This window comes from Quercus lobata, chromosome 6, assembly GCF_001633185.2.
Source record: "Quercus lobata isolate SW786 chromosome 6, ValleyOak3.0 Primary Assembly, whole genome shotgun sequence".
Lineage (NCBI taxonomy): Eukaryota > Viridiplantae > Streptophyta > Magnoliopsida > Fagales > Fagaceae > Quercus > Quercus lobata.
Window position 1 is genome coordinate 9,670,107 of NC_044909.1, and position 62,094 is coordinate 9,732,200.

The window sequence follows — 62,094 nt, forward strand, 5'->3', positions numbered from 1 at the left end:
AATAACAGTACGACATTGCAAGAAATAAAGGAAACCAATGAATGGGCCAAAGAAATGTAAGACCCATCATCATACAAAGCCCAGCTCTTGAATGGAGCGGGAAAAACAAAGAACAGCCCACATAAGAGGTAAAAAAACACGAACGGCGAGCCTCTAGACCACAGCAGACGAATGGGCAGCAGGCAAGTTTTGGACATATATGGAATGAAGGCACATGCAAGGCTCAGGCACTACCAGCCTGTACCCAGCCAATACAGAGCATGGTGAGGTCGGGGGGTTAGAAGATCAGAGGGCATGGTTTGGTGGTGGGGAGAGGGGAAAATTTATTTTTATGGTTCCGGCTCAGGCCCTTTCGGGGAGGTGTCTTGTTGGGATGGCTTACTACCCAAAAGAGGCAAGCTGAGTTGGAACCATTAGGTGCATGCCATGAGGGATAGGGAGAGAGAAATAACCCAGACCGTGGTAAGAAAGGGTGCCACGGTAGACTAGCAAACAAAATACACTTCCTTGTTTGGTGATGGGAGGACGACACATAGACGGAACAGTGATGGCCGGCCAGTACACCCAGACCAGACAAAGGGAGTTAAGGGTTAAAACAGTAAAATCAGGTCATGGCAGGCACTATAAAAGGAGGGTCTTGCTGTGAACAGAGGGGAGGAACGACGGAACTTGGAGAAGGAAATAGAAAACTTAAAAGAAATAGCAAAGAAAACAAAGTGAGAAGAAAGAAAGAAATAGTGAGAATTAGAAAGGTGGGCATGCACCGGTAGATTAATCCCTTTTCTCCCTCATGAAATCCGACCCTCTGTAAAAAAAAAAAAAACTCGAAAGCATCTACGCAGAAAACCACTCAGGCCCGTTTCCCTCAGGGCTGTTAATCTCTACGACAGGACTCTTTCCTGAGAGATTGACTGCTTTGAGGAGGGACATTCTCCCTTTTGTGGTTCTGCTCCCGTGGATTGAATTTCCGGTTGAATTCCTCTAGTATTCCGATTAACCCATGATTATAAACATTTGATGTTCTCTGATATTCTTTTCCATCTCTTCCGTAAAAAGAAAACAAATAGTATTGTTATTGTAATTGATGTTAAGGGCTATTTGGTCAATTCTCCATTAAAGTGGCTAGATATTTTCTGTTTATTTTATTATTATTATGTTTGCCTGCCACAATTTGTCTGAAACAGTTTCACCTGTCGTGAACATGTCCATGGCAGATTTGGCCTAGTTTGCGCACAAGCCGGACCAACTTAAGCTGAAGCTGGGCCGGTCCCGACTCTCTTATCCAGAAAACTTGGGCTTAGTGTAGCAGGAGGCAGTTCAACACCTCTAGCACAGCCCACCACCTTACAGTAGCCTATAAGAGTTGGGAGGTTTGTAGCAAGCAAAGTCTAGTAAATAAATGGGAACTTCTCTTTTGTATACAAGATATAGGACAACTAGTCCTGCAACTACTACCATCACAAAATGGTGCAGGGTGTTCCAGATAATTAGATCATGGAGGCTAGGAATGATGAACCTTAGGGTCATTGTTGCCATGGATGGAGGTATAGATTTGTTTTTGGTCTTGACAGAATTGAATTAATTTAAGTTTGTTTGGCATGCATTGCGTTGCATTGATTGGCATATGGGTTTTAAGGTTGAGGAGGTATGGGGTATGAATATTGGAGATAGAGCATGACACATAAGGAGAAAGAAAAAGGCTTGAGAAAAATTGAAAGAGAGGAAAATGTATAGGGCATTGAACAACCTTTTGGTGCTTGTTTCGGGAATCAAGTTGTGCATGCAATGGTCTATTTCTTTCCTAATGTGGTTTCTTTGCTAAATGATGGTGGCCAAATTATCTTAACAAACACTCATCCCAATTCCATTTTTGTGCAAATGTGTGACAATTATTAGTGATCACACATAATCTATGAGTTGAGTTTATATATCTTTATGGTTTTGTAAATATGTGGGCACAAGTATATATATGCTTATGGGCTGAATTTGGAATCATGTTGTAACGAAATGGACCCCTAATTTAATTACTTTCATCAGGGCCTAGAGCAAGCACTTCCAGAAATTCTCAAAGGCCTGAGCCAAATTAAGGCCTAAAAGGTAGGGGTTGGTTTATTTTGGGGCATTTTCAATCTAAACCAACCTCGTTCGATTAAAAAATTTCCAATCCCAACCAATCAATTATCATGAAAATAACCAGACCAAACCAACCCATAGGTGAGATTGGATTGAGTTAAACTTCCTATGTTTTCCAAAAAAAAAAAAAGAAAAAAATTATACTTCCCATAATTTAAAAAAAAAAAAAAAAAAAATTCTCAGGTGCGTCAAACTAATAATAAGTAACACGTTTTCATCTAAATTTCTAATTTATCAAACTAGCAAAATAGGAATTACAAGTACTTACTTTTTTCTTCCTCCATCGTCATCCATGAACTTTTTGTATGTCATTCATGGAAGGCAATTGCCAACCCTACAAAACGTCTATGGGAACCTGTATGTCCACATCCCTAGGAACCTTATGTTACATCATTCTTCTTTGATCTAGCATAATATGTAATATTGTTTTTCTAAAATTGCGATTTCCAACTAACTTGTGTTGGCTTTAATTCCGTGCCAAATTTGATTATAATTTCTTCAATCATTTTCCTTGTATGTCGGTGGGTTTATTTGTAAGAGATGAGCGTGAGAGATCGGTGAAGAATCAAGCTTCAAAAGATGAATTAGTACAATTCGCGACTCGTTCGCGAGTAGCTCACAAGAAGCAACTCGTGAAAAGGCCAAGTGTGAAGCACATGACTGGAAGCTGAAGATTCATGCTAGGCTGTCAAGTTCGCGAGTGTTTCGCGAGAAGGGCCATCCCGTGAAGTTCCCAAGAAACATTCTGTTTGGCAAAAAGTTAAGTTGCTTTACCAAATTCTTTACCCACAGTATAAATACCCTCATTACCCACGGATTGTAATGAGTGATTTTTAGAGAGAAAACCCTAGCAAATACACTTGAGAGTTAGAGATTGTTATACTCATAATCATCTACACATTTTCTTGTTGTTTTCCTCGACTCCTACCTCTCCATCTCTAAATCCTTGAGAGGTTGTTAGCCCAAACACTTACCACACCCATTCTGAGTGTTAAGTGAGATTTTAGTGTTGCTAGGAAGTATTGGAAGGAGCCATTTAGTGGTGGATGCAATCAGGCTGAATTGCAAGATCCAGAAAACTAGAGAAGACAAGACTCTGAGAAGTTCGTTGGTAGCAGATGCTTGATGGGCTCAAGTACATGGGGTAGACTAGGCTTGGAGGATTTTTTGTTATTAATGTGCTTAACTTTATTCTCTAGTGGATCGATTTCGACTAGGAAGGTTGCGGAGAGGCCTTTCACCGAGTTCTTCAGTTTCCTCTTCGATAACACGTCTTGGCATTATCTTGTGTTTGCATCTCTCTTTCCTACTCTTTAAGCTTTCTTTTTATTGTTGAATATGGCTTAGGGTAGTGTTATCGGTTCATTGCGCTTATTTACTCTTGTTCCGTACTTAGTTAAAGTTAAAGTTAAAGTAATCTAGCCGTATTTTTTATTTGGGGGTCTGAACAAGCTCTTGTGTTTTAGCATAGATCTGAACTTTCAATTTTGTTGTGTATTTTTTTGAAGATAATTTGGATGGGCTTTTGTGGGCTTCCCTTGTGTGATAAATACAGTGTAGACTCTAAGAACACAAATCTTGTTCCTACTCCAACTATGAAAGGCACTTTAATAATCTTGCCATATCATTAATTAGTTCTAATATTACTAGTTGGGGAGAGAAGACTTTGAGAATACTCTAGTTGAAACCATAATGTAACATATAGGATACTACTTAACAGAAAAATTATTATCTCCCCAAAAACTTTCACATAAATTATGAAATTCTCAGATTGTGTGGATTGGATTGAATGAGTTTATGTTGCATGAGCATATGCAATATTGATCAAAGAAAAAAAAAACTTTGACTAAATTAATGTAATTTGAGAATCTTAAATGATCGCAATCTGGATTCATATGTGGCTAAAAATTTTAAAGTATTAATGCTCAAAGTCACATCTAGCTGTAATTCTTTTGCTGGGTCCAAAGCAATAAAGTATTTTGTATGTAATTCAACAAAGTAATAAATAAATTGGTTTGGGTAATGAAATATTCATTATTATATATGTTGTGAGATTAAAATCTATTTTAGGAAAGTTTTGACACTACTTTTGTGAGAAATGAAAAAAGCTGTCAAAATATTAATTGTTTTTTTTTCCTATAAAAACTTTTTTTAAATGGATTATTAACCAATGCTCTAAGGGCATTTGTTAGCATTTCCCACTCTCTTAACTAATCAAGATTACATGTGTTTCCTCGGATCATATCTGGTTTACTTGTTAAATATTGCTCCTTGCCTATTACGTAAGGCCATTGACAATAGCCCATTTTGAATCCATAGCAGCATGTAAGTGGTTTTACTTATTTACACTGTGAGTTAGTTTTTATAAATTTTTTTAAGTTCATCAAATTCAAAATGAACATGTCCACACTAGCATTGATCTCTTCATGCAGTAGTATTTCTTAGCCAATGCAAATCTGTGACTGTCTGCATGCATATTCCACAACGAATGTCCGCAGCAAAAAGCAACTTCATGTGGCTAGAGCATGTGATTACAGAAAAGAGTTGAAAAAACCAGTTTTATGACTTTTGGAAGTGGTGGAGTTATCAATGACCACGTAAGAAACCAATTAATTTGATCTGTGTACATCTAGCTATAAGCCTCAAATAGAGTTAGAGCTCCAATATTGCTCCAAAAAGGCAATTAAGGGCAGTACAGAACGAGAATTTTTTCAGGGAGTCAGAGATTAAAAAAAGAAAGAAAAAAAAGAACACAAAATTTTTTCAAACAAACCGATCGGAAGGAATCCCCTCTAATCCACTAGCAATTTTTTTTTTTTTGGTTATATTTGATTTTTCAAATCCATTCCCTCAAGGCCTTCTTCAATACTTTCATTCATGACTTCTTATATTCTTCCAATTACATTTTGTACAACTCTTCCTCTCCTCATTTTCACACTTATTCTCCCCCTCTTCTTTTGGACCCAAGCAATATTCTTCCAATAGTTCTTTCTCTTCCATCTTATTTTTCATATAAATTTTTCATGGAAAATGTTTGGCACCAAACATATTAATTTGGAGCTATTTTGCTCTAACTTATTATATGACGGTTAAAGAGACCATTCATGTGTAGTTTTTGTCACATGCTCTTTTAATATATTATGTGGCTTGTTTAAGTAATACACATAGATAGTCTTATAAATTGTCACATAATAAGTTGAAAAAGGTATCTCCAATCAAGCTTGGAACTAAACTTTTCCCACTTTTCGTTACTCTTTTTTGCCCCATTTATATGTCATAAACTCCATTTCTTTAACATTTTAATTGTTTAGGTAGTTTTTTTTAATTGTCTCTAATATTTTATTATTGATCTAATTGTTGCATCACATTTTCTATAAATTTTCTTTTCATTCATCTCATTATGATTTGATAACATAAATAGCAACTGTTGGAAATGTTCGATATAAATTTGATAAAATCCAAAAACTAAAAAAATTGATTAAAGAATAGTATTTTCAGTTTGACTCTATCAAAACTCACAACATTATGTTTTACTCACCAAAACTACAAAAAGAGAAAGAGATCATTTTTACATTATAATCTATTCCTCGTTCTTTTCATTGCATCAACACCAAAACATACAAACATAATTAGCCTTCACTTTCTTAATTTTTCCAAATTCTTATTCTAATAGTTGAAATTGGTAAATTAACTATATATAAAAAAAAAAGAATACAAAAAAATGGCATATTTTCAAACTCAAAAATTTAAGCCTTTTGTATTTTTTTTTTTGATAATGATTAATTTGAAATCTTCCTTTTCATAAAATTAATTCCACAAAGAGAGGGCATGCTTATAGGAACGGAAATTAGAGCTTTTGTCTAACCCATATTTATGGTAGTGTTGAGGTCCTTGAGGCATTGGTGGTCCTAGATGAGTTGATACTTTCAATATAGAAACACTACATATGGGCAAGTTGGCTATTTATATTTTCTGGGCCTCTTGGGACCAATTTAACTTTTGAGAGGAAGTTACTTACAAGTCTCCAAAGTATAGGCTACATACTTTGACTATAAACCCCATTAAAAAAAAAAAAAAAAAAAAAAAAAAAAAAAAAAAACTTAGGGGCTGGTAAGGCCATGGCATTACTTGGTCTCTAGATTAGATTCAAATCTTTGATCCTAAATTGTTGTCAACATGTTTTATATCAATGTATCTACTACTTTGTTGTTATTATTTTCTTATTTTTACATTTAAATAAATTAGTGGGTAATACAATGTAAAGCCCTTGATGTACGAGGGCAAATATAATTAGTTGATTATATTGAGATATTAACGTACTTCTTCAACCCGTTCAATGGGGTGGATCCCAAGGTTACGTCTCTTGTGTTAGGTTCTAAATGTTTAAAACAATTGGCAAATCGTGAACACAAACTTATCTAAATATAGATCTTAGAGTCTATAGGTTTTATTAGACAATGCTCAATGTGATTCAAGTCAAGATTCAAGAACATACAAGCTGCAGGAAGAAGATTTCATAATCTGTCTGGTTCGACTGATCGAAAGACAGGCTTGACCGATCGAAAGTCGTATCTGCAGAATTTTAATTAAGCCCAAACAGCAGTTCAAGCCCATTTAGGATTAGGGTTTCTAATCTACTTCTCCCAGTATATAAAGGAAACCATAAGCACGTTTTTATGTGGCTTTTCAGAGAGAAAAGAGTGTGCCTCTTTTGTATTTAGGGTTTTGAGAGTTTTTTAGAGAGATTAGAGGGCATCTTGTGCCTATGTTGTAGATCTAGGGTTTTGTACCCAAAAGCTCTCTTATGTCTTCTACCGGTGCTATTCCTTGTTAAATCTCAAGATCTGGTATTGTAGAAGTTGCTGCCTTCTCTTGTTATTAAAGGTGTTGATGATCTAAATCTTCAAGGGTGGTCTTGGAGTCACAAACAGGAGAGTTTGTGTTGCTAAACCTTTGAGTGGGATCTCAAAGTCACAAATGGGGGTGTTTGTGTTTTGCAAAGGCCAAAGAAAGAAGGAGTCTGTGGATTCGGAGCTTGCACGTGGTCGTGTCAGTAAGTTCTACTGGTTGGTAGCAATAAGAAGTCGAGCGTGAGGGCTTGTAAGTCTTATTGTATGAACTTCGATTCTTTCTAGTGGATTTGCTTTTTACCTTAAGGATAGCTAGGTTAAATCCTCCCCAGGTTTTTTATCGGTTTGGTTTTCTGGTTGATCATATCATTGTCTTATTTATTTTCCGTTGCTATGCATGATATGATTGTTTGATTGTGATAACCTAGACTTGGAATTTGGACTAAGTAACAACTTGGCTAATTAACTAGGTTAATCCAATTGTGTTTTAAGGGGTCTAAAAACTAACAAGTGGTATCAAAGCGGGTAGCTCTTCTGTTTTAGATCTTTTGATCTAAGAGCTGATCCTTGACCCCTGTTGTCATGGATAATTTGAAGTATTGTTCTGATCATGTTTCTGCTCATGCTTCTGTTGATTTTATTGATGCTTGTGAAACTCTTCGTAAGGAATTATTGAAATCTATGAAAATTGCTAAGAAATTCAAAGAAGAGTTAAAATTGGCTAATCTTGAAAAAGAGGAATTGATTGTTAGATTAGATGAATCTAATAAAAAGAATGAATTTTTGAGAAATCAAATTTCCTCTCAAGATGAGAAGATGAAAAGCTTGGAACAAGAGTTAGATGAATCTAAAGCTAAAATTGAAAGTTTGACTAATACCAAGCCTGCTGTTGATAACAGAAGTGTTTCTGTTTCTCTTAAGCCTAAAACTGAGAAAGTTTATATCCCTCCTTTCAAGATGAATAATAAAGAAAAGGCTTATTTTGCTAGGTTAGACAAAGGTAAAAGTTCGGATGTAGACGCTGAAGTTTCTAAACCTATGTCTAAACCTACTATTAGAGAGCACAATAAATCTGTTTTTGTGCCTACCTGTCACCTTTGTGGTGTTGTTGGTCATATTAGACCAAATTGTTCTTTGTTGAGGCAAAAACCAAAATCTGAGACTAGATTTGCTGTTAGGAATACTGATGTTCCTAAATTTGTTCCTGTCTGCCATTTTTGTGGTGTCCATGGTCACATTCGTCCTAATTGTCATAAATTGAAATTTAAGCATTCAGTGTTTCAATCTAGGATATGTGATGATATTTCTCCTGCTATAAGTCCATATAAATTGTTTCATATTCTTTTGAAAAATTTGAGCTTGTTGGCTTGTGAAAGGAATTTGCAGGATTTCAGTCTTTCTCAGAAGATTGGTGTAATCCCTCAAATACACTCTGCTTCTCATGGATTTTCACCTACAAAGCCGAAGACTCGTGCTATATGGGTGAGAAAAGATTCTCTAAGGTGAGTGTTGCTGACTTGTCCCTGTTTTAATTCTTTCAATTCTTTGTGGACATGTTTTGTTTTTTAGTTTTTTTATTAAAAAAAAAAAAATCGAAAAACATTGAAAAATTTTCAAAAAGACAAAAATATTTTATTTTGAGTCTTGTTTTATTTTTCTTGAGGATTACATGAATTATGATATCTCTCTCTTGATTTAGATCATGCTTGACATTGTGGAGAAACTTGGATAGTATGTGTGCTAAGCCATTTTTGATTTTATGTGACTATGTACTAGTTTGTACATGTACTCAAGGGTTATTTAAGAAATTGATATTTCTTGTTTGTGTACCCTCTATAGCTTAGTTAAGCACTGTCATGCATTGCATTTGCATTGTTCATTTAGCATAATGTGTGTTTTTTGTTTTTGGTCATAAATTTTTTAAAACCAAAAAGATTTTTGTGTTTTGTATTTCACATCTTGGATTTATAATCAAGGATTGGCCATATTATCTTTACATAACAAGTTTATGTACCTTGTTTAGCTTTGATGAGCTTACTTATTGCACTTTACTAGTTGAAGCCTTGTAGTGCATGTTGTGTGGGAAAAATATTTATGTTTTTGATCACTTTGTCTTGATCTTGAAGTCACATGTCTTTGACTATCGGACTTGAACCTTTAGAGAAAGGCATAAATAACCATCTCACCATTGTTCACTAGCCAATCATAAACACCTTAGTCCATATCGCAAGATTGTGTGCTCGAGAAAGTGTAGCACATGCACAAAAAGAACATAAGGTGTAGCCTCGGTTTAATTGCTTAATACTTAAAATTGGTGTGTACTATTAGGCTTGATGCCAAATCACATAATCAAAATTGGTGTGTACATTATCCTGACTTTTTAATAAGCTTCTGCTCAAATAAAATTGGTGTGTATATTATGAGGCATAATCCAAGAAACTTACATGATTGCAAGCTTATGTGGGAGTTATATGATGTAACTCTTTAGGTGATAGTCTCTTTCAAATTCTATGTGATGAATTTTGTAGACATTGTGATTGATTTCTATTTACATATCATCTCACATGTATTTCAAGTTTTTCCTAGTTGCACACACTACACAAGTTACTCTTTGTTAAACTTGGTACATTATATTGTGTGTGATCTTGTTTTGGCCATCTAAGATTAAAGTTCCTTGATTTTGATGCAAAATGTGCTTATTGTTTGCGTTTTTGAGACAAATTGGTTGAAAAACTTGTTTTTGGAAGATCTGGGTTGAATTCAAGTTTTTTTTGAAAAACTTTTAATCTCATACTCATGCATTTCATTCATGAAATATTGTGCTTTGAGGAGTTTCTGCATTAAGTTGCTTTGTTTTTTCAAAAATTTGATTTTTCCATGCATCATTTATGTTTAGGATTCACATGCATTGTACTATTTTTTGTATCCATCTTACAGTTTTGCAGTCATATCTCTCATTGTTTTCACACATAACATGCATATACTTTGCTAAATTGGGTACTCAACTTGATTTAAAAATTGATTAATTAATTTTTGAGTTATGTACTTTCTAGTATATGCTATTTTTATGTGTGAACTGTAGAAAATATTTTTCTTAAGAGATATGATGGATAATCAATGTGCAAATATTTTCTCTACTCATGCAACTGTTTATGGGTCACATAGTGCCATGTTTGCATTTTATTGAAAGAGAGAATATTTTTCTTCATGTGTATCCTGAACTTAGTTTTTTTTTAAACTTGGTTTGTGTCTTTTTCTTTATCCCCAACCCCTTTATTTTTCCCCAAAAGTGTTTTTCCCAAAACTGTTTTTCCCAAACCTTGTTTTGTTTTTCCTATTTTTATAGGGGGAGAAATTTTTTTTTTTCAACCTTTGTGGTTCTTAGGGGGAGTTGTTGCACTTCATAAGGGGAGTTGTCTCTATTTTCTCTTACTCCGTTGCGTATGTTTTCTATCTACTTTCTGATTAGGTAGTCTTTGTCAATACGTGACAAAAAGGGGGAGACATAGATGACCTGTTTGTTTTGTTTAGGGGGAGAATATAAAAACTTTTTGATGTATCTAACTTAGGGGGAGAGTTAGAATTTACTTTTATTTTGTATATTCTGTTTCATATTATTGTTTATATGTCTTTCTTTCCACACATGCGGTGATGTGTTTGTTGAGTGTTTCAGGAAAGACAGGTGCATTCTGATCAAGACCTTCTACCTCTTATTGGCAACTTCTAGGTTAGGAGTTTTAGATTGGGATTTGTGATGTAATTGGGCATTTTATTGTATTGGGTTGTTCTTGTATTTGAGCATTTCACTTTGTATGAAAGTTTTGTCACGAATTGCCAAAGGGGGAGTTTGTTAGGTTCTAAATGTTTAGAACAATTGACAAATCGTGAACACAAACTTATCTAAATATAGATCTTAGAGTCTATAGGTTTCATTAGACAATGCTCAATGTGATTCAAGTCAAGATTCAAGAACATACAAGCTGCAGGAAAAAGATTTCATAATCTGTCTGGTTCGACTGATCGAAAGACAGGCTCGACCGATCGAAAGTCGTATCTGCAGAATTTTAATTAAGCCCAAATAGCAGTTCAAGCCCATTTAGGATTAGGGTTTCTAATCTACTTCTCCCAGTATATAAAGGAAACCCTAAGCACATTTTTATGTGGTTTTTCAGAGAGAAAAGAGTGTACCTCTTTTGTATTTAGGGTTTTGAGAGTTTTTTAGAGAGATTAGAGTGCATCTTGTGCCTCTTTTGTAGATCTAGGGTTTTGTACCCAAAAGCTCTCTTATGTCTTCTACCGGTGCTATTCCTTGTTGAATCTCAAGATCTGGTATTGTAGAAATTGCTACCTTCTCTTGTCATCAAAGGTGTTGATGATCTAAACCTTCAAGGGCGGTCTTGGAGTCACAAACAGGGGAGTTTGTGTTGCTAAACCTTTGAGTGGGATCTCAAAGTCACAAACGGGGGTGTTTGTGTTTTGCAAAGGCCAAAGAAAGAAGGAGTCTGTGGATTCGGAGCTTGCACGTGGTCGTGTCAGTAAGTTCTACTGATTGGTAGCAATAAGAAGTCGAGCGTGGGGGCTTGTAAGTCTTATTGTATGAACTTCGATTCTTTCTAGTGGATTTGCTTTTTTACCTCGAGGATAGCTAGGTTAAATCCTCCCCAGGTTTTTTACCGGTTTGGTTTTCCTGGGTGATCATATCATTGTCTTATTTATTTTCCGCTGCTATGCATGATATGATTGTTTGATTGTGATAACCTAGACTTGGAATTTGGACTAAGTAACAACTTGGCTAATTAACTAGGTTAATCCAATTGTGTTTTAAGGGGTCTAAAAACTAACATCTTGCAATCAAATATTTTATATTCTAGATAGTTCGTTTTTATTTGAAACTATTTTTAATTATAAATGTTTACAAGAAAATATCAATTTTAATATAAAACTTATGAAATAGAGATAAATTTGTTATTTGAATCTCAAATAGGATTTTTTGATAAATTTTTACTCATCATAAAAAATATAGCACAAGATTTTAATGAAATTCTCACACGTCAACAAAAAATTCATAAAAAATATATATTTTTATTCACTTATTTTATATAATTAAAGATAGTAAAATAATATTAACAAACTTCCACATAACATTTTGTCTTTAATTGCATTAAATGGCTCAATATATAAATATATTTGTTATATTAGTTAATATAGAATTTCAAGTGACTCACTATTATTATGAAGGTTGGTATAATATATATATATATATATATATGTAATTTGTAATTAATTTGTGCATAACATGAACATGAACTAATGAACATGCTACCAATTTAAATATGAAAGAAAGAAAGAAATTCCACTTAAATTTATTGCACTAAGCCTCAAACTATATCAAGCTGCCTGCTAGTAGGTGTAACCCCACAAAGTTCGAATCCATGGTGAAGGTGAACTTCATGTCATACAACATGAGAGTATTATCTCTCTTGACTTGCACAGAGAGCTCTAGCTTCATGATTTATGTCAGAAAAATCGGCTACAATTTGGCCACACTTATCTTATAAAATGGTTGAATGGCCGGCATTTCTATTGCAAGCCAGTTTCGACTATCGATAGAGCAATACACTGTGATTGAGAAATGGCCTTGAAATTAGTTCTCTTTGTTACCGTAATGGTTGCTGCATTGGCACTTCCAATAGCTAAAGGCACTAGTGTTGTGGTTGAGGTCCAGCCGTCTTTTGTGCCTTGCAGTTTAGGAGCGAATGTTACTGCCACCCCACCTTTCCCAAGTAAGTTTGCTCATAATTTGTTACAGTTAGTCCAATGCACCATGACTACACACATTAGTCTCAGCTAATAAGGTACTTCAATCTCACCATTGTTTTGTTATGTTTACTTCTAGATGCTCAAGTACAACTGTGGTGTGGAGCTAGAAATGTGGTTGCTAGTACAACAACCAATGCCAGTGGAGTATTTTCATTTTCCTTGGATTCTACACAACTTTCTCTCTTACCAACAGTACCCTTGAATCTTTGCAATCTAGTGGTTACAACACCCCTCTCCACCTGCAACTCCACGCTTCCTCCTGTGGGAATCTTGGAATCGCGCATACAGTTCATTAGAAGTAGTGTTTTGGGGCTTCGTACTGTTCTCACTTTTGGGCCAGTTGGGTTCCGTTACAGTTCCTCAACTTGAGGAATTGAAGAGTATTTACATGAATAAGGTCAATTGAACCAATGATATAGTATTTTACTTTCCGACTCTTTAATAATGTTATGAAGATTGTCATCCAATCTGTAAACTCCTTTCCTAATGAAGGAGTACTCCTATTGCTATATATAACTAATAAAGCCTCTAATGTCCTTCAAATGAATATGGACTTGGTTGTGGATTTCGTTTGACTTGTATATGATAATGAAGGCTATGTTAATTGGCAAAAAGCCTTTTTGATGGTGTTTGTTTTGGTATTATTGTATGAAGGATGTAAAAGTTTAATTTCAAAACTTATTTTAACCGGAAAGAATTATAGCGTTTAGAATATTTGGTAAACTACGGGGTTAAGTGTTGGAATATTTTTATAAAAATCATAATATTTTATATTTATTATTATTTTTAACTATTTGTTTTGAGTTGGCTGCCTAGTAAACGTTAGTGGCTAACGTTTTTCTATTATTCAATCTTAATTCATTGCTTTAAACCATCATCTTTAATTGGTTGAGTTTGGACAATTTTTATGTTACCGTTGGCATTGATATATTATGATTCAATATAATTACTATTTACTGTCCATTTTAAAGATAATTATAACAACAATAAAGTAAATTTAAAACCCAAATAAACTTGATCTTTATTCTATGTTTCTTCAGCCAATATGAATATGCAGCCAACATGTCCGATTTTAGATGAGAAAATCAATTTTCTTGTGGGCACCATTTTCATGTAAAAAAGAAAACTTCCTACATTTTTGCTGAATCAAAATTCGAATCTCATGAAAATAAGATATCCTTCGATATACTATATTTTTGGGTAAAAGAAAAGCTATTCTACAAGCGGTGTAGGCTTGTAAGGATAATCAACAAGGTAGTTGAGTTGTTGTATCGTGAGGGCGGCACGCACAATGTTATTAGTCTACTACATTGGAAATGGGAATGACAACGAGTTGGGTTCGGGCTAGGTTTCTTTATACCCGAACCCGCTCCACAGGCTTGTACTCATTACCTGAACTTGGCAAGTTTAATAAACGAGTTTTTTTTTTGTTAGGACATATGTGTTTCACTTGTTAGGAACATATGTCACTACTTTATGTAATTGGCTTATCCTTTGACAAAACGCACTTTACTTATATTTTTGTAGATTTAGGATGTGTTTAAATACTTCAAGAAACCGTTTTTCAAGATCAAGTGTTGAAGCCTTCAAGTCTGTCCAAGAAAAGAAGTTGATAGTGCAAATTCATTAAAGCTTGACAGCTACATCTATCGAGCTTAAGAAAGCTGTTCAAAAACTGGTGTGCTCGACACCTGCTCGACAACTACTCGACACCTCCTATTTGTCGAGGTTTAAGAATTTCAGAATTCAAATATGATTTTCTTGGGATCTGTGAATATGTCTTTGGGCTTTCTTTTCTCCTAACCCTAGACATATGAAAGGATTTTTTTAAGGGCCATCAAACAGTTCACAAGTTGCACAAGCATTGAGCAAATTCTGTTAAAGCAAATTGTGACCGGAGACAAAGTTCTTGCCCTAGTTCATCTTTTTCTCTTGAAGAAGTTGCCGTGTATGTGGATGAATTGAAGAACTTTGCAACCAACAATCTTCTTAGTTGGTGATTGAAGTCGCGTACTGGGATCTGCGCAATTGGTTAGTCACGTACTTGGGAGTCATGCATCAGAAAGGGGAACTGTCACTACAGGATAAGTCCAATTGGGTATTGGGGTAAAGGTTGAACTGTAGGTTGGTAAGGTATTTGGGATTCCTTTACTTGTAACTGCTTGTTGTGATAATAGTGGAGTTTCGGGAGTGGTGACTTGAAAATCACCTGGTGGGGTTTTTGCCGTTAGGTTTTCCCCATTCGTAAATAAATCACCGTGTTATTTATTTTTCCGCTGCATAATTAGTTTATTAGTGATTTGTTTGTGCTACCATGTTTTCTCATGATAAATTGATTAATTAATAACTTGGATAATTAATTAATTAATTTCTATCACAAGGGGTCATTCAGTTTGTGGCCTATCAAGTGGTATCAGAGCAAGAACACTCTGATTAGGGTTTAATCTTTGCTGTGTTGATTCATTGACCCCTGTTTGTTATGTATAGAGGACAGTCATTAATCATACCTCCTTTATTTGATGGCACTAACTACGCATATTAGAAAGTACGCATGAGAGCTTTCTTGTAGTTTTCAGATGAGAAAGTGTGGCAAGCTGTGGAGAAAGACTGGACTAAGCTTACAAAAGCGCCAGCCAACTGGGATGATGCCTAGATTAAGGTGGCAAACTTCAACAAAAGAGCATTGAATGCGTTATTCAGTGCAGTCTCCAATAAGGAGTTTAAGAAGATATCCTCAACTGAAACTGCCAAGGAGGCTTGAACCATCCTCTAGACAACTTATGAAGGTACAAAGGCTGTAAAAGATTCAAAGTTTCAGAGGCTCACTACAAGCTTTGAAGAGATAAAAATAGAGGAGGATGAGTCATTTGATGAGTTCTATGCCAAGCTAAAGGACATAGTGAACTCAGCCTTCAATCTTTGGGAAACCATTCCTGAACCCAAGATTGTAAGGAAGGTGCTCAGATCTTTACATGAGAGATTTCATGCCAAGATCACGGTAATAGAGGAATCAAAGGATATTGATAAGATTCCTTTGACTGAGTTGGTTGGAAACTTGTAGACCTACGAGCTAGGGTTGAAAAGGATTGGCAAGACAGGTAAAGGCAAGAGCATGGCACTGAAGGCCAAGAGTAGTGAGACAGATAAGTCTTCTAATGATGAAGATTCCAAGATAAAGTCCTACATCACCAGGCAGTTCAAGAAGTTTATGAAGAACGTAAATGGAAAGGGTTTCGACAAGGACCGCAGGCAATCTAGTTCTTCTCAGTTTAAAGGCCAAGACAAAGGAAAGAAGGATGCTAAGGAAGGTGGTCAGTACACTGTTCCCGCAGGATCTAAGTGCTTTGGCTGTCAAGGCTTCGATCACATGAAGAATGAGTGTCCTACATATCTCAAGAGCATTGGGAAAAACAAGGTACTTGCTGTTACCCTAAGTGACACCGAGCCTGAGGATGATTCCGACAATGAGGATGACGGAATCTTAAATGCCTTTACGGCCACTATTAATCCTACTGATGGGATTGTTGAAAATGTGGTTGAAGAAGAGGAATTGGTGGAATCTAAGTTTGAGAAGATGGATGATCAAGATGACATTCATACAGCCTACGAAAAACTATACAAGCTTTCTGAGAAGCATGAGAAACTGTATAGGCTAACCACCAAGAAACTCAGTGATGTGGAACTTGACCGCAAGGAGCTTTCCACAAAATTTGATGAGGCTAATCAGACCATTGGAGCACTAAGGTTTGAAAACAATTTCTTGGCTAAGAAGACCAAGAAGCTTGAAGCAGAGCTGTGTCAAGTCAGAGCTCAACTGGAAAGGACTTCAAGCACAAAGCTAGATGAGATGCCAAGCATTCAGAAATCTGCTTCGGATTAAACAGGCTTAGGGTATGGTCTCTCTTCCACTAATATTGCTACTTCTAGTACTACTGTTTTTGTTCCCCCTGCTAATAATGTTAAAATTGGGAACAATGAGATTAAAACTAAATTAGCTAGTGAGAACATAAATAAGGGTAAATGTATCTTAGGAGTACCCCCCAAACTTGAGAAGAAAGATGTTAAAAACTCTAGGGTTAAGAAGGCTAACTCTCAAAAGCCTAAACAAAAGAAGTAGCATCTCTGTCATCACTCTGGAGTTGCCGGTCATACTCGACCAAATTGCTACAAGTGGCTTGCCATTCAACAGAACAACTGCATGATAGCTTTTGGGAACCAGAATCAGCTTCAATCCTCTCTTGCTCCCCTTGGAAATCTTCTCAAAGCCCTTATGTTCCTTTCGAACTTGAACGGTTTTTCCTCCTCACCGCTGGTTCAAGGGTTTAATCAAAGGAAATGTTCTTCCAGGGTGTGGAAGGAAAAGGGCTCCAAGTGATTTTGTCACTTTTCTCTCTCTTTTCTCTTTTTTTTTTTTTTTTTTTTTTTTTTGGGTGCATTACTTATGTGTTTTTCTTTCAAGTTTTGACTCAGTCTATTTTTTATGCTTTGGTTGTTTAATATGTTTTTGTTTGATTATTTTTCAGTTTTGCTTTGTTTTGTTTTTCATATAAAAATTTAAAAAAAATTGAAAAATCAGAAAAAAAAAATACAAAAACAGTGTGTTTTGTGTACATTGGTACTTGTGTACCTTGGATGGCCATTGAAACAAAGTCTTCTAAACTTTATATCATTTGTAGCTTAGATGAGCATCTTTATGCACAACTAAGCAAGTGAGCTTTGTGGCTCTTGTTAGTGATGAGTAAATTAAGTTATCTCTTGTACTTAACACTCGTATCACTTTTTGATGGGAAGGATTAAAAAATCCTGAGAGAAAGGCATTAATAATCATCTCACCATTGTTGCCCGCCAATCATAATGTGACACCTGTATGTTTCGGCATAGCAAAAGTGCAGTGTCAATGACATTTGTGTGTTTAGGCATGGCAAAATTGGAATGTCAAATATCATTGAGTATTTCTTCTCTCTCTAATATGCCCATGCATGATATGCTTAAAAGAAAAATATGCATAAGAAAATCAAAAGCAAAAAGATAAAAAAATGCTTTAAAAATGATTGCAAGCGTGTATTCTAGGAGATGTGGGAGTTATAGGATGTACCTCAAAAGTGATAATCCCCATCAAGTAGTTATGATTCTGTGTGAGTTAAAATGATTTTCTCATATCTCAAATCGTCATAACTTGTATACACATATGCAATCTTGCGATTTTTTTCACACACAACACGTAATATTCTTTGCTATTCTTGATACATGTGCAGGTTCAATGTGATTTGGCCATCACAAGGTTTTACATGTGTTAATGTATGCTCACTAAACTGTCTTGACTTGTTTTTGAAATATAAAATTGGTTAGATTTGTTTAGTGTGTGTGTGTGTTTTTGAGGATCCATGTGCTTAAAATTTTTAATTGAGAGATGATTTTGAGATCTTAATATGTTGATTGGATCATTAGTTGAGTTGCATGTTGGATTGCATTCATATCTGTGTTTTTCACATCTCGAAAAACTGGTTTTATAAGCTTGCTCGACACCTCCTCGATACCTTGCTGTCTGTCGAGCTTCTTCAACTTTTTCTTATCGCAATCCCGACTGCTCCTCGACACCTGCTGGATCGATCGAAATTGCTTTTGCCTCCTTAATAGCTTTTCGACATCTGCTGGATCGATTGAGATTGCTTCTGCCTCCTCGATAGCTTCTCGACATCTGGTGGATCGATCGAGATTCTGATCAGGTATCTGCTGTTTTGTTCCTCGATACCTCCTCGATACCTGTATCTGTCGACGACCATTTTCTCGACACCTTCCTCGACAGATGTCTCGAAACTTCCCGACACCTTCATCTGTCGAGATTTACTGGTACACTATTTAAGCTCCCTGTGCAATATGGAACTCATTTCGCTCGATCTCTCTCTCGATACTTCTCTGATCTCTCTCCCAAACTCTCTCATCTCACTCCAATAATTGTTCCTCAAGGTTTCTTCAAGCTTTTTCAAGTATTTCTTCACTTGGTAAGCTTCTGATCCTTTCACATCATGCATTTCATGTTTTGAAACCTAGGTTTTGGGGTTTTTTTGAAATTTTTTTGGGGTTTTTCAAAATTGATGTGTTTTTATTGAAATTTTGGGATGGGTTTTCACTTAAATGAGTTCAAAACCTCATACATTGCATCACATTAGCATTATAATGGTATTGTCATGCATTTAGATGTGTGCTATCTGTTTGTGTGCTGATAGGTTTGGATTGGGCTGAGCTCATGATGAAGTTTCTTTTGCATGTCACATGTTCATGCATTTCCCATGCATACGTACTCTCTTTTCAATATAATTGTTATATTTGAAATTGCTTGGGAATTTTCTGATTGTCTTTCTTTTTCTCTCTCTCTTTCTGTTTACGTTAGCAGTGTCTATGGCACATCGGCGTAAATCCTCTCCAGCCCGAAACCCTCTTCGTTCCGGAGCTTCTTTATCCCCTGATCTTACTTTATCTCATATTCGGTTCCATGATGATGATGCCTTCAAGGAATTTTCGGAGAACTTTTCTAGACGAGGCATTCATTCGGAATGCCAAGTCATTCTGTCGGACTTTGCCGACGCCGACCTTCCCTCTGTCATTCACAGTAGGGGATGGGAGTCATTGTGTGACGTCCCGATCACTTGTCCTCTCATGCTTATCCAGGAGTTTTACTCCAACATGCACGGGATTGATCGTTCAGTACCTTTTTTCTTTACTCGCGTTCGAGGTACGCGCATTCCTATCACACCGCAACTTGTTGCGGATGTGCTTCAGGTCCCTAGGATAGAGTTTCCTGACTATCCTAGTTGTGAGCGTCTGAGGACTGTGTCCAGGGATGAGCTCATGTCTACTTTCTGTGAGCGCCCTTCTGTTTGGGGTGAGCGTTAATTTACACCATGTCGACCTTTTGCTAAAGGTCCTAAATTCATGAACATGGTGATGACCTTTGTTTTGCATCCACTCTCTCACTATAACTCCATTATAGAGCCTCGTGCTCGATTTTTGTTATCTCTTCTTGAGCATCTTACTATAGATTTCCCTTCTCATTTCATTCTTTTTATTATAGATGTTCATCTAGATTCGGCATCCCGTGATAAGCTCATCTTTTCTTCCGCTATCATAAGGATCTTATGCCATTTTTCCGTTCCTTTTCCCTCTTCCGACCATTTCACCATCATGTGTGCCATAGATTATGCTACTGTTAAACATAGCGAGGCCCAGTTTCGGTTGCGGCAGTCGGATTCAGCTGCTCCTCCCTCCCGTTCAGCTCCATCCTGTTTTGCTCCATCCACATCCGCTCCTCCCTCTTCTTTGGGCGACGTGACTATAGGAGACATCATGGCGCAACTTCAGCGCATGGATGCTCCCCTAGATACACTTTCTACGGAGTTGTATCAGGTGAACGTTCGTGTCGATCGTATTACACAGCGATAGGCGTCCATGGGTGGTTTTGCTCCTGAGGCTACTCCTTCACCACCTTCTCATGTGGCTTCTGATTTTGAGGATGAGGATGAAGATGATGGTGATGACGATGATGCTTCGGATGATGCTGATGGAGATGCTAGCTCTACCGATGAGATGTCTACTTGACACTCTTTCCCTTTGTCATTCGTAACAAAAAGGGAGAGTAGTTTTGGATATGAGAGTAGTCATTCTTAAGGGGAGAGTTAGTATAGGACATTTTTGTTAGGGGGAGTGTTGATATGTTTTGAGGGATGTAGTGAGGATAGTATGTGTCTTTTCTTTTCTTTCTTTTTAGATACATTATTCTTGTACATGAGGTCTTGTGACCATTTATTGACATACATTGTACTTTACGTGACCATTTATTGACATACATTGTACTTTACTCCTATTTATATTGATGTATGTTTTTCTTTCACCTACCCCTTCATGTGTTGTTTCTTTTCTCCCTTTATACACATGCTTCTTATTACTTGTATGCAATCTATTATTTCTGTTTCACACAAAGATGCCTTGATGAGTTTTGTTTAAAGTGTTTCAGAAATACAGGTTGTCAAAGTCTACTTGCCATAAACTCTCTTCTTGCAAATTTTTTCAAGAGTTTGTGTTAGGATAGATTTTATTGTATTCAACAAGTGAATATGAGTTGAGTGATTTATGACTTCTCTCATATGTTCATTTGTTTGTTGTGGTTTTGTCAAGGATTTCCAAAGGGGAAGATTGTTAGGACATATGTGTTTCACTTGTTAGGAATATATGTCACTACATTATGTAATTGGCTTATCCTTTGACAAAATGCACTTTACTTGTATTTGGGTAGATTTAGGATGTGTTTAAATACTTCAAGAAACCATGTTTCAAGATCAAGGGTTGAAGCCTTCAAGTTCGTCCAAGAAAACAAGTTGATAGTGCAAATTCATTAAAGCTCGACAGCTGGCTTGACAGCTGCATCTATTGAGTTTAACAAAGCTATTCAAAACTGGTGTGCTCGACACCTGCTCGACACCTCTTATTTGCCGAGGTTTAAGAATTTCAGAATTCAAATATGATTTTCTTGGGATCCGTGAATATGTCTTTGGGCTTTCTTTTCTCCTAACCCTAGACATATAAAAGGAATGTTTTAAGGGCTGTCAAACAGTTCACAAGTTGCACAAGCATTGAGCAAATTCTGTTCAAGCAAATTTTGACCGGAGACGAAGTTCTTTTCCTAGTTCATCTCTTTCCCTTGAAGAAGTTGCTATGTATGTTCACCGTAGGGTTTTGTGACTAAGTATTTTCTTGATCTTCATCGTGTGGATGAACTGAATAACTTTGCAACCAACAACCTACTTAGTTGGTGATTGAAGTCGCGTATTGGGATCCGCGCAATTGGTTAGTCACGTACTTGGGAGTCGTGTAAGGTTGAATTTAATCAACCATGTGTTGGCTTTATTCCGTGACATATTTTCTTGTAATACAACACTTAGAAACCCTGTATTTAGGTGGGAATCATGTAAGGGTAGTGTGTTGAAGAAATGCTCAAGACTGTGCAGTGAAGCAGGGACTCGCGGCTGGATCTCGCGAGTGACTCGCGGCTGCAAGCCGCCAAAAGCAGCACACGTGCAGAGCATGTAGGGGAGTTGAACAATCATGCCAGCTGGAGCACTACAGGACAAAAATCCAGACTGGCCACTCAGTTAGCTCGCGGCTTGAACTCGCGACTCAGTCAAGTCGCCAGCCAGCCCTGTTTTGGAAAAACTGACTCTTCGCATTCCATTCTCACACCAGTATAAATACCCCTTATTCCCACAAAATATGCGTGGCCATTCAGAAAGAAAAACCCTAAGAGAGGTTTCTTTAAAACACCCACCCAATTAGAGAGAGCTACTCATTCTTAGAGAGAAATCTTTGTAGTCTCTTCTCATTCCCTTTTTATTGTCATACCTATTGAGAGGAGATTTCTATTCAAATACTACACACACCCATTTAGAGTGTTGAGTGTTTTTGGAGCTTTGGGAAGTATTGGAAGATGCCAAGGATGGCGGATGCTATGGTCAAGTAGCGGAATCCGGTAAGCTAGAAAAGAAAAAGGTTCGGCGCAACCTCATTGGAGCAAGAAGCTTGGAGGGCTTAGGTACATCGGGTAGATTAGGCTTGGAGGGTCTATTGCTGTTCATGTATCCCAACTACATTTTCTAGTGGATTATTGACCGCTTGGAGAGCGGCGGAGAGGTTTTATGTCGAGGGCTTCAGTTTCCTCTTTGATAACACATCGTGTGTTGTCCTTGTGTTTGCATCTCTTTTCCCTTTATCTTTGCCTTTTATTTTCTGCTGTGGATGTGATTTTAATTGGCTTAGATTGTTTACCAATTCTGTATTAAGCTTTTGTTCATGTTCTGCACATTAATTGTTTGATATAAACCTTGAATTGGTAATTTGTAATTTGGGGGTCTAAACGTTCAAGGGTGTTTATACACATATTTGAACTTTCAAGTCGTGCATCAGAAAAGAGAACTGTCACTACAGAACAAGTCCAATTGGGTATTGGGATAAGGGTTCAACTGTAGGTTGGTAAGGTACTTGAGATTCCTTTACTTGTAACCGCTTGTTGTGATAATAGTGGAGTTTCGGGAGTGGTGACAAGAAAATCACCCGGTGGGGTTTTTGCCGTTAGGTTTTCCCCATTCGTAAACAAATCACCGTGTTATTTATTTTTCTGCTGCATAATTAGTTTATTGGTGATTTGTTTGTGTTACCACGTTTTTGCATGATAAATTGATTAATTAATAACTTGGCTAATTAATTAATTAATTTATATCACAAGGGGTCATTCAGTTTGTGGCCTATCATTTTTTTTTTGTTTTTTTGTTTTTTAATTTTTCTTTCAGGCCCCAAACCCGCCTTGTCTAGCTAGGTTAGATTTGAGCAAAATCTGCGGCCATATAAAAGAAAAAGATGGAATTGAAGCCTATACCGTGGCTCAAGCAAAAAAAAAAAAAAAATTCGTATTTTCTCATATTCAAATTTGAGTAGCAAGCATGATTTTGCGATGGAGGAGTCACTGATTAGCAAAAACTTGAACAAATAATTGCTAAAAAAAGAGAAAAGCAATCCAAAAAATAGAGAAGAAAATTAATGCATGAGTTGAAAATAGAAAGTATAAGTGGTGTTTGGAGAAAAGGAAAATGTGAGAGAAAAGAATGGTGGAGGGCCGGCAGTGAGATCGAGCGATGGTTGGTAGTGATAGAGCTTGAGGGTGAATGAGATTGAGTTACAATGGGAGAGGAAAGTGAGGGAAATTGGATGGGGCGATTGAGTGAAATGAGAGGGTGAGGGTAGGGTTTATAAGTTTATATATATATATATATATGGTTTTTTGGTAATTTTAGTTTTAATCAGGTTGGGGTTGGGTTCGGGTCCTAGTTCAGAGCGGGTTTCACAAAAACTTGGACCTGTTTCGGGTTTTATTTTAAAAATTCAAACCCTACACTATTGTTTTGTGGGTCGGGTAAAACCCGTCCCCTTAAGGTTGAGTTGGGCCAGATACCCATAGGTCGGGTACTTTTTGCCATACGTAACCGGAAACCCCATAGACGATGTGTATCGTTTGAAGATAGTGACATAGTCCATGCCTCAACTCTACCATTGTTTTGTTATGTTTACTTTTAGATGCTCTAGTACAACTGCAATATGGAGTTGGAAATGTGGCTGCTAGTGCAACAACCAATAGCGCTAGAATATTTTCAATTCCCCTGAATCCTCACAAGTTCTTCGCCAAGCACTATTGAGTAAGTACAATCTAGTGGTTAACACTCCCCTTTCCAGCTGTAACGCCAATCTTCAATCTGTGGAAAGCTTGGCCTCGCCCTTACAGTACGTCGGAAACACTGTTCTTGGGAGAGATTTTCTAATTGGTACTCGAGCAAGCGAAGGAGGAATGCAAGTTTCCTTACTGAATCCCGATTTTTCTAAGATTTTGAACTGCAAAGCAATGTAGTCAAGTTCCATGTTATTAAGAAAGACAGCCTCTAGGAACATTGACTTGGGTAGCCTATAAGAGTTGGGAGGTTTGTAGCAAGCAAAGTCTAGTAAATAAATGGGGACTTCTCTTTTGTATAAAAGATATAGGACAACTAGTCCTGCAACTACTACCATCACAAAATGGTGTAAGGTGTTCTAGATAATTAGGTCATGGAGGCTAGGAATGATGAGTCTTAGGGACATTGTTGCCATGGATGGAGGTATAGATTTATTTTTGTTCTTGATAGAATTGAATTAATTTAAGTTTGTTTGGCATGCATTGTGTTGCATTGATTAGCATATGGGTATCAAGGTTGAGGAGGTATGGGGTATGAATATTGGAGATAGAGCATGACACATGAGGAGAAAGAAAACGGCTTGTGGAAAATTGAAAGAGACGAATATGTATAGGGCATTGAACATCCTTTTGGTGCTTGTTTCAGGAATCAAGTTGTGCACGCAATGGTCTATTTCTTTCCTAATGCGGTTTCTTTGCTAAATGATGGTGGCCAAATTATCTGAACAAACACTCATCCCAATTACATTTTTGTGCAAATGTGTGACAATTATTAGTGATCACACATAATCTATGAGTTGAGTTTATATATCTTTATGGTTTTGTAAATATGTGGGCACAAGTATATATATGCTTATGGGCTGAATTTGGAATCATGTTGTAACGAAATGGTCCCCTAATTTAATTACTTTCATCAGGGCCTGAAGCAAGCACTTCCAGAAATTCTCAAAGGCTCAAGCCAAATTAAGGCCTAAAAGGTAGGGGTTGGTTTATTTTGGGGCATTTTCAATCTAAACGAACCTCATTCGATTAAAAAATTGCCAATCCCAACCAATCAATTATCATGAAAATAACCGGACCAAACCAACCCATAGGTGAGATTGGTTTGAGCTAAACTTCCTATGTTTTCCAAAAATAAATAATTAAACTTCCCGTAAATTTTTTTTTAATTTTTAATTTTTAAAATTCTCAGGTGCGTCAAACTAATAATAAGTAACAACTTTTCATCCAAATTTCTAATTCATCAAACTAGCCAAATAGGAATTACATGTACTTACTTTTTTCTTCCTCTATCGTCATCCATGAACTTTTTGTATGTCATTCATGGAAGGCAATTGCCAACCATACAACACGTCTATGGCAACCCGTATGTCCACATCCCCGAGAACATTATGTTACATCATTCTTCTTTGATCTAGCATAATATGTAATATTATTTTTGTAAAGTTGTGATTTCCAACTAACTTGTGTTGGCTTTAATTCCGTGCCAAATTTGATTGTAATTTCTACAATCATTTTCCCTGTATGTAGGTGGGTTTATTTGTAGGGGATGAACGTGAGAGATCGGTGAAGAATCAAGGTTCAAAAGATGAATTAGTACAATTCGCGACTAGTTCGCGAGTAGCTCACAAGAAGCAATTCGTGAAAAGGCCAAGTGTGAAGCACATGACTGGAAGATGAAGAGTCATGCCAGGCTATCAAGTTCACGAGTTTTTCGCGAGAAGGGCCATCCCGCGAAGTTCCCAAGAAACATTCTGTTTGGCAAAAAGTTAAGTTGCTTTACCAAATTCTTTACCCACACTATAAATACCCTTATTACCCATGGATTGTAATGAGTTATTTTTAGAGAGAAAACCCTAGCAAATACACTTGAGAGTTAGAGATTGTTATACCCATAATTATCTGCACATTTTCTTGTTGTTTTCCTCAACTCCTACCTCTCCATCTCTAGATCCTTGAGAGCTTGTTAGCCCAAACACTTAGCACACCCATTCTGAGTGTTAAGTGAGATTTTGGTGTTGCTAGGAAGTATTAGAAGGAGCCATTTAGTGGTGGCTATAATCGGGCTGAATTGTAAGATCCGGAAAGCTAGAGAAGACAAGACTCCGAGAAGTTCATTGGTAGCAGAAGCTTGATGGGCTCAAGTACATGGGGAAGACTAGGCTTAGAGGGTCTTTTGTTATTCGTGTGCTCAACTTTATTCTCTAGTGGATCCATTTCGACTATGAAGGTCGCGGAGAGGTTTTTCGTCGAGTTCTTCGGTTTCCTCTTCGATAACACATCATGGTGTTATCTTGTGTTTGCATCTCTCTTCCCTACTCTTTAAGCTTTCTTTTTATTGGTGAATATGACTTTGGGTAGTGTTATCGGTTCATTGCGCTTATTTACTCTTGTTCTGTACTTAGTTTAAGTTAGAGTAAAAGTAATTTAGCCGTATTTTTTATTTGGGGGTTTGAACAAGCTCTTGTGTTTTAGAATAAATCTGAAAAATTTTTTTGGATATTTTTTTGTAGATAATTTGGATGGGCTTTTGTGGGCATGCCTTGTGTGATAAATACTGTGTAGACTCTAAGAACACGCATCATGTTCCTACTGCAACTATGAAAGGCACTTCAATAATCTTGCCATATCATTAATTAGTTCTAATATCACCAGTTGGGGAGAGAAGACTTTGAGAATAGTCTAGTTGAATCCTTAATGTAACATATAGGATACTACTTAACCGAAAAATTATTATCTCCCCAAAAAATTTCACATAAATTATGAAAGTCTCAGATTGTGAGAATTGGATTGAATGAGTTTGTGTTACGTCAGCATATGCAATATTGATCAAAGAAAAAAAAAGCTTTGACTTAATTAATGTAATTTGAAAATCTTAAATGATCGTAATCGGGATTCATATGTGGCTAAAAATTTTAAAGTATCAATGCTCAAAGTCACTTCTAGTTGTAATTCTTTTGCTGGGGTCCAAAGTAATAAAGTATTATGTATGTAATTCAACAAAGTAATAAATAAATTGGTTTGGGTAATGAAATATTCATTATGATATATGTTGTGAGATTAAGTGTGAAATTGAATATGTTTGTATATGGACCGTAATAAATAATGTACATATAAAGATGGATTGTGAATTAGTGTAAAAATTATAAATGTGTTTACTTTGTTAAATATTAAATAATAGTCTTAGGGTCTTGCTAACAATATATTTTAGGAAAGTTTTAACACCACTTTTGTGGGAAATGAAAAAAGTTGTCAAAATATTAATTGCTTTTTTTTTCACCATAAAAAATTTCTTTAAATGGATTATTAACCAATGCTCTAAGGGCATTCGTTAGCATTTCCCATTCTATTAACTAATCAAGATTACATGTGTTTCCTCAGATTATATCTGGTTTACTTGTTAAATATTGCTCCTTGCCTATTCCGTAAGGCAATTGACAACGGCTCATTTTGAATCCATAGTAGCATGTAAGCGGTTTTAATTATTTACACTATGAGTTAGTTTTATATATATATTTTTTTTAAGTTCGACAATTTCAAAATGAACCTGTCCACACTAGCATTGATCTCTTCCTGCAGTAGTATTTCTTAGCCAATGCAAATCTGTGACTGTCTGCATGCATATTCCACAACGAATGTTCGCAACAAGAAGCAACATCTTGTGGCTAGAGCATGAGATCATAGAAAAGAGTTCAAAAAACAAGTTTTACGACTTTTGGAAGTGGTGGAGTTATCAATGACCACGTAAGAAACCAATTAATTTGATCTGGGTACATCTAGCAATGAACCTGAAATAGAGTTAGAGCTACAATATTGCCCCAAAAAGGCAATTAAAGGCTGTACAGAATTAGAATTTTTTCAGGGAGTCGAAGATTAAAAAAAGAAAGAAAAAAGGATCACTAAATTTTTTCAAACAAACTGATCTGAAGGAATCTCCTCTAATCCACTAGCAACTTTTTTTTTTTTTTTGGTTATATTTCACTTTTCAAATCCATTCCCTCAAGGCCTTCTTCAATTCTTTCATTCATGACTTCTTATATTGTTCCAATTACATTTTGTACAACTTCCTCTCCTCATTTTCACTCTTATTCTCCCCCTCTTCTTTTGGACCCAAGCAATATTCTTCCAACAGTTCTTTCTCTTCCATCTTATTTTCCATACAAATTTTTCATGGAAAATGTTTTGCTCCAAACATATTAATTTGGAGCTATTTTGCTCTAACTTATTATATGACAGTTAAAGAGACCATTCATGTGTAGTTTTTGTAACATGCTCTTTTAATATATCACGTGGCTTGTTTAAGTAATACACATAGATAGTCTTATAAATTGTCACATAATAAGTTGAAAAAGGTATCTCCAATCAAGTTTGGAACTAAACTTTTCCCATTTTTCATTACTCTTTTTTGTCCCATTTATATGTCATAAACTCCATTTCTTTAACATTTTAATTGTTTTGGTAGTTTTTTTTAATTGTTTCTAATATTTTATTATTGATCTAATTGTTGCAACACATTTTCTATAAATTTTATTTTCATTCATCTCATTATGATATGATAACAAAAATAGCAACTGTTGGAAATGTCCGATATAAATTTGATAAAATCCAAAAACTAAAAAAATTGATTCAAGAATAGTATTTTCATTTTGACTCTATCAAAACTCACAACATTATGTTTTACTCACCAAAATGACAAAAAGAGAAAGAGATCATTTTTATATTATAATCTATTCCTCGTTCTTTTCACTACATCAGCACTAGAACATACAAACATAATTAGCCTTCACTTTCTTAATTTTTCCAAATTCTTATTCTAATAGTTGAAATTGGTAAATTAACTAAAAAAAAAAAGGAATACAAAAAAATGGCATATTTTCAAACTAAAAAATTTAAGCCTTTTGTATTCAAGATATATATATATATATTTTTTTTTTTTGATAATGATTAATTTGAAATCTTCCTTTTCATAAAATTAATTCCACAAAGAGAGGGCATGCTTATAGGAATGGAAGTCAAAGCTTTTGTCTAACCCATACTTATGGTAGTGTTGAGGTCCTTGAGGCATTGGTGGTCCTAGATGAGTTGATACCTTCAATATAGAGACACTACATATGGGCAAGTTGGCTATTTATATTTTTTGGGCCTCTTTGGACCAATTTAACTTTTGAGAGGAAGTTACATACAAGTCTCCAAAGTATAGGCTACATACTTTTACTATAAACCCCATTAAAAAAAAAAAAAATCATAGGGCCTGGGAAGGCCATGGCATCAGTTGGTCTCTAGATTAGATTCAAATCTTTGATCCTAAATTGTTGTCAACATGTTTTATATCGATGTATATACTACTTTGTTGTTATTATTTTCTTATTTTTACATTTAAATAAATTAGGGGGTAATACAATGTAAAGCCCTCGATATACGGGGGCAAATATAATTAGTTGATTTTATTGAGATATTAACATACTTCTTCAACCCGTTCAATAGGGTGGATCCCAAGGTTACGGCTCATGCAATCAAATATTTTATATTCTAGATAGTTCGTTTTTATTTGAAACTATTTTTAATTATAAATGTTTACAAGAAAATATCAATTTTAATATAAAAACTTATGAAATAGAGACAAATTTGTTATTTGAATCTCAAATAGGATTTTTTGATAAATTTTTACTCAACAAAAAAAATATAGCACAAGATTTTAATGAAATTCTCACACGTCAACAAAAAATTCATAAAAAATCTATATTTTTATTCATTTATTATATAATTATTCACTTATTGCATTAAATGGCTCAATATATAAATATATTTGTTATATTAGTTAATATAGAATTTCAAGTGACTCACTATTATTATGAAGGTTGTGATAATATATATATATATATATATATATTTAATTTGTAATTAATTTGTGCATAACATGAACATGAACTGATGAACATGCTACCAATTTAAATATGAAAGAAAGAAAAAAATTCCGCTTAAATTTATTGCACTAAGCCTCAAACTATATCAAGCTGCCTGCTAGTAGGTGTAACCCCACAAAGTTCGAATCCATGGTGAAGGTGAACTTCATTTCACACAACATGAGATTTATTATCTCTCATGACTTGCACAGAGAGCTCGAGCTTCGTGATTTATGTCAGAAAAATCGGCTACAACTTGGCCACACTTATCCTATAAAATGGTTGAATGGTCGGCATTTCTACTGCAAGCCAGTTTCGACTATCGATAGAGCAATACACTGTGATTGAGAAATGGCCTTGAAATTAGTTCTCTTTGTTACCGTAATGGTTGCTGCATTGGCACTTCCAATAGCTAAAGGCACTAGTGTTGTGGTTGAGGTCCAGCCGTCTTTTGTGCCTTGCAGTTTAGGTGCGAATGTTACTGCCACCCCACCTTTCCCAAGTAAGTTTGCTCATAATTTGTTACAGTTAGTCCAATGCACCATGACTACACACATTAGTCTCGGCTAATAAGGTACTTCAATCTCACCATTGTTTTGTTATGTTTACTTCTAGATGCTCAAGTACAACTGCGGTGTGGAGCTGGAAATGTGGTTGCTAGTACAACAACCAATGCCAGTGGAGTATTTTCATTTTCCTTGGATTCTACACGACTTTCTCTCTTACCAACAGTACCCTTGAATCTTTGCAATCTAGTGGTTACAACAGCCCTCTCCACCTGCAACTCCACGCTTCCTCCTGTGGGAGTCTTGGAATCACGCATACAGTTCATTAGAAGCAGTGTTTTAGGGCTCCGTATTGTTCTCACCTTTGGGCCAGTTGGGTTCCGTTACAGTTCCTCAACTTGAGGAATAGAAGAGTATTTACATGAATAAGGTCAATTGAACCAATGATATAGTATTTTCCTTTCCAACTCTTTAATAATGTTATGAAGATTGTCATCCAATCTGTAAACTCCTTTCCTAATTAAGGAGTACTCCTGTCGCCATATATAATTAATAAAGCCTTTAATGTCCTTCAAATGAATGTGGACTACGTTGTGGATTTCGTTTGACTTGTATATGATAATCGAGGCTATGTTAATTGGCAAAAAGCCTTTTTGATGGTGTTTGTTTTGGTATTATTGTATGAAGGAAGTAAAAGTTTAATTTCAAAACTTATTTTAACCGGAAAGAATTATAGCATTTAGAATATTTGGTAAACTACGGGGTTAAGTGTTGGAATATTTTTGTAAAAATCATAATATTTTATATCTATTATTATTTTTAACCATTTGTTATGAGTTGGCTGCCTAGTAAACGTTAGTGGCTAACGTTTTTCTATTATTCAATCTTAATTCATTCCTTTAAACCATCATCTTTAATTGGTTGAGTTTGTACACTTTTTATGTTACCGTTGGCATTGATATATTATGATTCAATATAATTACAATTTACTGTCCATTTTAAAGATAATTATAACAACAATAAAGTAAATTTAAAACCCAAATAAACTTGATCTTTATTGTATGTTTCTTCAGCCAATATGAATATGCAGCCAACATGTCCGATTTTAGATGAGAAAATCAATTTTCTTATGGGCACCATTTTCATGTAAAAAAGAAAACTACCTACATTTTTGCTGAATCAAAATTCGAATCTCATGAAAATAAGATATCCTTCGATATACTATATTTTTGGGTAAAAGAAAAGCTATTCTACAAGCAGTGTAGGCTTGTAAGGATAATCAGCAAGGTGGCTGAGTTGTTGTATCCCGAGGGCGGCACGCACAATTTTATTAGTCGACTGCACCGGAAATGGGAATGCCAACAGGTTGGGTTCGGGCTGGGTTTCTTTATACCCGAACCCGCTTCGCGGGCTTGTACTCGTTACCTGAACTCTGCTTGTTTAATAAACGAGTTCCTTTTGTTAGGACATATGTGTTTCACTTGTTAGGAACATATGTCACTACTTTATGTAATTGGCTTATCCTTTGACAAAACGCACTATACTTGTATTTGGGTAGATTTAGGATGTGTTTAAATACTTCAAGAAACCATGTTTCAAGATCAAGTGTTGAATCCTTCATGTCTGTCCAAGAAAACAAGTTGATAGTGCAAATTCATTAAAGCTCGACAGCTAGCTCGATAGCTGCATCTATCGAGCTTAAGAAAGCTGTTCAAAAACTGGTGTGCTCGACACCTCCTATCTGTCGAGGTTTAAGAATTTCAGAATTCAAATATGATTTTCTTGGGATCCGTGAAGATGTCTTTGGGCTTTCTTTTCTCCTAACCCTAGACATATAAAAGGACTGTTTTAAAGGCCGTAAAACAATTCACAAGTTGCACAAGCGTTAAGCGAACTCTGTATAAGGAAATTGTGACCGGAGACGAAGTTCTTGCCCTAGTTCATCTCTTTCTCTTGAAGAAGTTACTGTATATGTGCATCGTAGGGTTTTGTGACCAAGCATCTTCTTGATCTTCATCGTGTAGATGAACAGAATAACTTTGCAACCAACAACCTACTTAGTTGGTGATTGAAGTTGCATACAGGGATCCGCGCAATTGGTTAGTCACGTACTTGGGAGTCGTGCATCAAAAAGGGGAACTGTCTCTACAAAACATGTCCAATTGGGTATTGGCGTAATGGTTCAACTGTAGGTTGGTAAGGTACTTGGGATTCCTTTACTTGTAACCGCTTGTTGTGATAATAGTGGAGTTTCGGTAGTGGTAACAAGAAAATCACCCTGTGGGGTTTTTGCTATTAGGTTTTCCCCATTCGTAAACAAATCACCGTATTATTTATTTTTCTATTGCATAATTAGTTTATTGGAGATTTGTTTGTGCTACCACGTTTTTGCATGATAAATTGATTAATTAATAACTTGGATAATTAATTAATTAATTTTTATCACAAGGGGTCATTCAGTTTGTGGCCTATCATTTTTTTTTTTTGTTTTTTGTTTTTAAATTTTTTTTTTCAGGCCACAAACCCGCCTTGTCTAGCCAGGTTAGATTTGGGCAAAATCCGTGGCCATATAAAAGAAAAGGATGGAATTGAAGCCTATACCGTGGCCCAAGCAAAAAAAAAAAAAATCGTATTTTCTCATATTCAAATTTGAGTAGCAAGCACAATTTTCCGATGGAGGAGTCACTGATTAGCAAAAAATTGAACAAATAATCGCTAAAAAAAGAAAAAAAATCGAAAAAATAGAGAAGAAACTTAATGCATGTGTTGAAAATAGAAAGTATAAGTGGTGTTTGGAGAAAAGGAAAATGTGAGAGAAAAGAATGGTGGAGGGCCGGTGGTGAGATCGAGCGATGGTTGGCAGTGACAGAGCTTGAGGGTGAGTGAGATTGAGCTACAGTGGGAGAGGAAAGTGAGGGAAATTGGATGGGGCGACTAAGTGAAATGTGAGGGTGAGGGTAGGGTTTATAAGTTTATATATATATATATATATATATAAATGGTTTTTTGGTAATTTTAGTTTTAATTGGGTCAGGGTTGGGTTCGGGTCCGAGTTCAGGGCGGGTTTCATAAAAACCTGGACCTATTTCGGGTTTTATTTTAAAAATTCAAACCCGACCCTATTGTTTTACGGGTCGGGTAAAACCCATCCCCTTAGGGTCGAGTTGGGCCAGATACCCACAGGTCTGGTACTTTTTGCCATACGTAACCGGAAACCCCATAGATGATGTGTCTCATCTGAAGACAGGGACATGGTCCACGCCTCAACTCTACCATTGTTTTGTTATGTCTACTTCTAGATGCTCTAGTACAACTGCAATATGGAGTTGGAAATGTGGCTGCTAGTGCAACAACCAATAGCGCCAAAATATTTTCAATTCCCCCGAATCCCCAAAAGTTCTTCTCCAAATACTATTGAGTAAGTGCAATCTAGTGGTTAACACTCCCCTTTCCAGCTGTAATGCCATTCTTCCTTCTATGGAAAGCTTGGCCTCGCCCTTACAGTACGTCGGAAACACTGTTCATGGGAGAGATTTTTCTAATTGGTACTCGAGCAAGTGAAGGAGGAATGCAAGTTTCCTCACTGAACCCTGATTTTTCTAAGATTTTGATCTAGAAAGAAATGCAGTCAGGATCCATGTTATTAAGAAAGACAGCCTCTAGGAACATTGACTTGGGTAGCCTATAAGAGTTGGGAGTTTTGTAGCAAGCAAAGTCTAATAAATAAATGGGGACTTCTCTTTTGTATAAAAGATATAGGACAACTAGTCCTGCAACTACTACCATCACAAAATGGTGCAAGGTGTTCTAGATAATTAGATCATGGAGGCTAGGAATGATAAGTCTTAGGGTCATTGTTGCCATGGATGGAGGTATAGATTTGTTTTTGTTCTTGATAGAATTGAATTAATTTAAGTTTGTTTGGCATGCATTGCGTTGCACTGATTGGCATATGGGTTTTGAGGTTGAGGAGGTATGGGGTATGAATATTGGAGATAGAGCATGACACATGAGGAGAAAGAAAACGGCTTGTGGAAAATTGAAAGAGAGGAATATGTATAGGGCATTGAATAGTTGAGTTTATATATCTTTATGGTTTTGTAAATATGTGGGCACAAGTATATATATGCTTATGGGCTGAATTTGGAATCATGTTGTAGCGAAATGGTCCCCTAATTTAATTATTTTCATCAGGGCCTGGAGCGAGCACTTCCAGAAATTCTCAAAGGCCCGAGCCAAATTAAGGCCTAAAAGGTAGGGGTTGGTTTATTTTGGGGCATTTTCAATCTAAACCATCCTCGTTCCATTAAAAAATTTCCAATCCCAACCAATCAATTATCATGAAAATAACCAGACCAAACCAACCCATAGGTGAGATTGGTTTGAGCTAAACTTCCTATGTTTTCCAAAAAAAAAAAAATTCCCATAAATATTTTTTTAATTTTTTATTTTTAAAATTCTCAGGTGCGTCAAACTAATAATAAGTAACAAGTTTTCATCCAAATTTCTAATTCATCAAACTAGCAAAATAGGAATTACAAGTACTTACTTTTTTCTTCCTCTATCGTCATCCATGAACTTTTTGTATGTCATTCATGGAAGGCAATTGCCAACCCTACAAAACGTCTATGGGAACCCGTATGTCCACATCCTTAGGAACCTTATGTTACATCATTCTTCTTTTATCTAGCACAATATGTAATATTATTTTTGTAAAGTTGTGATTTCCAACTAACTTGTGTTGGCTTTAATTCCGTGCCAAATTTGATTGTAATTTCTACAATCATTTTCCCTGTATGTAGGTGGGTTTATTTGTAAGGGATAAACGTGAGAGATCGGTGAAGAATCAACGTTCAAAAGATGAATTAGTACAATTCGCGACTAGTTCGCGAGTAGCTCACAAGAAGCAACTCGTGAAAAGGCCAAGTGTGAAGCACATGACTGGAAGCTGAACAGTCACGCTAGGCTGTCAAATTCACGAATGTTTCGCGAGAAGGGCCATCCCGCAAAGTTCCCAAGAAACATTTTGTTCGGCAAAAAGTTAAGTTGCTTTTCCAAATTCTTTACCCACACTATAAATACCCACATTACCCACAGATTGTAATGAGTGATTTTTAGAGAGAAAACCCTAGCAAATACACTTGAGAGTTAGAGATTGTTGTGCCCACAATTATCTGCACATTTTCTTATTGTTTTCCTCAACTTCTACCTCTCCATCTCTAGATCCTTGAGAGGTTGTTAGCCCAAACACTTACCACACCCATTCTGAGTGTTAAGTGAGATTTTGGTGTTGCTAGGAAGTATTAGAGGGAGCAATTTAGTGGTCAATGCAATCGGGCTGAATTGTATGATCCGGAAAGCTAGAGAAGACAAGACTCCGAGAAGTTCGTTGGTAGCAGAAGCTTGATGGGCTCAAGTACATGGGGAAGACTAGGCTTGGAGGGTCTTTTGTTATTCGTGTGCTCAACTTTATTCTCTAATGGATCGATTTCGACTAGGAAGGTTGCGGAGAGGTTTTTCATCGAGTTCTTCGGTTTCCTCTTCGATAACACGTCTTGGCGTTATCTTGTTTTTGCATCTCTCTTCCCTACTCTTTAAGCTTTCTTTTTATTGTTGAATATGGCTTAGGGTAGTGTTATCGTTTCATTGCACTTATTTACTCTTGTTCCGTAATTAGTTTAAGTTAGAGTAAGAGTAATCTAGCCATATTTTTTATTTGGGGGTCTGGATAGGCTCTTGTGTTTTAGCATAAATCTAAACTTTCAATTTTGTTGGGTATTTTTTTGAAGATAATTTGGATGGGCTTTTGTGGGCATGCCTTGTGTGATAAATACTGTGTAGACTCTAAGAACACGTATCTTGTTCCTACTCCAACTATGAATGGCACTTCAATAATCTTGCCATATCATTAATTTGTTCTAATATCACTAGTTGGGGGGAGAAGACTTTGAGAATAGTCTAGTTGAAACCTTAATGTAACATATAGGATACTACTTAACCGAAAAATTATTATCTCCCCAAAAAATTTCACATAAATTATGAAAGTCTCAGATTGTGTGGATTGGATTGAATGAGTTTGTGTTGTGTCAGCATATGCAATATTGATCAAAGAAAAAAAAATGCTCAAAGTTTGCTTAAATGATCGCAATCTGGATTCATATGTGGCTAAAAATTTTAAAGTATCAATGCTCAAAGTCACTTCTAGCTGTAATTCTTTTGCTGGGGTCCAAAGTTATAAAGAATTATGTATGTAATTCAACAAAGTGAAAAATAAATTGGTTTGGGTAATGAAATATTCATTATTATATATGTTGTGAGATTAAGTGTGAAATTGAATATGTTTGTATATGGACCGTAATAAAAGATGTACATATAAAGATGGATTGGGAATTAGTGTAAAAATTATAAATGTGTTTACTTTGTTAAATATTAAATAATACTCTCAGGGTCATGCGAACGAGTGCCCCTAGTGCGTTGGTTAATAATCTATTTTAGGAAAGTTTTGACACCACTTTTGTGGGAAATGAAAAAAGTTCTCAAAATATTAATTGTTCTTTTTTTCCCCATAAAAACTTTCTTTAAATGGATTATTAACCAATGCTCTAAGGGAATTCGTTAGCATTTCTCATTCTCTTAACTTATCAAGATTACAAGTGTTTCCTCGGATTATATCTGGTTTACTTGTTAAATACTGCTCCTTGCCTATTCCGTAAGGCCATAACAGCATATAAGCGGTTTTACTTATTTACACTGTGAGTTACTTTTTATATATATTTTTTTAAGTTCGACAAATTCAAAATGAACATGTCCACACTAGCATTGATCTCTTCATGCAGTAGTATTTCTTAGTGTTGGGGACTTATTTTTATGTAATTGGCATATCTTTTGACAAAACGCACTTTACTTGTATTTTGGTAAATCTAAGTAGGTTCAAGATGATCACTACAAGTGGTTAAATTGAAGACATGAAGACAACTCAAGAACTGCTCAAGAAAAGTGCAAATCTGCAGGTCTCAATACTTGCTCGATAGAATCTCGATCTGTCGAGATTCATTAAAGCTCGACAGACACCTCGATCGATCGAGCTTATAGGTTTTCAGATAATAGCCAGCAATGTTTTTATTCTGAAAGGCTATTTGTTTATGGGTTTGTATAATCCTTATTGGACTAGGAAAACTCAAGGTTTGTATGAACCTATTTGGAATAGGAGAGCCCATTAAGCCCCTATTTAAAGGAGGTGGGAAAAAGAAAAACAAAAACCTAGAGAGCTTCATAAGGTTTTCTTTTTGAAACCCTAACCTTCTCCTACAGAAGAAAGAGTTCTTGCTGTGTTTCTTGTACGCCTTTGGGTTCTGTAACCAAGCAAAATCTCTTGCACCAACATTGAAGATCTTATTGGTGTTTCCATTTCAAACTGCTGCATATCAACTACAACAATCAAAGGGTTGCTGTGGAGTTAGTCACGTACTGGGATTCGTGTAAAGGAGTAAGTCGCGTACTGGGATCTGCGTATCAAATTGGTTAGTCACGTACTTGGGAGTCATGCATCTGAAAGGGGAACTGTCACTACAGAACAAGTCCAATTGGGTATTAGGGTAACGGTTCAACTGTAGGTTGGTAAGGTACTTGGGATTCCTTTACTTGTAACCGCTTGTTGTGATAATAGTGGAGTTTCGGGAGTGGTGACCTGAAAATCACCCGGTGGGGTTTTTGCCGTTAGGTTTTCCCCATTCGTAAACAAATCACCGAGTTATTTATTTTCCACTGCATAATTAGTTTATCGGTGATTTGTTTGTACTACCACATTTTTGCATGATAAATTGATTAATTAATAACTTGGCTAATTAATTAATTAATTTCTGTCATAAGGGGTCATTCAGTTTGTGGCCTATCAAGTGGTATCAGAGCGGGCACACTTTGATTAGGGTTAATCTTTGCTGTGTGATCCATTGACCCCTGTTGTCATGGAAACTCTTGATTGTTTTGATTTGCATGATCTTATGTTGAATGATGATGATGATATTCAAGATGCCTATTGCAATCTTTATAATTTTGTATGAAATCGGTTGAATATTCTGCAAAATTAAAAGCTAAATTTAAAAAGGTCAAGCTTGAAAAAGATGATTTGATTGCAAAATTGGATGAATCCAAAAATTTGAATGAGAATTTTAAAAATCAAATTTCATCTCAAGTGGACAAAATTAAAAGTTTGGAAGAGCAACTAGTTGAATCGAAAATTGAAGTTGAAAAATTAACTAGTGCCAAACTTCTTGTTGAGCCTAACTCAAAAGAAAAGGATTTTTATATTCCTCCATTTAAAAGGAATAATGAAGAGTTGAAGACTAATATTGCTAGGATAGACAAAGGTAAAAATTCTGATGTTAACGTGGAAGTTTCTAAACCTATGTCTAAAACTCCTCCTAAGAAGAATAAAAATTCTGAATTTTTCCCCACTTGTCATCATTGTCATATTGTTGGTCATATTAGGCCAAATTTTCCTAAGTTAAGGTCTCTGTCAACCACCAAGGTTAGACCTCCTTCTAGGAAACCGAGTAAGTCTAAAACTACTCATGTTTGTCACCATTGTGGTGCTTCAGGTCACACTCGTCCTAATTGTTTCAAATTGTTTCCTCATAGGCGAGTGTTAAATAGGTCTCATCCTCTGTCCAAAGGCTCTGTACCTATTCTTGGTGAGTTATTAAAAGCTTTGAACTCTTTAACTCAATTTCAGGGGAATTCTAATTCCTCCATGTCCTATAGTAGTCATACTAGGACATATGCCTTTTCATCTTCACGGCCAAAGACTCGTGTTGTGTGGGTGATAAAGGATCCTAAGACTTAATTGTCTTTTCTGTTTGTCCTCTACTTTAATTCTTTCTATCTAAAGTAGGACTCTCTTTGCTTGATTTCTTATCTGCTTTTGGAATCATGCTTTCATGCATTTGACCCTTCTATCATGTCTTCATGCATATGCATATTTCTTTCATGCTTTCAGGTTGTTTAACATGTTTTTGTTTGGTTATTTTTCAGTTATTTTTGCTTTTTTTTTTTTAAAAAAAAAAAAATTTGAAAATACAAAAACATTGTGTGTTTTGTGTACATTGGTACTTGTGTACCTTGGATGGCCATTGAAACAAAGTCTTCTGAACTTTGTATCATTTGTAGCTTAGATGAGCATCTCTATGCACAACTAAGCAAGTGAGCTTTGTGACTCGTGTTTGTGATGAGTACGATTAAGTTGTCCCATATACTTAACACTCATATCACTCTTTTTGATGGGAAGGACTAGAAAATCCTAACAGAAAGGCATTAATAACCATCTCACCACTGTTGCCCGCCAATCATAATATGACACCTGTATGCTTCGGCATAGCAAAAGTGCAGTGTCAATGACATTTGTGTGCTTAGGCATAACAAAATTGGAATGTCAAATATCATTGGGTATTTCTTTTCTCTCACTAATACGCTCATGCATGATATGTTTAAAAGAAAAATATGCAAAGAAAAAATCAAAAGCAAAAAGATCAAAAATGCTTTAAAAATGATTTCAGGCATGTATTCTAGGAGATGTGGGAGTTATAGGATATACCTCAAAGGTGATAGTCCCCATTAAGCAGTTATGATTGTGTGTGAGTTAAAGATTTTCTCATATCTCAAAGCGTCATAACACGCATACACTTATGCAATCTTGCAATATTTTTTACACACAACACGCAATATTCTTTGTTATTCTTGATATATGTGCAAATACAATGTGATTTGGCCATCACGAGGTTTTACATGTGTTAATGTATGCTCACTAAACTGTCTTGACTTGTTTTTAAAATATAAAATTGGTTAGACTTGTTTAGTGCGTGTGTGTGTGTTTCTTTTTGAGGATCAATGTGCTTAAAATTTTTATTGAGAGATGATTTTGAGAGCTTAATATGTTGATTGGATCATTGGTTGAGTTGCATGTTGGATTGCATTCATGTCTGTGTTTTTCACTTCTCGAAAAACTGTTTTTAAAAAAGCTGGCTCGACAGCTCCTTGATACCTAGCTATCTGTCGAGCTTCTAAGCTTTTTCTTATCGTAATCTCAACAGCTTCTTGACACCTGGTGGATCGATCGAGAAAGCTCCTGTCTCCTTGATAGCTTCTCAATACCTAGTGGATCGATCGAGATCCTTTTAGCCTTTTGTTGATTTGTCCCTCCACAGATCCTTGACAGTTGCATCTGTCGACATCTATTATGCTCGACACCTGTCTCGCCACCTCTCGATCGATTGAGATTCCCTTGCATGCATTTCATTTTTCTTTGTTTTGCATTTTTTTTTCCTTTGTGTCCATAGCATCTTGTTTTTCTTTTTCTTGTAGGTCTATGGTTCCTTGTTCTCCTCGTTCCCTCTCTGTCAGTTTTCTGTTTGTCTCCGTCACGTCCTTTGGCTTTTTATGCCCTTTGACAATCGTGTCAAAAAGGGGGAGAAATTTGAGAACTGAATGTCTTTCCTCAGGGGGAGTAATAAATTTAGGGGGAGAACTTCATGTTAAAGGGAAGAATGTTTTTGATGTAACTAACTTAGGGGGAGAGTTTGTTTGATACACATTGATATTGATATATTTTTTGTGTTGTGTATCTTTTGGTTGTCTAACCATTTACGAACATCATGTGTTGATTTTATATTTGATGATGATGTATGTGTTTCACTCTTTATCTCACATGTGTTGTTTCTTTTCTCTCACTATACACACGTTTCTTGTTTATTTAACTTGTCATTATTTTCCACATGGTACCTTGATGTGTTCTGTTTAGTGCCTTTTAGGGAAGACAAGTTAAAGCCAAGTCAAGATTCCGAACCTTCTTCTTGCAGCAACTTCCAAGGTTTAGATCTTTTACACTAGGCTTATTTATTCTGTAATCTTGAGTAGAATGTATTCTAGGACATTCAATGTACTCTTGTGGTTCACGGATTTCCAAAGGGGGAGATTGTTGGGGACATATTGTTATGCAATTGGCATATCCTTTGACAAAACGCACTTTACATGTATTTTGGTAAATCTAAGTAGGTTCAAGATAGTCATTACAAGTAGTTAAATTGAAGACATAAAGACTACTCAAGGACTACTCAAGAAAAGTGCAAATCTGCAGATCTCGATACCTGCTCGATAGAATCTCGATCTGTCGAGATTCATTAAAGCTTGACAGATACCTCGATCGATCGAGCTTACGGGTTTTCAGATAATAGCCAGCAATGTTTTTATTCTGAAAGGCTATTTGTTTATGGGTTTGTATAATACTTATTGGACTAGGAAAACTCAAGGTTTGTATAAACCTATTTGGAATAGGAGAGCCCATTAAGCCCCTATTTAAAGGAGGTGGGAAAAAGAAAAAGAAAAAAATCCTAGAGAGCTTCATAAGGTTTTCTTTTTCAAACCCTAACTCCTCCTACAGAAGAAAGAGTTCTTGCTACGTTTCTTGTATGCCTTTGGGTTCTGTAACCAAGCAAAATCTCTTGCACCAACATTGAAGATCTTATTGGTGTTTCCATGTGAAGCTGCTGCAAATCAACTACAACAATCAAAGGGTTGCTGTGGAGTTAGTCATGTACTGGGATTCGTGCAAAGGAGTAAGTTACGTACTGGGATCCGCGCACCAGATTGGTTAGTCACATACTTGGGAGTCGTGCATCTGAAAGGCGAACTGTCACTACAGAACAAGTCCAATTGGGTATTGGGTAAGGGTTCAACTGTAGGTTGGTGAGGTACTTGGGATTCCTTTACTTGTAACCGCTTGTTGTGATAATAGTAGAGTTTCGGGAGTAGTAACCTGAAAATTACCCGGTGGGGTTTTTATTGTTAGGTTTTCCCCATTTGTAAACAAATCACCGTGTTATTTATTTTCCGCTGCATAATTAGTTTATTGGTGATTTGTTTGTGCTACCACATTTTTGCATGATAAATTGATTAATTAATAACTTGGCTAATTAATTAATTAATTTCTATCACAGGGGGTCATTCAGTTTGTGGCCTATCACTTAGCCAATGCAAATCTGTGACTATCTGCGTGCATATTCCACAACGAATGTCCGCAACAAGAAGCAACTTCATGTGGCTAGAGCATGAGATCACAGAAAAGAGTTGAAAAAACAAGTTTTACGACTTTTGGAAGTGGTGGAGTTATCAATGACCACGTAAGAAACCAATTAATTTGATCTGGGTACATCTAGCAATGAGCCTCAAATAGAGTTAGAGCTCCAATATTGCCCCAAAAAGGCAATTAAGGGCAGAACAGAACGAGAATTTTTTCAGGGAGTCGAAGATTAAAAAAAGAAAGAAAAAAGGATCACTAAATTTTTTCAAACGAACCGTTCTGAAGGAATCTCCTCTAATCCACTAGCAACTTTTTTTTTGTTATATTTGATTTTTCAAATCCATTCCCTCAAGGCCTTCTTCAATTCTTTCATTCATGACTTGTTATATTCTTCCAATTACATTTTGTACAACTCTTCCTCTCCTCCTTTTCACTCTTATTCTCCCCCTTTTCTTTTGGACCCAAGCAATATTCTTCCAACAGTTCTTTCTCTTCCATCTTATTTTTAATATTAATTTTTCATGGAAAATGTTTGGCTCCAAACATATTAATTTGGAGCTATTTTGCTCTAACTTATTATATGACGGTTAAAGAGACCATTCATGTGTAGTTTTTGTCATATGCTCTTTTAATATATTACGTGGCTTGTTTAAGTAATACACATAGATAGTCTTATAAATTATCACATAATAAGTTGAAAAAGGTAACTCCAATCAAGTTTGGAACTAAACTTTTCCCATTTTTCAATACTCTTTTTTGTCCCATTTATATGTCATAAACTCCATTTCTTTAACATTTTAATTGTTTTGGTAGTTTTTTTTTCATTGTTTCTAATATTTTAATATTGATATAATTGTTCAATCACATTTTCTATAAATTTTCTTTTCATTCATCTCATTATGATATGATAACATAAATAGCAACTGTTGGAAATGTCCGATATAAATTTGATAAAATCCAAAAACCAAAAAAATTGATTCAAGAATAGTATTTTCATTTTGACTCTATCAAAACTCGCAACATTATGTTTTACTCACCAGAACTACAAAAAGAGAAAGAGATCATTTTTATATTATAATCTATTCCTCCTTCTTTTCATTGCATCAACACCAAAACATACAAACATAATTAGCCTTCACTTTCTTAATTTTTCCAAATTCTTATTCTAATAGTTGAAATTGGTAAATTAACTAAAACAAAAAAATGGCATATTTTCAAACTCAAAAATTTAAGCCTTTTGTATTCAAGATTTTTTTTTTTTTTTGATAATGATTAATTTGAAATCTTCCTTTTCATAAAATTAATTCCACAAAGAGAGGGCATGCTTATAGGAACGACAGTCAGAGCTTTTTTCTAACCCATATTTATGGTAGTGTTGAGGTCCTTGAGGCATTGGTGGACCTAGATGAGTTGATACCTTCAATATAGAAACACTACATATGGGCAAGTTGGCTATTTATATTTTTTGGGCTTCTTTGGACCAATTTAACTTTTGAGAGGAAGTTACTTACAAGTCTCCAAAGTATAGGATACATACTTTTACTATAATATTCAAAAAAAAAAAAAAAAAAAAAAATCTTAGGGGTTGGGAAGGCCATGGCATCACTTGGTCTCTAGATTAGATTCAAATCTTTGATCCTAAATTGTTGTCAACATGTTTTATATCGATGTATATACTGCTTTGTTGTTATTATTTTCTTATTTTTACATTTAAATAAATTAGTGGGTAATACAATGTAAAGCCCCCGATATACGAGGGCAAATATAATTAGTTGATTTTATTGAGATATTAACGTACTTCTTCAACCCGTTCAATGGGGTGGATCCCAAGGTTATGGCTCTTGTAGTCAAATATTTTATATTCTAGATAGTTCCTACTCCAACTATGAAAGGCACTTTAATAATCGTGCCATATTGCCTTGCACCATCATTAATTTGTTTTAATATCACTAGTTGGGGAGAGAAGACTTTGAGAATACTCTAATTGAAACCTTAATATAACATATAGGATTATACTTAACCCTAAACTTATTATCTCCCCAAAAAATTTCACATAAATTATGAAATTCTCAGATTGTGTAGATTGGATTGAATGAGTTTGTGTTGCGTGAGCATATGCAATATTGATCAAAGAAAAAAAAAAACCTTTGACTAAATTAATGTAATTTAAGAGTCTTAAATGATTTTCGTATTTTTACATTTAAATAAATTAGTGGGTAATACAATGTAAAGCCCCCGATATACGAGGGCAAATATATTTAGTTGATTTTATTGAGATATTAACGTACTTATTCAACCTGTTCAATGGGGTGGATCCCAAGGTTATGGCTCTTGCAGTCAAATATTTTATATTCTAGATAGTTCCTTTTTATTTGAAACTATTTTTAATTATAAATGTTTACAAGAAAATATCAATTTTAATATAAAAACTTATGAAATAGAGATAAATTTGTTCTTTGAATCTCAAATAGGATTTTTTGATAAATTTTTACTCAACATAAAAAATATAACATAAGATTTTAATGAAATTCTCACACGTCAACAAAAAATTCATAAATTTTTTTTTTTATTCACTTATTATATATAAGTAAAGATAATAAAATAATATTAACAAACTTCCACATAACATTTTGTCTTTAATTGCATTAAATGGCTCAATATATAAATATATTTGTTATATTAGTTAATATAGAATTTCAAGTGACTCACTATTATTATGAAGGTTGTGATAATATATATATATGTATGTGTAATTTGTAATTAATTTGTGCATAACATGAACATGAACTGATGAACATGCTACCAATTTAAATATGAAAGAAAGAAAGAAATTCCGCTTAAATTTATTGCACTAAGCCTCAAACTATATCAAGCTGCCTGCTAGTAGGTGTAACCCCACAAAGTTTGAATCCATGGTGAAGGTGAACTTCATGTCATACAACATGAGAGTTATTATCTCTCTTGACTAGCACAGAGAGCTCTAGCTTCGTGATTTATGTCAGAAAAATCGGCTACAACTTGGCCACACTTATCCTATAAAATGGTTAAATGGCCGGCATTTCTACTGCAAGCCAGTTTCGACTATCGATAGAGCAATACACTGTGATTGAGAAATGGCCTTGAAGTTAGTTCTCTTTGTTACCATAATGGTTGCTGCATTGGCACTTCCAATAGCTAAAGGCACTAATGTTGTGGTTGAGGTCCAGCCGTCTTTTGTGCCTTGCAGTTTAGGTGCGAATGTTACTGCCACCCCGCCTTTCCCAAGTAAGTTTGCTCTGAATTTGTTACTGTTAGTCCAATGCACCATGACTACACACATTAGTCTCAGCTAATAAGGTACTTCAATCTCACCATTGTTTTGTTATGTTTACTTCTAGATGCTCAAGTACAACTGCGGTGTGGAGCTAGAAATGTGGTTGCTAGTGCAACAACCAATGCCAGTGGAGTATTTTCATTTTCCTTGGATTCTACTCAACTTTTTCTCTCACCAACAGTACTCTTGAATCTTTGCAATCTAGTGGTTACAACACCCCTCTCCACTTGCAACTCCACGCTTCCTCCTGTGGGAGTCTTGGAATCGCGCATACAGTTCATTAGAAGCAGTGTTTTGGGGCTCCGTATTGTTCTCACGTTTGGGCCAGTTGGGTTCCGTTACAGTTCCTCAACTTGAGGAATAGAAGAGGATTTACATGAATAAGGTCAATTGAACCAATGATATAGTATTTTCCTTTCCAACTCTTTAATAATGTTATGAAGATTGTCATCCAATCCGTAAACTCCTTTCCTAATTAAGGAGTACTCTTGTTGCTATATATAATTAATAAAGCCTTTAATGTCCTTCAAATGAAGATAGACTTAGTTGTTGATTTCGTTTGACTTGTATATGATAATCAAGGCTATGCTAATTGGCAGAAAACCTTTTTGATGGTGTTCGTTTTGGTATTATTGTACGAAGGAAGTAAAAATTTAATTTTAAAACTTATTTTAACCGGAAGGAATTATAGCGTTTAGAATATTTGGTAAACTACGGGGTTAAGTGTTGGAATATTTTTATAAAAATCATAATATTTTATATTTATTATTGTTTTTAACTATTTGTTAAGAGTTGGCTGCCTAGTAAACGTTAGTGGCTAACGTTTTTCTATTATTCAATCTTAATTCATTGCTTTAAACCATCATCTTTAATTGGTTGAGTTTGTACATTTTTTATGTTACCGTTGACATTGATATATTATGATTCAATATAATTACTATTTACTGTCCATTTTAAAGATAATTATAACAACAATCAAGTAAATTTAAAACCCAAATAAACGTGATCTTTTTTGTATGTTTCTTCAGCCAATATGAATATGCAGCCAACATGTCCGATTTTAGATGAGAAAATCAATTTTCTTATGGGCACCATTTTCACTTAAAAAAGAAAACTACCAACATTTTTGCAGAATCAAAATTTGAATCTCATGAAAATAAGATATCCTTCGATATATTATATTTTTGGGTAAAAGAAAAGTACTATTGAGAGATTCCTATTCTACAAGCGGTGTGGGCTTGTAAGGATAATCAGCAAGGTGGCTGAGTTGTTGTAACCCGAGGGCGGCACGCGCAATGTTATTAGTCTGCTACACCAGAAATAGGAATGGCAATGGGTTTGGTTTCTTTATACCCAAACCCGCTCTGCGGGCTAGTACTCCTTACTTGAACTCGACAGGTTTAATAAACGAGTTTTTTATTTTTTATTTTTATTTTTTCAGGCCCCAAATCCGCCCTGTCTAACTAGGTTAGATTTGGGTAGAAACCACAGCCCAATAAAAGAAAAAGGATGGAATTGAAGCCTATACCGTGGCCCAAGCAAAAAAGAAAATTCGTATTTTCTCATATTCAAATTTGAGCAGCAAGCACGATTTTCCGATGGAGGAGTCACAGATTAGCAAAAGCTTGAACAAATAATCGCTAAAAAAAGAAAAAAAAAATATCTAAAAAATAGTGATGAAAATTAATGCATGTGTTGAAAATAGAAAGTATAAGTGGTGTTTGGAGAAAAGGAAAATGTGAAAGAAAAGAATGGTGGAGGGCCAGCGGTGAGTTCGAGCGATGGCTGGCAGTGACAATGCTTGAGGGTAAGTGAGACTGAGTTACAGTAGTAGAGGAAAGTGAGGGAAATGGGATGGGGCGGCTATGTGAAGTGAGAGGGTGAGGGTAGGGTTTATAAGTTTATATATATATATATATATATGGTTTTTTGGTAATTTTACTTTTAAACGAGTCGGGGTCAAGGTCGGGCCTGAGTTCAAGGTGGGTTTAACTAAAACCTAGACCTGTTTCGGGTTTTATTTTAAAAATTCAAACCCGACCCTATTGTTTTACAGGCCGGGTAAAACCTGTCCCCTTAGGGTTGGGTCGGGTCGGGTCGGGCCCGATACCCACAGATCGAGTACTTTTTGCCATACCTAACCAAAAACCCCATAGACGATGTGTATCGTCTAAAGACAGTGACAAGGTTCATGCCTCAAATCTACCATTGTTTTGTTATGTTTACTTCTAGATGCTCTAGTACAATTGCAATGTGGAGCTGGAAATGTGGCTGCTAGTGCAACAACCAATAACACCAGAATATTTTAAATTCCCTTGAATCCTCTACAAGTTCTTCTCCAAACACTATTGAAGAAGTGCAATCTAGTGGTTAACAATCCCCTCTCTAACTGTATGGCCAATCTTCCTTCTCTGGAAAGCTTGGCCTCGCCCTTACAGTATGTCGAAAACACTGTTCTTGGGAGAGATTTTTTAATTGGTACTCGAGCAAGTGAAGGAGGAATACAAGTTTCCTCACTGAACCCTATTTTTTCTAAGATTTTGATTTGGAAAGCAATGTTATTAGGATCCATGTTATTAAGAAAGACAGCCTTTAGGAACATTGACTTGGGTAGCCTATAAGAGTTGGGTGGTTTGTAGCAAGCAAAGTCTAGTAAATTAATGGGTACTTCTCTTTTGTATACAAGATATAGGACAACTAGTCCTGCAACTACTACCATCACAAAATGGTGTAGGGCATTCCAGATAATTAGATCATGGAGGCTAGGAATGATGAGTCTTATGGTCATTGTTGCCGTGGATGGAGGTATAGATTTGTTTTTGGTCTTGATAGAATTGAATTAATTTAAGTTTGTTTGGCATGCATTGCGTTGCATTGATTGGCATATGGGTTTTAAGGTTGAGGAGGTATGGGGTATGAATATTGGAGATAGAGCATTACACATGAGGAGAAAGAAAAAGGCCAGAGGGAAATTGAAAGAGAGGAATATGTATAGGACATTGAACATCCTTTTGGTGCTTGTTTCAGGAATCAAGTCGTGCATGCAATGGTCTATTTCTTTCCTGATGCAGTTTCTTTGCTAAATGAGAGAGCCCAAATTATCTTAACAAACACTCATCCCTTTTCCATTTTTGTGCAAATGTGTGACAATTATTAGTGATCACAAATAATCTATGAGTTGAGTTTATATATCTTTATGGTTTTGTTAATATGTGGGCACAAGTATATATATGCTTATGGGCTGAATTTGGAATCATGTTGTAATGAAATGGTCTCTTAATTTAACTACTTTCATTGGGGCCAAGAGCGAGCACTTGTAGAAATTCTCAAAGGCCTGAGCCAAATTAAGGCCTAAAAGGTAGGGGTTGGTTTAGTTTGGGGCATTTTAAATCTAAACGAACCTCGTTCGATTAAAAAATTGCCAATCTCAACCAATCAATTATCATGAAAATAACCAGACCAAACCAACCCATAGGTGATTCGTTTGAGTTAATTAAGCTAGGCTTTTTTGTCCTAGCCATTGGGTCATTTATCTCTTATATTGAAAATTAACTTCCTATAGTTTTTTTTTTTAAATTCTCAGGTGCATAAAACTAATAACAAGTAACAAGTTTTCTTCCAAATTTCTAATTCACCAAACTTGCAACATAGGAATTACAAGTACTTACTTTTTCTTCCTCTATCATCATCCATGAACTTTTTGTAGGTCATTCATGGAAGGCGATTGCCAACCCTACAGAACGTCTATGGAACCCGTATGTCCACATCCATGGGAACCCTATGTTACATCATTCTTCTTTGATCCAGCATAATATGTAATATTATTTTTGTAATGTTGTGATTTCCAACTAACTTGTGTTGGCTTTAATTCCGTGCCAAATTCGATTGTAATTTCTTCAATCATTTTCCCTGTATGTAGGTGGGTTTATTTGTAAGGGATGAGTGTGAGAGATCGGTGAAGAATCAAGCTTCAAAAGATGAATTAGTACAATTAGCGACTAGTTCGCAAGTAACTCGCAAGAAGCAACCCGTGAAAAGGCCACATGTGAAGCACATGAGAGGAGGCTGAAGAGTCATGCCAGGCTATCAAGTTCGTGAGTGTTTCGTGAGAAGGGCCATCCCACAAAGTTCCCAAGAAACATTCTGTTTGGAAAAAAGTTAAGTTGCTTTACCAAATTCTTTTCCCACAATATAAATACCCTCAGTACCCATGGATTGTAATGCGTGATTTTTAGAAAGAAAATCCTAAAAAATACACTTGAGAGTTAGAGATTGTTATACCCACAATCATTTACAAATTTTCTTTTGGTTTTCTTCAACTCCTACCTATCCATCTCTAGATCCTTAAGAGGTTGTTAGCCCAAACACTTACCACACCCATTCTGAGTGTTAAGTGAGATTTTGGTATTGCTAAGAAATATTGGAAGGAGGCATTTAGTTATGGATGCAATCGAGTTGAATTGCGGGATCCGGAAAGTTAGAGAAGACAAGACTCTGAGAAGTCCGTTGGTAGCAAGAGCTTGAAGGGCTCAAGTACATGGGGTAGACTAGGCTTGAAGGGTCTTTTGATATTCGTGCGCTCAAATTTATTCTCTAGTGGATCGATTTTGACTAGGTAGGTCACGGAGAGGTTTTATCGCTGAGTTCTTCGGTTTCCTCTTCGATAACACATCTTGATGTTATCTTGTGGTTGCATCTCTCTTCCCTACTCTTTAAGCTTTCTTTTTATTGTTGAATATGGCTTAGGGTAGTGTTATCAGTTCATTGCGCTTATTTACTATTGTTCCGCACTTAGTTTAAGTTAGAGTAAACGTAATTTAGCCGTATTTTTTTTTTTGGGTCTGAACAAACTCTTGTGTTTTAGCATAAATCTGAGCTTTCAATTTTGTAGGGTATTTTTTTTAAACATAATTTGGATGGCCTTTTGTGGGCTTGCCTTGTGTGATAAATACTGTGTAGACTCTAAGAACACGCATCTTATTCCTACTCCAACTATGAAAGGCACTTTAATAATCGTGCCATATTGCCTTGCACCATCATTAATTTGTTTTAATATCACTAGTTGGGGAGAGAAGACTTTGAGAATACTCTAATTGAAACCTTGATATAACATATAGGATTATACTTAACCCAAAACTTATTATCTCCCCAAAAAATTTCACATAAATTATGAAATTCTCAAATTGTGTAGATTGGATTGAATGAGTTTGTGTTGCGTGAGCATATGCAATTTTGATCAAAGAAAAAAAACCTTTGACTAAATTAATGTAATTTAAGAGTCTTAAATGATTGCGATCTAGATTCATATATGGCAATAAATTTTTGAAGTATTAATGGTCAAAGTCACTTCTACCTATAATTCTTTTATTGGGGTCCAAAGTAATAAAGTATTATGTATGTAATTCAACAAAGTAAGAAATAAATTGGTTTGGATAATGAAATATTCATTATTATATAAGTTGTGAAATTGAGTGTGAATTTGAATGTGTTTGTATATAGGCCGTAATAAATAATATATGTATAAAGACAGATTGAGAATTAGGGTAAAAATTATAAATGTGTTTACGTCGTTAAATATTAAATAATACTCTTAACTAATCATGATTACATGTGTTTCCTCTGATTATATTTGTTTTACTTGTTAAATATTGCTCCTTGCGTATTCCATAAGGCCCCTGACAATGACCCATTATGAACCCATAGCCGCATGTAAGCAGTTTCACTTATTTACCCTGTGAGTTACTTTTTTATTTTATTTTTTTAAGTTTGTCAAATTGAAAATGTACATGTCCACACTAGCATTGATCTCCTTATGCTGTACTATTTCATAGCCAATGCAAATATGTGACTGTGTGCATATTCCACAACGAATGTCCGCAGCAAGAGGCAAATTCATGTGGCTAGAGCATGGGATCATAGCAGAGTTGAAAAAACCAGTTTTATGGCTTTTGGAAGTGGTGGAGTTATCATTGACCACGTAAGAAACCAATTAATTTGATTTGGGTACATCTAGCAATGAGCCTCAAATAGAGTTAGAGCTCCAATATTGTCCCAAAATGGAAATTAAGGGCAGTACAGAACAAGAATTTTTTTTAGGGAGTCAAAGATTATAAAAAGAAAAGAAAAAAAGATCACTAAATCTTTTCAAACAAACCGATCTGAAGGAATCTCCTCTAATCCACTAGCAAATCTCCACTAATCCACTAGCAACTTTTTTTTTTTTTTTTTGTAATATTTGATTTTTCAAATCCATTCCCTTAAGGCCTTCTTCAATTCTTTCATTCATGACTTCTTATATTCTTCCAATTACATTTTGTACAACTCTTCCTCTCCACATTTTCACTCTTATTCTTCCCCTCTCCTTTTTTGCACCCAAGCAATATTCTTCCAACAGTTCTTTCTCTTCCATCTTATTTTTCATATAAATTTTTTTATGGAAAATGTTTGGCTCCAAACATGTTAATTTGGAGTTATTTTGCTCTAACTTATTAATGTGATGGTTAATGAGACCATTCATGTGTATTTTTTTGTCATATGCTCTTTTAATATATTATGTGACTTGTTTAAATAATACATATAGATAGTCTTATCAATTGTCACATAATAAATTAAAAAAGGTATCTCCAAACAAGTTTGGAACTAAACTTTTCCCATTTTTCATTACTTGTTTTACTCTCATCCCAACCATTTATACATAATAAACTCCATTTCTTTAACATTTTAAATATTTTGGTAGTTTTTTTAAATTGTTTATAATATTTTATTATTGATCTAATTGTAGCATCACATTTTCAAAAAAAATTTCTTTTTATTCATCTCATTAAAATATGATAACATAATAGAGAGTAATTGTTGGAAATCTTTGATATAAATTTGATAAAATCCAAAAACTAAAAAAATTGATTCAAGAATAGTATTTTCAATTTGACTCTATCAAAACTCACAACATTATGTTTTACTCACCAACACTACAAAAAGAGAAAGAGATCATTTTTATATTATAATCTATTCCTCATTCTTTTAACTACATCAGCACCAAAACATGCAAATATAATAAGCCTTCACTTTCTTAATTTTTCCAAATTCATATTCTAATAGTTGAAATTGGTTAATTAACTAAAAAAAAGAATAAATAAAGCATATAAAAAAAATGGCATATTTTCCAACTCAAAAATTTAAGCGTTTTGTATTCAAGAAAAAAAAAAATTATTAATCACGATTAATTCAAAATCTTTTGTTTCATAAAATTAATTTCGCAAAGAGAGAGCAGGCTTAGAGGAATAGAAGTCAAAGCTTTTGTCCAGCCCATATTGATGGTAGCGTTGAGGTACTGGTGGTCCTATATGAGTCGATACCTTCAATATAGAAACACTACATCTGGGCAAGTTGGCTATTTATAGCTTTTGGGCCTCTTTGGACCAATTTAACTTTTGAGAGGGAGTTACAAGTCTCCAAAGTATAGACTACATATTTTTACTATAAACGCCTTTAAAATAATAAAATAAAATAAATTCTTTGGGGGCTGGGAAGGCCATGGCATCACTTGGTCTCTAGATTAGATTCAAATCTTTGATCCTAAATTTTTGTCAACATTTTTTGTTTCGATGTATATACTACTTTATTGTTATTATTTTCTTATTTTTACATTTTAATAAATTAGTGGGTAATACAATGTTAAGCCCTCGATATACAGGGGCAAATATAATTAGTCGATTTTATTCAGATATTAACACACTTCTTCTACCCGTTCAATGGGGTGGATCCCGAGGTTACGGCTCTTGCAATCAAATATTTTATATTCTAGATAGTTCATTTTTATTTGAAAATATTTTTCATTATAAATGTGTACTAGTAAATATCAATTTTAATATAAAAACTTATGAAATAAAGATAAATTTGTTAATTGAATCTCAAATAGGATTTTTTGATAAATTTTTACTCACAACATAAAAAATATAGCACAAGATTTTAATGAAATTCTCACATGTCAGCAAAAAATTCATAAAAATATATTTTTTTAATCACTTATTATATATAATTAAAGATAGTGAAATAATATTAACAAACTTCCACATAACATTTTGTCTTTAATTACATTAAATGGCTCAATATATAAATATATTTGTTATATTAGTTAATTTAGAATTTCAAGTGACTCACTATTATTATGAAGGTTGTGATAATGTGTATATATATATATATATATATATAATTTGTAATTAATTTGTGTATAACATCACTACAAAAAACATTTCTATAGCCACGTTTTTAAAACGTGGCTATAGCTCATAAAAACGTGGCTATTGGACGATTTCACCTATAGCCACGTTTTTTTAAACCACGTTTTCAAAAGTGGCCTAAACCCTGTTACTGTATGCCTGAGGGGTCTATGGCCGCACTTTTTCAAACGCGGCTGTAGGCTAGGACCAATGGCTACGTTTAAAACGTGGCTATTGGATCGGACCAATGGCCACGTTTGAAACGTGGCTATTGGTGAAAGCTATAGCCACCTTTAAAATGTGGCTATAGGTGACAACTATTGCCGCATTTTTTAAATGTGGCTATAGGATATATTTTTAGCAGAGTTTTTAAACGCGGCTTTAGCCCTTTTTTTTTCCTTTTTTCATTTTTTTCCTAGGCCAGATTGCTTAAGAAGGACCTCCATACCTGTTTTCTACATAAGATAAAATGCAAGAGAGGTGGGCAATTAACTCACGGTGCACTTTAGATAAAATTTGTGGTGAGGACTATAAAATTTGACATGCCAAGTTTCTTGATTAGTATCTAGTCCATCCTACATGGCAAATGTTAGGCATATATTTTGCTACAACATAGCGTACAAATGCATAATTAAGATTTTGGCAAATAGGTTGAAGGGTATAGTGGTAGACTTAAACTTTTAATGACAAATTGAGCAAAAGACCCTTTCTATACAACAACCATGGTCGTAAGTCACTAGAGCCAAATAGTATTGATTAACTACTTTTAAATTATAAATACTCAAACAAGCCAAAAATTGGTTGAAGCAAGTTCAATTCCAAAGTGGAGAAAACACAATAAAATCCAATAACCACAATGGTGTCGGTGATTGGATTTTTAAAGGAGATAAGTACAAAACAGACAACGGGCACAAAAAAGAATTAAACCCATTTCCTGGTCAGAGAAACAAAAGAAAATATTCTATTGTTTCTCTAGCAATCAAACAATAGTATAATTGTATAATTCATACTTGCAATTTATAGGATTTCAAGGTGACATGAAATTGAAGATGGTCAGGATCAGTTCCAAATCTGAAGAAATTATGGGATACTTAGATACAGGCCTAAAATATATCAGGGGTTTAGTTAGAGATGGAGGATTTCTACGATTGTGTCTTCCAAAAATTCTGAAGTCATTCTCAGGAGAGGAAAAAGGCACTAATATGTTCCAAGCAATATTCTTCCAACAGTTCTTTCTCTTCCATCTTATTTTTCATATAAATTTTTCATGGAAAATGTTTGGCTCCAAACATATTAATTTGGAGCTATTTTGCTCTAACTTATTATATGACGGTAAAAGAGACCATTCATGTGTAGTTTTTGTCACATGCTCTTTTAATATATTATGTGGCTTGTTTAAGTAATAAACATAGATAGTCTTATAAATTGTCACATAATAAGTTGAAAAAGGTATCTCCAATCAAGTTTGGAACTAAACTTTTCCCACTTTTCATTACTCTTTTTTGTCCCATTTATATGTCATAAACTCCATTTCTTTAACATTTTAATTGTTTTGGTAGTTTTTTTTTTAATTGTTTCTAATATTTTATTATTGATCTAATTGTTGCATCACATTTTCTATAAATTTTCTTTTCATTCATCTCATTATGATATGATAACATAAATAGCAACTGTTGGAAATGTCCAATATAAATTTGATAAAATCCAAAAACTAAAAAAATTGATTCAAGAATAGTATTTTCATTTTGACACTATCAAAAACTCACAACATTATGTTTTACTCACCAAAACTACAAAAAGAGAAAGAGATCATTTTTATATTATAATCTATTCCTCGTTCTTTTCACTGCATCAGCACCAAAACATACAAACATAATTAGCCTTCACTTTCTTAATTTTTCCAAATTCTTATTGTAATAGTTGAAGTCAGTGAATTAACTAAAAAAAAAAAAAAGAATACAAAAAAATGGCATATTTTCAAACTCAAAAATTTAAGCCTTTTGTATATATATATATTTTTTTGATAATGATTAATTTGAAATCTTCCTTTTCATAAAATTAATTCCACAAAGAGAGGGCATGCTTATAGGAACAGAAGTCAGAGCTTTTGTCTAACCCATATTTATGGTAGTGTTGAGGTCCTTGAGGCATTGGTGGTCCTAGATGAGTTGTTACCTTCAATATAGAAACACTACATATGGGCAAGTTGGCTATTTATATTTTTTGGGCCTCTTGGGACCAATTAAACTTTTGAGAGGAAGTTACTCACAAGTCTCCAAAGTATAGGCTACATACTTTTACTATAAACCCCATTCCAAAAAAAAAAAAAATATCTTAGGGGCTGGTAAGGCCATGGCATCACTTGGTCTCTAGATTAGATTCCAATCTTTGATCCTAAATTGTTGTCAACATGTTTTAAATCGATGTATATACTACTTTGTTGTTATTATTTTCTTATTTTTACATTTAAATAAATTAGTGGGTAATACAATGTAAAGCCCTCGATGTACGAGGGCAAATATAATTAGTTGATTTTATTGAGATATTAACGTACTTCTTCAACCCGTTCAATGGGGGTGGATCCCAAGGTTACGTCTATTGCAATCAAATATTTTATATTCTAGATAGTTCGTTTTTGTTTGAAACTATTTTTAATTATAAATGTTTACAAGAAAATATCAATTTTAATATAAAAACTTATGAAATAGAGATAAATTTGTTATTTGAATCTCAAATAGGATTTTTTGATAAATTTTTACTCATCATAAAAAATATAGCACAAGATTTTAATGAAATTCTCACACGTCAACAAAAAATTCATAAAAAATATGTATTTTTATTCACTTATTATATATAATTAAAGATAATAAAATAATATTAACAAACTTCCACATAACATTTTTTCTTTAATTGCATTAAATGGCTCAATATATAAATATATTTGTTATATTAGTTAATATAGAATTTCAAGTGACTCACTATTATTATGAAGGTTGTGATAATATATATATATACATATATATATATATATATATATATGTAATATGTAATTAATTTGTGCATAACATGAACATGAACCGATGAACATGCTACCAATTTAAATATGAAAGAAAGAAAGAAATTCCGCTTAAATTTATTGCACTAAGCCTCAAACTATATCAAGCTGCCTGCTAGTAGGTGTAACCCCACAAAGTTCGAATCCATGGTGAAGGTGAACTTCATTTCATACAACATGAGAGTTATTATCTCTCTTGACTTACACAGAGAGCTCTAGCTTCGTGCTTTATGTCAGAAAAATCGGCTACAACTTGGCCACACTTATCCTATAAAATGGTTGAATGGCCGGCATTTCTACTGCAAGCCAGTTTTGACTATCGATAGAGCAATACACTGTGATTGAGAAATGGCCTTGAAATTAGTTCTCTTTGTTACCGTAATGGTTGCTGAATTGGCACTTCCAATAGCTAAAGGCACTAGTGTTGTGGTTGAGGTCTAGTCGTCTTTTGTGCCTTGCAGTTTAGGTGCGAATGTTACTGCCACCCCACCTTTCCCAAGTAAGTTTGCTCAGAATTTGTTACAGTTAGTCCAATGCACCATGACTACACACATTAGTCTCAGCTAATAATGTACTTCAATCTCACCATTGTTTTGTTATGTTTACTTCTAGATGCTCAAGTACAACTGCAGTGTGGAGCTGGAAATGTGGTTGCTAGTACAACAACCAATGCCAGTGGAGTATTTTCATTTTCCTTGGATTCTACACGACTTTATATCTTACCAACAGTACCCTTGAATCTTTGCAATCTAGTGGTTACAACACCCCTCTCCACCTGCAACTCCACGCTTCCTCCTGTGGGAGTCTTGGAATCACGCATACAGTTCATTAGAAGCAGTGTTTTAGGGCTCCGTATTGTTCTCACCTTTGGGCCAGTTGGGTTCCGTTACAGTTCCTCAACTTGAGGAATAGAAGAGTATTTACATGAATAAGGTCAATTGAACCAATGATATAGTATTTTCCTTTCCAACTCTTTAATAATGTTATGAAGATTGTCATCCAATCTGTAAACTCCTTTCCTAATTAAGGAGTACTCCTGTCGCCATATATAATTAATAATGCCTTTAATGTCCTTCAAATGAATGTGGACTACGTTGTGGATTTCGTTTGACTTGTATATGATAATCAAGGCTATGTTAATTGGCAAAAAGCCTTTTTGATGGTGTTCGTTTTGGTATTATTGTATGAAGGAAGTAAAAGTTTAATTTCAAAACTTATTTTAACTGGAAAGAATTATAGCATTTAGAATATTTGGTAAACTACGGGGTTAAGTGTTGGAATATTTTTGTAAAAATCATAATATTTTATATTTATTATTATTTTTAACCATTTGTTATGAGTTGGCTGCCTAGTAAACGTTAGTGGCTAACGTTTTTCTATTATTCAATCTTAATTCATTGCTTTAAACCATCATCTTTAATTGGTTGAGTTTGTACACTTTTTATGTTACCGTTGGCATTGATATATTATGATTCAATATAATTACAATTTACTGTCCATTTTAAAGATAATTATAACAACAATAAAGTAATTTAAAACCCAAATAAACTTGATCTTTATTGTATGTTTCTTCAACCAATATGAATATGCAGCCAACATGTCCGAGTTTAGATGAGAAAATCAATTTTCTTATGAGCACCATTTTCATGTAAAAAAGGAAACTACCTACATTTTTGCTGAATCAAAATTCGAATCTCATGAAAATAAGATATCCTTGGATATACTATATTTTTGGGTAAAAGAAAAGCTATTCTACAAGCAGTGTAGGCTTGTAAGGATAATCAGCGAGGTGGCTGAGTTGTTGTATCCCGTTGGCGGCATGCACAATTTTATTAGTCGACTGCATTGGAAATGGGAATGCCAACAGGTTGGGTTCGGGCTGGGTTTCTTTATACCCGAACCCGCTCCGCAGGCTTGTACTCGTTACCTGAATTCTGCTCGTTTAATAAACGAGTTCTTTTTGTTAGGACATATGTGTTTCACTTGTTAGAAACATATGCCACTACTTTATGTAATTGGCTTATCCTTTGACAAAACGCACTATACTTGTATTTGGGTAGATTTAGGATGTGTTTAAATACTTCAAGAAACCATGTTTCAAGATCAAGTGTTGAAGCCTTCATGTCTATCCAAGAAAACAAGTTGATAGTGTAAATTCATTAAAGCTCGACAGCTAGCTCGATAGCTGCATCTATCGAGCTTAAGAAAGCTGTTCAAAAACTGGTGTGCTCGACACCTCCTATCTGTCGAGGTTTAAGAATTTCAGAATTCAAATATGATTTTCTTGGGATCCGTGAATATGTCTTTGGGCTTTCTTTTCTCCTAACCCTAGACATATAAAAGGATTGTTTTAAAGGCCGTCAAACAATTCACAAGTTGCACAAGCGTTAAGCAAACTCTGTATAAGGAAATTGTGACCGGAGACGAAGTTCTTGCCCCAGTTCATCTCTTTCTCTTGAAGAAGTTGCTGTATATGTGCATCGTAGGGTTTTGTGACTAAGCATCTTCTTGATCTTCATTGTGTGGATGAACTGAATAACTTTGCAACCAACAACCTACTTAGTTGGTGATTGAAGTCGCGTATAGGGATCCGCGCAATTGGTTAGTCACGTACTTGGGAGTCGTGCATCAGAAAGGGGAACTGTCTCTACAAAACATGTCCAATTGGGTATTGGTGTAAGGGTTCAACTGTAGGTTGGTAAGGTACTGAGGATTCCTTTACTTGTAATCGCTTGTTGTGATAATAGTGGAGTTTCGGTAGTGGTAACAAGAAAATCAGCCTGTGGGGTTTTTGCCGTTAGGTTTTCCCCATTCATAGACAAATCACCGTGTTATTTATTTTTCTGTTGCATAATTAGTTTATTGGAAATTTGTTTGTGCTACCACGTTTTTGCATGATAAATTGATTAATTAATAACTTGGCTAATTAATTAATTAGTTTTTATCACAAGGGGTCATTCAGTTTGTGGCCTATCATTTTTTTTTTTTTTAACTTTTTTTTTCGAGCCACAAACCCGCCTTGTCTAGCCAGGTCAGATTTGGGCAAAATCCGGGGCCATATAAAAGAAAAGGATGGAATTGAAGCCTATACCGTGGCCCAAGCAAAAAAAAAATCGTATTTTCTCATATTCAAATTTGAGTAGCAAGCACAATTTTCCAATGGAGGAGTCACTGATTAGCAAAAACTTGAACAAATAATCGCTAAAAAAAGAAAAAAAAATCCAAAAAATAGAGAAGAAAATTAATGCATGTGTTGAAAATAGAAAGTATAAGTGGTGTTTGGAGAAAAGGAAAATGTGAGAGAAAAGAATGGTGGAGGGCCGGTGGTGAGATCGAGCGATGGTTGGCAGTGACAGAGCTTGAGGGTGAGTGAGATTGAGCTACAGTGGGAGAGGAAAATGAGGGAAATTGGATGGGGCGACTGAGTGAAATGTGAGGGTGAGGGTAGGGTTTATAAGTTTATATATATATGTATATATAAATGGTTTTTTGGTAATTTTAGTTTTAATCGGATTAGGGTTGGGTTCGGGTCCGAGTTCAGGGCGGGTTTCATAAAAACCTGGACTTGTTTCGGGTTTTATTTTAAAAATTCAAACCCGACCCTATTGTTTTACGGGTCGGGTAAAACCCATCCTCTTAGGGTCGAGTTAGGCCAGATACCCACAGGTCGGGTACTTTTTGTCATACGTAACTGGAAACCCCATAGACGATGTGTCTCATCTGAAGACAGGGACATGGTCCATGCCTCAACTCTACCATTGTTTTGTTATGTTTACTTCTAGATGCTCCAGTACAACTGCAATATGCAGTTGGAAATGTGGCTGCTAGTGCAACAACCAATAGCGCCAGAATATTTTCAATTCCCCCGAATCCTCACAAGTTCTTCTCCAAATACTATTAAGTAAGTGCAATCTAGTGGTTAACACTCCCCTTTCCAGCTGTAACGCCATTCTTCCTTCTGTGGAAAGCTTGGCCTCGCCCTTACAGTACGTCGGAAACACTGTTCTTGGGAGAGATTTTTCTAATTGGTACTCGAGCAAGTGAAGGAGGAATGCAAGTTTCCTCACTGAACCCTGATTTTTCTAAGATTTTGATCTAGAAAGCAATGCAGTCAGGATCCATGTTATTAAGAAAGACAGCCTCTAGGAACATTGACTTGGGTAGCCTATAAGAGTTGGGAGGTTTGTAGCAAGCAAAGACTAATAAATAAATGGGGACTTCTCTTTTGTATAAAAGATATAGGACAACTAGTCCTGCAACTACTACCATCACAAAATGGTGCAAGGTGTTCTAGATAATTAGATCATGGAGGTCAGGAATGATAAGTCTTAGGGTCATTGTTGCCATGGATGGAGGTATAGATTTGTTTTTGTTCTTGACAGAATTGAATTAATTTAAGTTTGTTTGGCATGCATTGCGTTGCACTGATTGGCATATGGGTTTTGAGGTTGAGGAGGTATGGGGTATGAATATTGGAGATAGAACATGACACATGAGGAGAAAGAAAACGGCTTGTGGAAAATTGAAAGAGAGGAATATGTATAGGGCATTGAATAGTTGAGTTTATATATCTTTATGGTTTTGTAAATATGTGGGCACAAGTATATATATGCTTATGGGCTGAATTTGGAATCATGTTGTAGCAAAATGGTCCCCTAATTTAATTATTTTCATCAGGGCCTGGAGCGAGCACTTCTAGAAATTCTCAAAGGCCCGAACCAAATTAAGGCCTAAAAGGTAGGGGTTGGTTTATTTTGGGGCATTTTCAATCTAAACCATCCTCGTTCCATTAAAAAATTGCCAATCCCAACCAATCAATTATCATGAAAATAACCGGACCAAACCAACCCATAGGTGAGATTGGTTTGAGCTAAACTTCCTATGTTTTCCAAAAAAAAAAAATTCCCATAAATTTTTTTTTCAATTTTTTATTTTTAAAATTCTCAGGTGCGTCAAACT

At 35.1% G+C, this 62,094-nt stretch overlaps 3 protein-coding genes across 3 annotated transcripts; all 3 read left to right on the forward strand.

The window, feature by feature from the left end:
- Positions 1–12,574: 12,574 nt before the first annotated feature.
- On the forward strand, positions 12,575–13,371 carry LOC115950853 (phylloplanin-like). The gene is made up of 2 exons (XM_031068116.1): positions 12,575–12,766; positions 12,880–13,371. Exons 1-2 carry the CDS (start codon positions 12,616–12,618, stop codon positions 13,170–13,172), a joined length of 444 nt encoding a protein of 147 aa, XP_030923976.1. The 5' UTR covers positions 12,575–12,615; the 3' UTR covers positions 13,173–13,371.
- A 16,915-nt stretch (positions 13,372–30,286) lies between these two features.
- LOC115950508 (phylloplanin-like) lies at positions 30,287–31,135 on the forward strand. Its single transcript, XM_031067700.1, has 2 exons — positions 30,287–30,474; positions 30,588–31,135. Exons 1-2 carry the CDS (start codon positions 30,324–30,326, stop codon positions 30,878–30,880), a joined length of 444 nt encoding a protein of 147 aa, XP_030923560.1. The 5' UTR covers positions 30,287–30,323; the 3' UTR covers positions 30,881–31,135.
- Positions 31,136–45,618: 14,483 nt separating this feature from the next.
- LOC115950618 (phylloplanin-like) lies at positions 45,619–46,417 on the forward strand. Its single transcript, XM_031067826.1, has 2 exons — positions 45,619–45,812; positions 45,926–46,417. Exons 1-2 carry the CDS (start codon positions 45,662–45,664, stop codon positions 46,216–46,218), a joined length of 444 nt encoding a protein of 147 aa, XP_030923686.1. The 5' UTR covers positions 45,619–45,661; the 3' UTR covers positions 46,219–46,417.
- Positions 46,418–62,094: the final 15,677 nt, after the last annotated feature.

Excerpts from the sequence above, each read along its gene's own strand:
- LOC115950853 (XM_031068116.1), top strand. The coding sequence starts at position 12,616 with ATGGCCTTGAAATTAGTTCTCTTTGTTACCGTAATGGTTGCTGCATTG. Across the intron at positions 12,767-12,879 it reads TGCCACCCCACCTTTCCCAA|ATGCTCAAGTACAACTGTGG; the intron begins GTAAGTTTGCTC and ends GTTTACTTCTAG.
- LOC115950508 (XM_031067700.1), top strand. The coding sequence starts at position 30,324 with ATGGCCTTGAAATTAGTTCTCTTTGTTACCGTAATGGTTGCTGCATTG. Across the intron at positions 30,475-30,587 it reads TGCCACCCCACCTTTCCCAA|ATGCTCAAGTACAACTGCGG; the intron begins GTAAGTTTGCTC and ends GTTTACTTCTAG.
- LOC115950618 (XM_031067826.1), top strand. The coding sequence starts at position 45,662 with ATGGCCTTGAAGTTAGTTCTCTTTGTTACCATAATGGTTGCTGCATTG. Across the intron at positions 45,813-45,925 it reads TGCCACCCCGCCTTTCCCAA|ATGCTCAAGTACAACTGCGG; the intron begins GTAAGTTTGCTC and ends GTTTACTTCTAG.